Source organism: Xenopus laevis, chromosome 7L (assembly GCF_017654675.1).
Source record: "Xenopus laevis strain J_2021 chromosome 7L, Xenopus_laevis_v10.1, whole genome shotgun sequence".
Taxonomy (NCBI): Eukaryota; Metazoa; Chordata; class Amphibia; order Anura; family Pipidae; genus Xenopus; species Xenopus laevis.
Window position 1 is genome coordinate 16,878,711 of NC_054383.1, and position 72,089 is coordinate 16,950,799.

The following is a 72,089-nucleotide window of genomic DNA, read 5'->3' on the forward strand; positions in this document are numbered from 1 at the left end:
TCTATGAGGTCAAGTCTTCAGAGCTTCAATTCAAAAAAAGTGATATGATTCGAATTGACGCACAAATTTGTCGCAACGTTTTTGCGCACAGACTTTTTCAAGAAGAATTACTGATAAATGAGTTAAATTCAAGGATGGGAGTTAATTGAGATTAATTTGTGTATAGTAAATAACCCCCTTAGTGTAATCTCTTAGAGCATCTTTTGAGCAATTTGGTTCACTAGGACCAGACACCTGTGAAGTGAATAATATCCATTACAAACTACAAAGGAAGTATTGTACCTTTCTTCATTATTACATCAATAAGTCTACTCTTCCTTGTCAAGAACCACTGGAACCCAAATCTCTTTGTGAGAATGAATGTCTTGAGAGTTATAACACAGCCTGAAGACCCTATGAGAGCCCAATCAGTGTTGGACTAGCCCACTGAGATACCAGGAAAACTCTGGGTGGGCCCAGAAGTCAGTGGAGCCAGCTGCTTCTAACCATTTGGCCTATTTTATGGTCATCCTCTATTTCTGTAAGGGAACAACGATGCTAAGTAGATGAAATAATAGATTATAGTATAGAGAAAGTAGACTAGAGAATAAAGAATTTGATTGAGGAGACAAGGAAATGCTGTTTGGAGAGTCAGCCTATGGGTTAAGGTTTTCTGGTTGGCCCTTGTCATCACCTTCTGACATTGGGCCTAGCTGGGGCAATAATTCACATGTAGCAGTGCTCTACCCTTGAGAACTGCTGGAAAAGGTACCCAGCGTCAGACTGGGGGGCCCAGGGCCCACCAGGTCTGCAGCCTCAGGGGCCCCCCACATATGGTTGCCACCTGTCCGGTTTTAACCCGGACAGCCCCGTATTTTGAAGGGCTGCCCGTCATGTCAATCAAGGGAATCCTGCCCGGTTTTCCTTATTTGGAAAACCGGGCAGGATTCCCTTGATTGACACGACGATCGCACAATTGTTGATGGTCACATCATAGCTCCACCCCCTGACATCACAGCCACTCCCATCTACATCACGGCCCACCCCCTGACATCACGGCCCCACCCCTTTGCCCGGTCTCCGCCATATGGAAAGGTGGCAACACTACCCCCACACCATCCCCCGGCCCCCAGCCGCAGAGCAATCCTACTCCCCCATCCCAGCCGCAAACTGGCACCACCCCACACGTGCGTACCTTTTCCTGCGGATCTTGGCCTACGGGGCCGAAAAGAGCCGGGGCCCACCAGGTTTTGTACCCGCCGACCCAGTCCAACCCTGAAGGTACCCCCAAGTATATATAGCCCTGTACAAACATTCATCTGGATGTCACTTTTGTATTAATAATCGGACTAAGGCTGCCTACAACCTTCCCCATGTAACGATACTGTCCATATTAACGTCTTTACTATAAATTGCAATGGTTCCACTGCAGCGAGAATAACAGGCAAGTATTTATTTGACTAATATGTAATGTTTGACAAAATGCAGAGTCAATTTTCATGTCCCATTAAAGATATCCTGCTTGGGGTTTTTGTTATTCTCACTCTTTTGCATCTGAAATTGCTACGCTAGGATGTTCTCTGCACGGCTATTAATATTAAGAGACGCTAAAGCGTTACTGAATATATTTCGGGTCCCCAGCCATTTGTAACAATGATGCAAAGCTTGGAAAAAAATCTATTAAGTATGTCTTAGCTAAAGAAGCGAAATAAGAAAATGCACAAGGAAACAATACTTCATTTACTTCCATTTATAAAACACCTGAATAAGTATATTGGGCTCTTAACAATTCTATTTAATGTACAGGACCACAAATTTACTTTTCAAAAAAAAGAAGTTCCAGAATAAGTTATGAACAATTAAGTTTAAATAAGATTTATTAATGTTCTATAAAACTGCAGTTTTTTCTGCTTTCTTTGCAAACTCTGAAGGAGAAACTTTATGACAAACAATAAACTTTACTTTCCTTTAGCTTATGGAGCCAGTCGTAAGGAGCCTGGGAAGTTAGTGGAGCTGCTGGTGATGCTGATGTTAAATTAGTTCTTGTTTGCAGAGTTAGATCACTGGGTGCTACAAAATACACTTTGTGGCAAAAAGTATCTGGACATCTGCTTAGTTGGTCATTTATTTTGCTGATTAAAGAGCCTTTAGCCTCTACTCTTCTGGGAAGACTTCCACTTGATGTTGGAACATTGTTGGTTGGATTTGCTTCCATTTATTTAAATTTAGGGGACTGATAATTGTGTTCCCCATTTACTTTGCATTCCCCTAAGGATTGGTCACCAAGGGGGTTATACAGGAGCTAGACTCCTCTTCCTAGGTTAAAGGGGAGGTTCACCATTATTTAACTTTCAGTATGCTATAGGATGGCCAATTCTAAGAAAATTTTCAATTGGTCTTCATTATTAATTTTCTATAGCTTTTGAATTATTTACCTTTTTCTTCTGACTCTTTCAAATGGGGGTCACTGACCCCATCTGAAAAACAAAAACTCTGTAAAGCTACAATTATATTATTATTGAGCAGGCAGGAAGGGTTAAGTGGAACCTAGATGAAAATTCTCTCTGACAACGCTAATTTACTAAAATGCAAAGTTGCGTCCAGGGCGCCGAACGCTGGCGAATTTTTTGTATCGTTACTTTGGCAATCGAAGCAAAGATGCAATAGCGTTCAATTATGCCTAGAGCAACTTCGTTAGAGGTCTTGGCTCAGGTTAATTTGCATATAGCAGGAAATTATAAAGTTGAATCAGATGAAAATTGAGCGTAGGATTGGGCAGATATGGGATGACTTTGACGTAGTTGGCCAGCTTAAATATATTGCAATATATGGACAAACAATCCCTGTGTTGTTTAAAGGGTAAGGCATTTTTCAGTAGCAGTATGCACAAAATGTCTCTGTCTTAAATATATTGATAATGGGTTGAGTGCAGAGGACTCTTGTATTTGTCAATATGTAATTTGTGGTCACAGTCTCATTGCACCCCCGAATAATGGTTTTCAAAAATTAGTGGTGAGCGAAAAGTTCCCTTGTTTGTCATATTTTGAAAAAGAAACTCATTACAATTGATAAATCTCCCTTTTTCAGTTTAAGATATATGTGCCAGCTGTGTAGGGTATGAGCTTGTGACATATCAAGGATTAGCTTAATTTTGCTTAATATCATTGTATGATGTATTGGCCCCTGTGTTAACCAATACTGGGTGTAGATTAAATAGTAAACTCCAATAAATACACATACATTTAGCCACATAATAAAGTATATTCCGTATAGTACAGTCCAGGTTCTAAAGAAGTTATTATCAAGCTAGGATAGTCCTTCTAATGAAACATATGTTTCCTCTGCTACAATAACTCCTGTACATGTATGGAATTCAATATTCACAAATATTTTATCCAGAAATATCCGAATTGTGGAAAGATCCCATAGACTCCATTTATCCAAATAATAGAAATTTTTAAAAATAATTTCTCTTTTCTCTATATAATATAAAAAAGTACCTTGTACTTGATACAAACTAAGATATAATTAATCCTTATTGGAAGCAAAACCAACCTATTGGGTTTATTTAATGTTTCCATGATTTTCTAGAAGACTTGAGGAATGAAGATCTAAATTACAGAAACATCCATTATCTGGAAAGGCCCAGGTACCGAGCATTCTGGATTTCAGGTCCGATACCAGTATATTGTTAATGGCAGTATCTACCCATATTGTAAGATGAGTTAAAAATAAAATTAATTGGACACTACCTAATGCAGTTTATGCCCAAGCCCAAAAAAATATATAGATAATTAAGATTAATTCTAATACAGGTATGGGACCTGTTATCCAGAAAGCTCGGGGCCTGGGGTTTTCCAGATCTTTCCGTAATTTGGATCTTCATAGTCTACTAGAAAATCATGTAAACGTTAAATAAACCCAATAGGCTGGCTTTGCTTCCAATAAGGATTAATTATATTAATTAGTTGGGATCAAGTACAAGCTCCTGTTTTATTATTACAGAGAAAAAGGAAATCAGTTTTATAGATGTGAATTATTTGATTAAAATGGAGACAATGGGAGATGGCCTTCCTGTGATTCAGAACTTTCTGGATAACGGGTTTCTGGATAACGCATCCCGTATCAGATTGAATACTATGTGCTCATCCAGTAGGAATAGTCTTCCATGTTATGCAGCATTTATATTTGTAGCAAATAAACATTAATAAACTCAGAAATAAAATGATACTCAGAGAGGCATTATAGATCTCCAGGGTTAGTTGTCAAATGTCAAGTGGATTTATTATCAGTTTCCGTGTGCGGTGCCTGACGTGATGAAAGTGCTTTATATGCTACAGAATCATCCCGTAATACATCCAGTTGACTTCTGATGATGAGTGTGCCCTGGAGACATCCCGGAGTTCTGTTTAATGTATCTCAATAGTCAACAGAAATCTGCTATTCTGGGCAAATGTAGGCATGGAATGATGAAACTGCAATATACTAGACATTCTGCATTGCTATTGTTTGGAAATGACTGTATGTATTATAAAATTGATTTCATATTTCATCTTTGCTTCTGCATTCTGTACATTCATTTTACATGTAAAGCATGGGGATATGGAACAGGCTTACCCTGCAATGGCTGGAACACAAGAGCCCATCACATAAAATCAATGATGTCCCAACATTCACAACTTCTATTCTATATGACGTCCTCACGGGGCATTCATTTCTCCCACCGTTTGATTTTTGATATGAAGAGAGCATTATTAAACATTTCCTCCATAAAGGAGTTCCCCTTTGAATTAACATGTAGGGGCAGATTTAAAGGTCAAGGGGAATTTTCTAATAAAAATAATTCAAATTTCAAGCTATTTTTTGTGTACTTCGACTTGGGAATAGTCCAAATTTGATTCAAATTGGAAAAAAAATTTGAAAATTCGAATATATATTGAAATTTATCATGTACTGTCTCTTTAAAAATTCGACTTCAACCATTCGCCATCTAAAACCTGCGGAATTGCTGTTTTAGCCTATGGGGGACCTATAGAACCTATTGGAGTCAATTGGTGGATTGGTGGACCTTTGAAAATCCTTCAATTCACATGATTCGAATTTGGCCGAATACGGACCCTTTCGATTGAAAACGGACCTATTCGACAAAAAAAAAACAACTTTGACTTAATTTCGGTTGGTCTTTTTGATTTCGAATTTCGAAGTTTTTTCAATTCAAAATTCAACCCTTGATAAATATGCCCCTAAGTATGACGTAGAGTGTGATATTATGAGACAACTTGCAATTGGTTTTCATTTATTATTATTTGTGTTTTTTTAGTTATTTCGTTTTGTATTCAGCTGCTCTCTGGTTTGCAATTTTAGAAATCTGGTTGCTGGGGTCCAAAATACCAACCATGCACTGATTTGCATACAGACTGGAATATAAGTTATAAAAAGTAGCAATAACAATATATTTGTAGCCTTACAGAGCATTTGTTTTTAGATGGGGTCGGTGACCCCTTTTTGAAAGTTAGAAAGAGTCAGAAGCAAAAGGCAAATAATTTAAAAACTATGAAAAAAATAAAGGCCAATTGAAAAGTTGCTTAGAATTAGCCATTCTATAACATACTAAAAGTTAACTTAGGATCAGGCACAATGCACTCAGATATCTTAGTTGGGATCAAGTACAAGCTACTGTTTTATTATTACAGAGAAAAAGGAAATCATTTTTAAAAATTTTAATTATTTGATTAAAATGGAGTCTATGGGAGATGGCCATCCTGTAATTCAGAGCTTTGGGGGATAATGGGTTTCCGGATAACTGATCCTATATCTGTGCATGAGATATTCATTTGCACAGTGTACAATAAACAATAAATACTGGCAAAGCAGAGCAAGTGCAAGTGTGGTCGGACCCCTTAATGTTCTAAGATGCAACTAGTGATGGGAGAATGTGTCTGTAAAATTCACGAAAATCCGGAAAAAAACGCAAAACGGCGAAACATTCGCGAAAAGCGCATCGAAGTCAATGGGCATCAAAATAATTTAGACTCTTTTGTCCAAATGCATTAAAGTCGATGGGCATCCGAATAATTTCGATGCCAATTTTTATGTGCGTGAAATATTTTTTTGTCTCATCAAATTTTTCCATGGTGAATTTTCACAGTAGTGAAAAAAAAAATTTGCTGCAAATCCATGCCTGCTGAATAAATTCGCCCATCACTAGATGCAACATTTCAGGGGCAGGGTTGGACTGGGCCAGCGGGACACTGGGAAAAAACCCGGTGGGCCCCACCAGTCCAGGCAGGCTCCCCAATCAGCTGCCCCTGTTAAAAAGAGGAGATACAAACGTTATGTGATGCGACGATGTGATGCGGCAAGACAATGAAGGTGTGTGGGGGTTTGGAGGTTGGGAAGGGGGCCCTGGTGGCTGCCAGGAGGGCCCTTGGGGTCCCAGCTCTAGTGGGGGGCTGACGCTGTTGAGGGGCACATAAGTTTTGGAATTTACATACAACAATAGGTTTTCTTGCGTTCAGGGCTCCATGTAAATGTCCCAAATAATGTTATTTAACACACTTTTAAAGGAACAATAACACCAAAACATTAAAGTGTTTTAAAGTAATAAAAATATCATGTAGTGTTGCCCTGCACTGGTAAAACTGATGCGTTTGCTTCAGAAATATTACTATAGTTCATATAAAAAAGCTGCTGTGTAGCAATGGCGGAAACTGAAAAAAGTCTATATGGCACAGGTTAAATAGTGGATAACAGATAACACCATTAGACAGACAGAGCTTATTTGCTATTTGCTGTGTAACCTGAGCCTTTTCTCCTTTGAATGGCTGCCCCCATTGCTACACAGCAGCTTATTTATATAAACAATAGTAGTGTTTCTGACATCCGTTTTACCAGTGCAGGGCAACACTGCATTATATTTTTATTTCTTTAAAACAATTTCATTTTTTGATGTTACTGTTCCTTTAACCATGCTGACATGACTGCCTCTTTCTAAGAAAAAAATATTCACTAGTCATTTTATTTAACATTTCCATGTATTTTAATATCTGTACCAAGTTGCTATCGCCCAGCCTGTGATTAACATTACCCAGCCAGCTTCGCAAGTTCTGATTCACATGCATGCAGCAGCAGGAGATGCGTCTCTCTTGTCTCTAGAGATATAAATTAACTGCTTTGCAGGAACACACAAGCCGGGGTGAAAAGCAGTTTATGTTCAAGGCAATGTGAAGGTTGATCCTGAGGAACGGTTGGTTTTCCTTCATAGCCTGACAGAGGGAAACAATCAGCCCTCCCCGTATAATGAAAACAAATTGTCAAACGGAGGATACAAATACATATTGATGAAGATGAATCCAAGATTCCCCCAAGTCTTCTCTCCCCCTGACCACTTGAGCACCGCAGTGTTTATCTCACAGGAGCAATTACCAAACAATCCATCGCTAAAAAGCACAATTAAGCAAAGTGTGATATGGATCTTGATTGGGAAAATCGGAAGACATTAATAATGCGTCCTTGGTGCCTTGTGCTTTTCTAGATTCAGCCCCCCCTATCCAGTTCGCTTGGACATATTTGTATTTGTTTGTAAATTACCTTGTTAGTAAATTAGACGCAGAGGGACTTTTCAATTCTTGCTTTGTCTCGCACTCTAATATTATCCAACAAACATGCCAGACAAGTTAATCGCTCGGCAATTTGCATAGGGATGTGACAAGAGAAATAAATATTCTACACGCAGAAATAAAAAAAAAACTTTTGTTCCACCTGGCCTGTTGTGTACTTTATTAGGGTCGTATCATGGATTGGGCTTTGAGGCAGATTTGAAGTTTAACTCATGAAAAGCTATTAATGTTTATGGAGGAATTTGGAACTGAATTAGAGTTGAATAATTGATAGACTGATATGAAATTGACTTGTTTGCTAGAGGGGAACAAGGTGCAAAGTACATGAAAAATATGACTCTTTGTGGCCCCCATAATTTACTTCCTGTACCCATAGGCTCAACCCCCAAGAATTTGCTTATTGTACCCATAGACTAAACCCCCCCCCCAGAATTTGCTTTCTGTACCCATAGACTCAACCCCAAGAATTTGCTTCCTATACCCATAGGCTCAACCCCCAAGAATTTGATTTTTCTTACCTATAGGCTCAACCCCAAGAATTTGCTTCCTATACCCATAGGCTCAACCCCCAAGAATTTGATTTTTCTTACCTATAGGCTCAACCCCTAAGAATTTGCTTCCTATACCCATAGGCTCAACCCCCAAGAATTTGATTTTTCTTACCTATAGGCTCAACCCCAAGAATTTGCTTCCTATACCCCTAGGCTCAACCCCCAAGAATTGGATTTTTCTTACCTATAGGCTCAACCCCTAAGAATTTGCTTCCAGTACCCATAGGCTCAACCCCCAAGAATTTGATTTTTCTTATTTATAGGCTCAAACCCTAAGAATTTGCTTCCTATACCCATAGGCTCAACCCCCAAGAATTAGATTTTTCTTACCTATAGGCTCAACCCCTACGAATTTGCTTCCTGTACCCATAGGCTCAACCCCCAAGAATTTGATTTTTCTTACCTATAGGCTCAACCCCTAAGAATTTGCTTCCTATACCCATAGGCTCAACCCCCAAGAATTTGATTTTTCTTACCTATAGGCTCAACCCCCAAGAATTTGCTTATTGTACCCATAGGCTTAACCCCCAGAAATGCATGTTGATACTGTACACATGACCATTCTTCTTCAAAGATTCACATGTGCGTGCCCCATTTAGTACCTGATGTTTTATTTACCAATGCTGAATCTCATCTGCCCTTTACAGCCCAGCTCAGATTCTGCCTAAATACGTCTGTAAACAAGAAAATACACATCCTACCCTGTGATTATTTGCTTATGTAACTCGGTGCTATTGGCATACGCGGATACACTGCATTTGGTGCCAAATTGAAGGCACGTTAAAACAAATTAAAAATAAGTGGACCAAGGAGAGAATATTAAGGTGCTTCACTTGCCTCGTCCAACTGGATGTTGTTCCCTTTACAACAGCTCTCAGTATGCTGATGCTCAGCCAGCTTTCAATTTAGTTACAAATAGTTGTCCCTAGATCTACATTCTTGTATCCCTCATTTGCACTGTACTAAATGCCAGTTTTATAGAATTTCATTTTTATAAAGCTCAGTTGACTGAAAAATGACCAGCGTGTTCTGACTCTATGTTGTAGAAGCCAAACTTATAAGCACATACTATTCTGACCATTCTAGAGAGAAGGGCACTTTGCTCTCCTACATTTGGAAGCCCAGCAAGATGGTCAGTTAGGATGAGATTTGGGATGAATATGTTTTTGCTCTCCTAAATATTTTTGAAACTATAGCTGAATGACCGATATACTGATATTTCCCTAAATACGTACTTTTTATAAGATAACCCTGACATAGGATTGGACCTTCAATGGGGGCCCTGATCATAGGCACAACCTTCATGTGGGGCTTCATCTGAAAAGTTTGACAACAACTGTAGTGATGGGTGAATAAAATTGCCTGGCACGAATTCACAGCGAATTCCCGCGTTTTGTTGCAGGCAAAAAAATTTGCGAATCTCCTGTGAAAATTTGCCGGCGTCAATTTCCGATTTTCACGATTCGTGAAAACATTCAAAATGCTCGATTTTTTTGTGAAAAGGTTCGAATTTCTTGTTTTTTTTGTGAAAACGTTCGACTTGCAGGATTTTTTCGTGAACTTTCCGATTTCATGATTTTTCGAGAATTTATAACGATTTTTCGATGGGAGAGATTTGTCCATCACTAAACAGCTGTTCTAAGATATGAAAAATCTATTTGGGGAAGAAACGGGAAACCAGAATTGACAGATAGACTGACACAAATGCCAGATCTCCAAACTATGGAGCTCCAGTAGGCCAGAGAAAACTGCCCTACATGCAAGGGGCACCTCTAGGAAGAGCTACAGAAGGTCGGGTTGATTGAATTTTGCCTTCAGTTTCTTCATTCGCCCTTTACAGCCCAGCTCAGATTCTGCCTAAATACATCTGTAAACAAGAAAACACATCCCACCCTGTGATTATTTGCTTTTGTAACTCGGTGCTATTGGCATACGTGGATACACTGCATTTGGTGCCCAATTGAAGGCACATTAAAACAAATTAAAAATAAGTGGACCAAGGAGAGAATATTAAGGTGCTTCACTTGCCTCGTCCAACTGGATGTTGTTCCCTTTACAACAGCTCTCAGTATGCTGATGCTCAGCCAGCTTTCAATTTAGTTACAAATAGTTGTCCCTAGATCTACATCCTTGTATCCCTCATTTGCACTGTACTAAATGCCAGTTCTATAGAATTTCATTTTTATAAAGCTCAGTTGACTAAAAACTGACCAGCCCAGCAAGATGGTCAGTTAGGATGAGATTTGTGATGAATGTATCTTTGCTCTCCTAGATATTCTTGAAATTATAGCTGAATGACTGATACACTGATATTGCCCTAAATCGGTACTTTTTATGAGCTAACCCTGACATAAGGTTAGACCTTTAAGGACGGCCCTGATCATAGGCACAGCCTTCAGGTGGCGCTTTAGCTGAAAAGTTTGACAACAACTGTTCTAAGATATGCAAACTCTATTTGGGGAAGAAACAGGAAACCAGAATTGACAGATAGGCTGACACAAATGCCAGATCTTAAAGCTATTGCCACAGGAGCTCCATAGTTTGATCACAAGGTCAGATAAAACTGCCCTACAAGCCAGTGGCACCTCTGGGAAGAGCTACAGAAGGCTGAGTTGGTTGAAATTTCCCTTCAGTTTCTTCAAAAGCTGACAGCTGGAATGCCAATGGCCGAAAAGCTGCAATTGCTGCAAATGTAGGATTCTTTGATGAATATAAAGTTGAAAGAATAAAACAGTTCTATGGAATATAACGAATGGCATTGTCATGGTGTTGACTATAATTTCTCATCAATTTAAGGCTAGTTTGGGGAATAAGAGTATCAATTTCTACCGAAAACACGGACATATCTGGCTGTGGTTCCAAACTTTTGTATTTTAGTACAGTGCATCAGGGTAATCGATAAGTTTTTTTAACACATTCATATGAAGACCAGGAAGATTACTTTATAAAATACCTTCCAATGGTTATGAGATGATTGTAATTGGAAAAATCAACACTCTTTGATAACAGTATCTAATGTTAATAAATGTGTTCCATTTCTTGGGTCTATTCCTTCTTGTGTTGACATATACTAGCCCCCTGTTAGGTTCCCCTGGCTATTATCTCATTACATACATGCGATCACTGCTTTCATAGACTGTCCTTTAAACTGCTGACTGAGGCCTCACCCTCGGGAAGTAGAAAAAAAACCATGAACTGGCTGACATGTCAACATCCTTTTGCAAATAAATTCTTCTGTGCAAGCCATTTAGACAAAGAGAATCATTGAGGTTTAAGTGCCCTTAATCTCTACTCAATGTGGACTTCATTAATTATTGACAGCCAATAAGCAATTACAATACAAGAATAAGTGAAGTAAGGAAAACTCAAGGATGAAGAACCCTACCAAAATCTTGCAGTCAACGGTCACTGTAGTCAGGTCAAACTGACTTTAGAAGGTGAAATTGTATTGACTAAGGTGACTGTTGACTGTAAGATCTTCCTTGACTGTTTTAAATTAGCATGCTTTCTTAGGCTCCACTTCAAGAGGTGGACATAATAATGAAAACACTACACAGAAAAGAACATTAAGTTTGAAGTAATTCCATGTCAAATGTATACAAGGGCAATTCATGAAGATGGATAAGGCATAAGCTAGTCTAAAAAGCATAAAACCTCAACCTGAAACAATGCAAAAAGTGATATGGTTTCATGAGTCATCTTTCACCCTTTTTCCCAACATTTAGATATGCTTATTTTTGGAGAAAGCCATTGCCTTAACCCTCAGCATCTATTGCCAATTGTAAAATGTAACTGTGGATATATAAGGTATGGGCAGCAATCTCATGGAGGTCTTTTGGTCTAGCAATTGTTATTTGTGGTCTAGAAAAGGGCAACCAGGTGCTCACTGTGGTGCAAACGCTCTTCCTCTTGATTTCCCCACATTCCCAGATGATAGTTAATGGAAGCTCAGGCGGGGTGGAACCCACAGGGCACCATGCAATTTGCAAAAACCCAAGCCACCATACCCACCTCATGGTAGACCTCATATGGTGGGCTTAACAATATACCTCTGGTCTATATGTTTAATAGGGTGGCATATCTCTGCTTAACTGCATACTCTGAGCAGGGCATGGGTCATTCAGCCTGATCTATAGGGAGATGTCCCATTTGGCTTAGACATTTCATTTTAACATGATACATTTGTGTCTGAAAACCCTTGGTTTTGTATATGAATGCTCTTGCACAGAATGAATTAAAATCTGGGCCAATGGAATGTGCAGCCAGGACTGCCTTTATTGTATAAAACAGTGTTTCAGGCAGGCAACTAACTGTGGCTATTTAAATACCTCTCCATTGAGAACATGAAATGAGACACATATTGATTAATCTCAGAGCAGATTCGTCCCTTGAGATATAGAGGATCAGAAGGGGTTTCTGTCTTGTATTCTGTTCACAGGCCAGCAGCTCAGCGCTCTGTTAGGGACGTATTTCTACTCCAATGAATTATTAATCATATGACTATGAACTGAATTCACTCAATAATAATAATTCATAGTCTTATTTACATATTTATATTATAATTTCTTCACAAAGCTCTGGCACATGGGACACTTACCCAGCACCTGTCTTGACAGGGCAGTAAATAGAAGCCGTCTACATGTGCTCCATGTTGGGTCATTTATTCATAGGACTCCATCTCATATATTTATATCCTAATAGTTTACAGTAGGGGGGGGAAACAGTTTTCAAATATATGAAAGTGATACTTAGGCCACACCTTTTTAATGTTATGAACAGACAAATGTGAGCCTTTCCGGCACTCTAGGAAATCCACAGGGTCACAGATATGAAAGCAAAAAAAACTTTTACTGGAAAAAAATGAAATTATAGACATCTCCGGAGGACCTACGCGTTTCGTGCTCAGCAGGTCCAGTACATGCTTGCTGAGAATGAAACACAGATTCTCTGGTGATGTCTATATTTTAATTTTTTTTCTAATGAAAGTTTTTACTTTTATATCTGTGACCCTGAGGGTTTCCTAGAATACAGAATTTGTCTGTTCATAACATTAATGGTTTTCCCCCTCCATAAGCTGAGTGGGGCCAGGAGTACCTGGACTATTGGTTTAACTTGGTAAGTTATCTACATTGGTTACTTGTAGCACCTGTTTGTTGTTTTGAGACATATCTTCTTTCAACTGAACCATGCCCTGGCCAAACCCCATATCACACTCCCAGCTCTGCCTGATGGTTTAGGGCTTTTCAATTGAGAGTTGAAATTTTGGCATGCCAGCTTCCAGGTTTTCATAAGCTCCTACATCCCTTCCCTGACTGCTGTAGGACCAGGGTGAGTAGAAATGTGCCATCCACCCCAACCCCCCAACATCAACCTGCCCTGTTTTTTGTTCAGTTATGCCTCTGACCAAACCCTACACCAACAGCTCTATCTGGGGGTTTGGGAGTTTTCAGTTGCAGGATTAGCTTTAATTTGGGTGCAAATTACAAGAAGACTGGGCTGGTTCTGTGTGAGACAGGATGAGGGTCAAAATCAAGGATGGCGGTCAAAACAGGGTGACTCCCCTGAAACATTCTAGGTTGACTGCTTCTAGGTTTTTCATAGACTCCAACACCCTTTCATGATTGCTGTCGGACAGGTATTGAGATTAAGGATTAGAAATTTGCCATCCAGGTCAACCTGCCCTGTTTTTTGTCCAAATCCTACACCCCCAGCTGTGCCTGAGGGTTTAGGGTCTTTTCAGGTGCAGGATTATCTTTAATTTGGGTGCAAATTACAGGGAGACTGGACTGTTACTGTGAGAAACAGGATGAGGTTGAAAACCGGGTGAATCCAGAGTTTTATGGGCTCCAAAACCCTGATTGCTGCGCAGAGGCAGGGGAACTGGTCCTCCTCCCCCAAGTCTCTTTGTTATTGCCATAGCTGAGGAGGTGCCAGAGCCTGACATAGGCAAGTTGTAGGGGCTGGGCAAAGCAAGGTGTTTCAAAGGGCAGTTTCTGCCTCACATTAACCCACCTTGACTATAGGGTATCTCACAACTTTGATTCTTCTTCTAAAGAGCCCACCCCCTGGCCAGAAAGCAGAGGGGTAAATTCACCTGCAGAAGAACGGTCATTACAGTTCCGAATCTCTCAGGATCTATCAAGGGATGAACCTCTGACATGCAGGGAAGCAACTGCCACACCTGGCTGCTCTGTGCAAGTGGAACATGCTGCGGTGTTGATTCGAATCACTTAGCCTACAATCACCTGTGTTATCTATACAAATAGATACAAATAGAAATTTAATGAATTATTCATCGTGCTAAATTTTATCATCAACTGATTATGGAGAAAATCCTACTGCAGTCGTGTTCCCAAATGGCAAGGTATTAGAGCTGTGTGTGTGTGCGCTAACAAAATCTGAAGGTGCTGCAGGTATGGAGGTAGAGCTCCCCCTAGTGTTGTCAGATGAAAAAATTCACCTGGTGGAAAAAACTGCAAAACTGAATAAATTGTGTTAAGGAAGACAGGTTACTGGGAATTAGAATATGGATGTACTGCAAGAAAGCATTATTCCCCCCACCTTTCCATTTTTCTTACTTTGTGTTTTGCAGGGTGTTTCAGCCTTATAAATAGCCTTTGCCCAATCCCCATAAAGACATTAACCCTGCCTAAATAAGCCAAAGCCAGCAGTAACTAGCATCACATTAGTGATTTTAGATTTGTGACTAGTATTTTAGAGTTTTTAAGTAAATAAAATGTATTAATGATGTTCAGGTCAAAAGAACCCAAACCTAGCTGCCATTTAAAGACCAGCAACTGTCTCAGCCCAAGTCCTTCACCAGATTCACCGGTCCCATCAAGGAGGTAGAGGGACCTCACAACTGATGTCACCAAAGGGAACTGGGCGGTAGGAGTAAGATTTAGGGAAATGTGCTCAGTGGGTTGCTGCTAGTATTGAAAAAGAACTGGAACCAGAACAAACAGACCAACTTTGTATTCTGAAGCCACCCACATCACATGTTATCCTTAGGTTCCTTCAGGAAAACGTATAGTTCCTTTAGGTTTAAGATCACCTACTCATGATTTAATACATCAAAATATACAGATTACATATGTAGAATGGCAAAGGGTTTTGTTGACCTGTACTTTAGAAAGTTGGAAGGAGGGAAGTCATTTTCACTCCAGGTGAAACTTGCCCTGATATTTTTTTAATGGCCATGGTGTCAGGTTGCCATACCAAATAAGAGACACCATTAGGTTCTTTCTCATTGTGTGTCACTTAGTTGAGAGGGGGATAGTGCTGGAGAGCATGAGGTTAGATCCTGTTATAGCTCATTTTAGGAGTGAAAAGCACCAACAAGGAAAGAAAAAGGGTTAGTATCTTGGGTGTCATCCACCAAAGAAGGACTTAGGGGCCAGGCTCAAGTATGGAGAGTAGAGATGAGTGGACCACATACCCAATACCCATGGGTCAGGTTTGAGTCCAACTGCTGGTATTGCCAGTTCTGCCTCCTGTATGCCCCTGTGCCATTCCCCGATGTGAGTGGCAGGCCCCTCCTCCTCCACAGCCAGTTTGAGGCAAAAGGCCTATGGGTATGTGGGCTTCGGCAGAAACAGGTTCACTAAGTGGAGGGTCAGTCAGAGATTATATGAGCCATGCAACACTTATGATACTAAAGGAGAATAGTGGGTCAGAAGATGAGTCAAGTTCAAGACTTGACAACACCCATTCCCCTAGAAGGTCAACCAATAACAATTCTGTTTATTCTACCCAATAAGTAAAATCAAAAACATCACTTCCTACCCAAATCCTTTCACCTCTCCCCAAAACCAACCAACCACCCTACAGCAACATCTACCCACGTTCTACCAAAGAGATGATTTGGTGTAACCAGGCCCCACGTCTCACTCTGCGACAATGACAAAGAAACCAGAACCCAGCTCATTCTAGGCTAAGATGAAATATGCACATTGTCAATTTGCCCTTTAGAATAAGGTGGCCTGAGATAAACCGCAAAAATAAATCTCAGTTACAAATGAGAAGAATAAGGAAACAATTGTAATAATGAATCATCGTCAGAATGAATTAGAACTCTATTACGTATAGTAATGAGCCAAAGTGGTCTCCATTAATCTCAGTGGGGGTTTTTTTTTGTTAGAATTTCACATATTTATGCAGAGCAACAGCACCCTTAAATGCTATGTTAATAATAGTAGGAAAAAATCACCAAAGTACTTCTGCTAATAAGTGAGAAAAACAATTAAATTAAATATTAATCATATAAGAAAATTGATAGGGGACAGCCTGTTGTACCTGTGGTTCTCAAATGAAGAATACAGAAAGCAAAAAAATATGGTGGTGGCAATAGTTTAGGCAGCCCCCAGTGACCAAAAATGAGTCCCCTGTTACCAAGTGCCTGGTGTAAGGTGGTTGGCTGCAGAGCGTGGTGGCACCATTTTTATTCTGCTCCCTTGTGGTGATCCCCAACCAGTGGCTTGTGAGGAACATGCTGCCCACTAACTCCTTGGATGTTGCTCCCAGTGGCCTCTAAGCAGGTGCTTATTTTTGTATTTTAGGCTTGGAGGCAAGTTTTGGTTGGATAAAAAACAGGTGTATTGCCAAACAGAATCTCCTGTAGCCTCCCGGTCCACATAGGGGCTACCAAATAGCCAATCACATAATTGGAACCCCCAGGAATTGTTTCATGCTTGTGTTGTGGCTCACGGGTAAAAAAAGGTTGGGGACCCCAGGTACAGAGGGTGGGTGCATCCTTTTATGCACCCACCCATAGCTGCGAGCAGGAGATTACTAGGTAAATTTGCCTTTTTATCCAACAGCAGGAGAAAGGACATTCTGCTCTGCAGCAGGAAAAACTAGGATGCGTTTACTTACACTAGTGCATGTGCAAAGTGCACTTATGGATGCCATGGTGTTTCCCCGCACTGCAGCGGTGCAATCCCAGCATCATTGGAGTCATGAGCTTCAGCAGCATCTGAGAGAATTGCACTGAAAATTGGAAAACACTTCCTTTTTTAGGCTTAGTGGTTGTTCACCTTCCAAACACTTTTTTCAGTTCAGTTGTTTTCAGAATGTTCCCCAGAAATAAAGACTTTTTTCAATTACTTTCTATTATTTATTTTTTACAGTTTTTCCCAAAAAATAAGTTTAATGTCCCTGTCTGTGGTGTTTCAATCCGGCAGCTCAGTAATTCACGTTTCAATTCTAAACAGTTACAATTTTGCAACATTTAGTTGATCCATTTCTCAGCAGCATCTCTGGAGTATTAGCAACTATTGTATTAATTCTAACAGCTGCCTGTAATGAAACCCAGAGATTCTGCTCAGCAGAGACACAGATAAGAAATGTATCAATTAAATGTATCAATTTAGAACAGTTTACAGGGTCGGCGACCCCCCTCCCAGATCTGCTTTAGAAGCTGAAAAATTACAATTTACACTTCAATATTAGAAAAACGGTGACACATAGGGGCACATTTACCTAGGGTCGAATATCGAGGATTAATTAACCCTCGATATTCGACTGCCGAATTGAAATCCTTCGACTTCGAATATCGTTCGATCGAATGATTAAATCCTTCGAATCGAACGATTCGAAGGATTTTAATTCATCGATCGAAGGATAATGCTTTGATCAGAAAAACCTTGTAAAGCGACCTTCCCCATAGGCTAACATTGGCCTCGGTAGGTTTTAGGTGGGGAACTAGGGTGTTGAAGTTTTTTTTAAAGAGACAGTACTTCGACTATCGAATGGTCGAATATTCGAATGATTTTTAGTTTGAATCGTTCAATTCGAAGTTGAAAGTCGTAGTCGAAGGTCGAAGAAGCCAATTCGATGGTCGAAGTAGCCAAAAAAAACATTCGAAATTCGAACTATTTTTCCTCTATTTTCCTCTATTCCTTCACTCCAGCTTAGTGAATGGGCCCCATAAAAAATAGAAAGTAAATGGAAAAAGTTGTTATTTCTGGTGATCTATCTGAAATCAACTAGTTGTTTGAAGGTGAACAACCCCTTTAAGATACTGACACAATGACAGTTAGGGAAGTCCTGGTGGAGCTTACAGGCTAAGGTCACTATAACATATTATGAGCAGTTTTATCAGGAGCCAGTGACCCTGCCTGTATGTTCCTTTTCACAACACAGAGAATGAACCATCTCCAAAACACACAGGGCACATCATGAACAAATGTGCAAATATAGGGCACCCCCTAAATGCAACATTCAATGATGTTCTATAATTCACAGGGTTCCTATTTATTGAGGGCACTAATGGCTCTTTAACTCTCAGTGCATGCGGGTTCTTGCTGATCTTACAATTTCATTCCTAAAACAATTTGCGATATTTACATAATCTGACCATTATTTCAGCCTCTCGTGATCATCTTCATTGCAGATTGAGTTCCCCTGGAACTGCTCTGTGCACATATGTCAAAGAACGGCTTACTGTTGCATTTTATCTAGGAGAGCTCTAGGGCCCCACTCAGCTCTTATTTACGGATTCATATCATTTAAGGCTAAAACAGGGATGTAGCAGCAATGCAGCCAGATTAACCAAGGTCAGGGGCTGGGGAGGTTCCAATATGTTGGATCATAGATTCAATTGCTTCACACTGCGTTGCCTGCTCCTATGGTTCTCTAAAGTGAGTCTTAGGGGAAGGGAGTCAGGCTGGTGAAAGGGGCACTGCCAAAGGTACACTTCTTTATTTAAACATATGGTGGGCCCCAAAAGCACTACCCTGCCTAGGGCCCCACTTTAGTTATAATCTCTATAAAACTCTAAAAATAAAACTCCAGCTGTGATGCAAGTTGGGGTCCCGGACAGATACCCAGACAAAGGCTTATGGGGATCATGGGAGTGTTTAGGCATAAAGGGCCATATATTGGGGGTAGGAGGCAAGGACAGGTATATTTAAATGAATAGCACTTGGCAGAGCTGCTACTGGTAGGGGAGTGCTTTGTAGCTGGGGGTTGCAACGAAGATGGCAATTAGTCTCTGCCCACAATTCTCAACAGAAGTTTGGTTGCAACTCTTGACAATTGTAGATAGCATGAGGAAGTTGTCACAGTGTCTCTGCAGCACCTTCGGTCTACAATAAAGCATTGTTGGCTCCATAGCTGTGGTTTGCAGACTTTATTTGGTTTGTCATTTGGCCAGGCCACTCTTATTTATGGAAAGGTTGTGTATTGCCAAGATGCGCCCCACTTTCTTTAACAAATAACAGCCAAAACACTAATCCATGCCCTTATCCTATCCCGTTTAGACTATTGCAATCTCCTACTAACCGGTCTTCTTGACTCCCATCTCTCTTAAACTCTGCTACTAGGATCCTTCTGCTCTCTTCTTAGTGAGAACCTGTTCAATTCCAACTAAAATCCTTAGCATGGCTGCCTGTTAAGCAAAGGATATCATTTAAATACTTGTGCTAATATTCAAAGCCCTTCACGCCTCTGCTCCTCAATACATTTCTTCTTGTCTCACTGCACGTTCCTGGCCATCTCCTCTGCTCAGAGCCACCCTCTTTACACACCATCCACGTCCACTGAAACGTTTTGTCTCAAACGTATCTTGCTGCTCCTTACCTCTGGAATTCCATCCCTGAATTCTTCCATAAGGAGTGCTCTCTCGATCTCTTCAAGAAAAAACTAAGAGTCTACCTTTTGGAGTACTAGAACATTAGTCTGGTCCTGGTACCTAATGGACAATGCCTTTACCTTGTGAACTTTTCCCCCTCCAATTTGCACCTGTATGTATGCAGAGACCTCTTCCTATTGTGTCTTTTACCACATTGCACTTAAGCTCTGTGTCCTTATAAAAGCTTTGTACTGTGCAACAACTGGCCTTACCCCTGAGCCTTTCTTTCCATTACTCTGGGACCCCCCTAGGAGAAGCACCCCACAACCCTACTCTGCAGCATTTCACTAGTGCCCCCCCCTTTACTTCTACACTGGGGGACACTGTCAGACCCTACTGGGAACCTGTAAGGGGTGTGAGTGGTCTGTAACTCTGACTGCATTCCCCATTACTATACATAGAATTATTGTTACTTTCCAGTGCATCCAGAGACAGAATCCTTTGCTTTCCAGGTATAGAACCTGCACACAGATGCACTGAGGATCCCACACTGATAAGCAGGAGCATTGTTTCTTCAGTCCAGTGAATGTCAAGCTTTCCCCTTCCCCTCCTTACTAGCAAGCGTTTCTCTGACCGGTAACTCTCAGGGGGCTGCTACGTACATCAATGTAAGAGCTTTATTGCAGACTACAACCATAAGTAACCCAATGCAAATGAACTCACGCAGCATTCTGGGAAGATACAGTTGGGACCCGGAGTTAAACCTCAGCTCCAAATGCTGCAGAGATTCTTCCTCTCCATGAGTGCAGCTTTGCCACCATACAGCTCTGCACCATTCAGTTCTGGGGCCAAGAGAATTCAAAGAATGTTATTATTATTATCCTTTATTTATATAGTGCCAACATATTCTGCAGCGCTTTACAGAGATTATACATTATCCACATAAATCCCTGCTCCAATGGAGCTTACGATATAATGTCCCTATCCCATTCCCATACACTAGGGACGATTTTTTCAGTAGCCAATTAACCTCTCTGTAGGTTTTTGGTGGGGGTAATTATCCAACCCCCTATAGTGGAACCCCAATTATCATTAAGGCAGGAGGAGTATGAGGAACCTCAAAAGTGTAAAGCTCATGCCATGTATGTAAGTTACCCCAGAACCCCTTTTAATTCAACGTAAGCTCACCTACTCAAGGTATTCAAGCAGTACATTTATCATATACTAACCTGTATATTCTGCCAAACAAGCCCATCCATGTACAGTAGAACATAACTCATAATGAGATCTGTCCCTTCCAATCATCTATATCAGGATCTGTCCAACACTGTATTTGTTTCTCATCATGAGACTGAAATGCTTGAACAATAATTCATGCTGTCCTGTCCTGACATCTTGTGTTCAAATAGAGTAGTACAGTGTGAAGTAGAATTCCTGTTGCTTTATCTTACGCCGCCATCTTGTGTTGAGTTTACTAACTGCATCTAAATGGGAAAATAAAAAACGGATAAAGGGAATCTTTTCCGTTTCTTTTTTATTCTTTTTATAGAATTTTATAATAATCCAGCGATGAACAGTCCCTACAATAAATTGACATGACAATTTCAAAAAAGGTAATTAAATATAATATATTAATCATAACTAGTAAAATGAGTAATGAGGCCTAAGTAATAAGCTTCATCTCGATGCCTTTTTAAATTCTTTTCCTGTAAAGTTATAAATTGCTTTTCGGTTACTTCTAATGTTTCTAAATAAACAGACCATTTTGTTTTAAATTGTTTCCTTCACGGATGGTCTCCTACTTTATATCTAGCAAGATATCCCACATCAATGGCTGATCCCTTAAAGGGGTTGTTCACCTTTAAATGACCTTTCGGTATGATGTAGCGCGTAATATTCTAAGATCAACTTGCAATTGGTTTCGATTTTTTTATTATTTGCGGGGTTTTTTGAGTTGTTCAGCTTTTTATTCAGCGGCTCTCCAGTTTGTAATTTCAGCAGTCTGGTTGCTAGGGTGCAGATTAAGCTAGCAACCATGCATTCATTTATTGATGATAGCAATAACAATACATTTGTAGCCTTACAGAGCATTTGTTTTGTTTTTTAGGTGGTGTCAGTGACCCCCATTTGAAAGCTGGAAGAAAAAGGCAAACATTCAAAAACTATAATAAATATACAATGAGGACCTATTGAAAAGTTGCTTAGAATAGGCCATTCTATAACATACTTAAAGTTAATTTAAAGGAGAACCAAACCCTAAAGTTATAAAATCCCTACCGCCCTGCGCTACATAGACCTCCTCCCCCCAGCCTTAGATTACCAAAGCGGCTGAAGATGGCGCCTGTGAACTCCGATGCCTGAATCTGCACCGAGGAGTAAGTAAAATGTTAGGGGCATTTGCCAGGGGTATCACTTAGGCTGGGGGGGGAGGAGGGAGGGGGGTCTATGTAAGGTAGGGGTTTTTAACTTTAGGGTTGAATTCTCTTTTTTAAAGGTGAACCACACCTTTAATGGGATACTGTCATGGAAAAACATGTTTTTTTACAAAATGTATCAGTTAATAGTGCTACTACAGCAGAATCCTGCATTGAAATCCGTTTTTCAAAACAAGAAATGGATTTTTTTATATCTAATTTTAAAATTTGCTATGGGGCTAGACATTTTGACATTTCCCAGCTGCCCTCAGGTCATGTGACTTGTGCTCTGATAAACTTCAGTCACACTTTACTGCTGTACTGCAAGTTGGAGTGATGTCATTACCCCTCCCTCCTACAAGCTGCTGTAATGTAAATAGAGCCTTGTCTGCTGAGCCTGTCAATTGAACAATAGGCAGGAATCAAGATAAGCTCCCACTGACACCACTTCAGAAGGAATGAAATAAGATAGTCCTGTGATCACTGCCCCCACTTATGTTTAATATATATATATATATATATATATATACACACACACACACACTTCATTTTGGGCACTGGAAAAAATATTTTATATAGATAGTTTATTATATTTGTTTACACAAAAATGAATGGCAGAAACACAGGAGTACACTCTCAGGACTGATGACAGGGAATAGAAAAAAGGATAAAATAAGGACATACTTGAAAACCAGGAAAACTAAGGAGGAAGTCTAGGAAGGGTTAAAATAGCTCAGGAAAAAGGAGGCAGTAAGTAGTTAATGAAAAAGAAGTATTGCAGGCAGGAAAGGAGCGCAGTGTGTGTGAGGTGGATAGCAGAGGGGACTCACAGCTCCTTTACCTCATCTAGTAACCAGTAAAACAAACTAGGAAGGCAGCAAGGAGAGAAAGCTCCCCCCTCCAAAGGAATACAGAGATCAAATTTACAGAACGGCAGGAGCTTTGATAGTGTCTGTGGGAGGAGGGGCTGTTAGTGCAGCTGTAGAGCAGAACGTAGGAAAGTGAAAGTAATTGCTTCCCTGCAAACCATGTGACCTCTCTCCTCCAAACATCACACGCATGGGCAGAGAGGGGAGGGGGAGTGTACAGCTGGATTCTCATGTCATAGTGGGACCTGGCTTTTCATTACAGAGTGGCTGCCTCCAAGCACACAGGTAATGCTGTGTCTGCTGTTAGAGCAGCACAGGATGAATGTGTAATGAGCAGAAATGGAAGCCCCCATGACAAAATACAAACTAAAATAACTTATGCATGGATTTGTGGATTAACATTTTATTTGCCAGACAGTGTTTATGGATGTGTGTTTTTTATAAAAATGCAAAAAAAAAAAAAAGTTTAAAATGACGACAGATTCCCTTTAATGTCTAGGCCAACTCCACATCCTTAGCCATTATGGCTCGGATTTGGTGGGAATGGAGCTTATCAGGTGTGGACAGGGTGTGGGGTGTAATTAAGCATGGCCTGGCGTATCAGGAAATGATCTATTTCTATAAGTATTAAAAAAAGGACATCAATCTATTAAGTTGTCAGGTCCCTTCCCACAAAGGTCTGGACAAGCAGCAAACTAACAACCTAGTCCCCCAAGGGGAGAGGTCCCTGCCAACTAACTGGTATTGGGTCCCATGATTCCGAGAACTGCATAATGTCCCAGTACATGGAGTTAGCTTCATAGGCATGCATGCACAGGCACCTTAGTATGAAAAATTTCGGGAATCCCTCTCAGCCTGGATAATAATTTACTCCACTTTAAACAAAAAAGAGAACAGTGGTATGTCTTTCATTTCCCAGGAACATCTGAGTACTGGGGTGTTTTCTCCACAAAGATTTTTAGTGAAGCAGCATTCAGTTGTATGAAATTAAATCAAATGTGAAAAACTGGCTGTGCAAAAATGTGGGTACCCTTGTAATTTTGCTAATTTGAATTCATGTAACTGCTCAATACTGATTACTGGCAACACCACATTGATTGGATTAGCTCGTTAAGCCTTGAACTTCATAGGCAGGTGTGTCCAATCATGAGAAAAGGTATTTAAGGTGACCAATTGCAAGTTGTGCTTCTGTTTCACTCTCCTCTGTAGAGTGACAGCATGGGATCCTCAAAGCAACTCTCAAAAGATCTGAAAACAAAGATCAGTTTTGTGTTCAGTATTGTGGTTTAGGGGAAGGCTACTAAAAGCTATCCCAGAGGTTTAAACTGTCAGTTTCAATTGTAAGGAATGTAATCAGGAAATGGAAGGCCACAGGCACAGTTGCTGTAAAACACAGGTCTGGCAGGCCAAGAAAAATCCAGGACCAGCATATGCGGAGGATTGTGAGACTGGTTACAGACAACCCAAAGATCACCTCCAAAGACCTGCAAGATGGTGTATATGTACATCGTTCTACAATTCAGCACAATTTGCACAAAGAACATCTGTATGGCAGGGTGATGAGAAAGAAGCCCTATCTGCACTCACGCCACAAACAAGAGTCACTTGTTGAATGCAAAAACTCATCTAGACAAGTCACAGTCATTTTGGAACAAAGTGCTTTGGACTGATGAGACACATCAGTCCACCACTTTGCATGGTGGAAGAAGAACACCACATTCCAAGAAAAACACGTGCTACCTACTGTCATATTTGGTGGAGGTTCCATCATGCTGTGGGGCTAGTTCAGGGACTACTGGGGCCCTTGTTAAAGTCGAGGGTCGGATGAATTCAACCCAATATCAACAGATTCTTCCGGATAATGTTCAAGCATCAGTCATAAAGTTGAAGTTACGCAGGGGTTGGATATTCCAACAAGACAATGACCCTAAACACACTTGGAAATCTACAAAGACATTTATGCAGAGGGAGAAGTACAATATTCTGGAACGGCCGTCACAGTCCCCCGACTTGAATATAATGGAAAATCTATGGAATGATTTGAAGCAGGAGAGATTTTGTATGGACGAATGGTCAAAAATACCCACATCCAGAATCCAGACACTCATCAAAGGATAGAAGAGGCGTCTAGAGGCTGTTACATTTGAAAAAGGAGCTCAACCAAGTATTGATGTTATATCTCTGTTGGGGTGCCCAAATTTATGCACCTGTCTAATTTTGTTATAATACATATTGTATATTTTCTGTTAATCCAATAAACCTTGTCACTGCTGAAATACTACTGTTTCCATAAGACATGTTATGTATTAAAAGGAAGTTGCTACGTTGAAAGTTCAGCCAATGATAAACAAAACTCCAAAGAATTAAGAGGGGTTCCCAAACTTTTTCATATGACTGTATATTGGGCATACAGTATGGCTAAAGGGAGCTTTTTTTGGCCAACAGCCCTACACAATGAATAGTGGGTTGGTCAATGAGCCTCTGTTTAAATAAGAAGAATAAAAAGAAACAGGGGCTTCAGCAGTTGCCGGGGAACCCAGAGGGGATCCTTAATGATGCACAGTTTCAATACAGGATAGGATCCATTATACAGAAACCTGTTATCCAGAAAGCTCAGAATTACAAAAAGGCCATCTCCTATCCACTCCTTTTATAAAATGACATTTCTTTTCCTCTGTATTAGTAAAACAGAACCTTCTACTTGATCCCAACTAAGATATATATATTATATTACTCCTTATTAGAGGCAAAACCAGCCTATTGGGTTTATTTAAAGAGGTGGTTCACGTTTAGTATGTTATAGAATGGCCAATTTTAAGCAACTTTTCAACTGGTCTTCATTATTTAATTTTAATTATTTGCCTTTTCTTTCTGACTCTTTCCAGCTTTCCAATGACCCCACCTAAAAAAAAAACAAATGCTCCGTAAGGGTACTATTATATTGTTATTGCTACTTTTTATTACTCATGTTCACACCCTCTCCTAGTCTCTTATTCAAATCAGTGCATGGTTGCTAGGGTAATTTGGACCTTAGCAACCAGATGGCTAAAATTGCAAACTGGAGAGCTGTTGAATAAAAAGCTAAATAACTCAACCACCACAAATAATAAAAAATGAAAAGCAATGGCAAATTGTCTCAGAATATCGCTCCCAACATCATACTAAATGTTAACTCAAAGGTGAACTACCCCTTTAAGTATTTCTTTGCCTGGTTTCATCTTTTTGCAATTTCTCGAGCTAAACAGGGAAACTGAAGCTAATTCGTGTTTTTAACTCTGTGATTCTTGCGACGTAGATAATTGTGCCAAGAAAATCCACCTGCCTAATAGACTTCTGCTTATCTTAGCCAAAACAGTCAAAATAAAGGGTGAAGTACTGAGTTATTTAAATAGAACAGAATATTAGTCTCTACGTCATAGTAAAAGTTAACTCAAAGGTGAACAACCCCATTAACGGACCAGAAAAGGCTGTAATGTAATGTAAAAAGTAAGCAAAGACCTTATCGGTTGCTCATGACAACTGCACTGGTGTTGATAAATCAATAAGAACAATGATTGGCAGGTCATTCAATTTGCTTTGAATGTAATTTCTACATGTAACAATACATGGAAGAGACAAAAGGCACCTGATTGTAACAATGTTTATTAAATTAAAATATTTTTTGAATGTTGCTGTGAGCAGACGTGTGACCCCTAAAGACAAGGAAAGACTGGTGTCTCAGCCCAATGGGTATGAGATTGTACAGGACACCCCCTTGTGAGGGACAATGATGGAACTTTATTATCCAATATAAGGAATAAACTAATCCAGTATAACTATCCTGCGGGGGTCGAGTCTGATCCAGTGCTGAGATGTATCACTGATCTCCTTTCAGAACTGAAACCAATTCGCCGCTTTCTTTTAACTCCTGCAGGGGAAATAAAATCATGAAATTAGTCGATATAAAAAAAACAGCCCAATGAGCATTCAGCGCCCCCAAGGCTTTATTTATGGCTGTACCGGGCTGAGTATTCCATGTTTGCAGGCGGCACACTAAGCCAAGTGTCAGTTGAAGCCCCAACCATTGGTCAGGGCCCCCATAACTTACAAGGTTACAGCTATAGGAAATGATCAGCAAATAGATATTCACCCCAAATCTCACTGTAACTGACCCTGAAGCTGGGCTTTCATGTGCATCTAGGGGAGCAAATGGCCATTCTTCCCAATTCTAACCCCATTCTCTGACACTGTGTAAAGGTGCAACTTCAACCTTTAAAGTTAATGTATAAGGGGGGAGTCCCAATTCGTTAAAGTGGACCTATCACCCAGACATAAAAATCTGTATAATTAAAGTCCTTTTCAAATTAAACATGAAATCCAAACTTTATTTTTTATTAAAGCATTCATAGCTGTTGTAAACTCATTTAAACATCTCAGCTGTCAATCAAATATTGTCTGCCCTTCCTCTATGCCTTTCACTTTCCATTCAGCACTTCCCAGATGTCACTGCTCTCCCCACATTCCCCCACTTCTCTTCACCATTTAATTGTGTAGCCAGGGCATGGGGATGGACATCAGGTCCCCCATTCTGGTGCACAAACAAGATTCTGAGATGATACAAGACTTGTCTTAATAACAGTGTCCACAAAATGGCTCCTGCCTGCTTGCTATAATTATGAATTCCCAGACTGAAGGAAACAAGATTCAAATAATTTATACAGTGTAATTATTTTTGCTTGACTAAAGTGATAAAATAGGATTTGGAATATTTTTATTGGGTGACTGGTCCCCTTTAAGTAAGTGCATGCGCGGAAAGAGACCGAAGCGCCAGAAGATGTTGTCGGTGAGCTCTGCTGTGCAACGAGGGTTAATTATAGGCTTAGGGGTTTTTACAGATGTTTTAACACCTGCGCTGGGCAGGCAGGGTGGGGTTTTTATAAGCAATGGGGTTTAGTTCTTTAACATTCCCTCAACCCTGGAGATGTCACAACAGTCAAAGAAAAATTAAAGGGGCGGTTCACTTTTAAATTAACTTTTAGTATATTATAGAATGGCTCATTCTAAGCATCTTTCTATTCAGGCCTCTCCTATTCATATTCCAGTCTCTTATTCAAATCAATGGACGGTTGCTAGGGGAATTTGAACCTTGGCAACCAGACAACACTGAAGAAATCTTTTCAATACACAGATAAAAGGCCAAGCACATAACAGGGGGCAGAATGAAGACACAATGCAAGACCCTGGTAAAGGGGCACATCTAAAAGACAACTACCACTACTGTATCTTTAAAATGATAAGGCACTAGGAAATACACTGGAGCTATGGGAACTGAATGGGGATGATGCAGGCGCAATACTTGAGCTTCTGCAGAGTGAAACTTATTGGGGTTATGTAATAAAAGGCACTAAGTTTGCCCAGGAGCAGTAACCCATAACAACCAATAGGATGTTTGCTACCTTCTGATTGGTTGCTATGGGTTACTGCTCCTGGGCAAACGGAGTGCCTTTTTTTTACATAACCCCCAATGAGTTGAATGGACTGACAACCAGGGCCGCCATCAGGGGGGGACAGGGGGTACAAGTGTCCCGGGCCTGAAGGGGGGCCCGGCAGTGCTGAACTTTGAAAGAGACGGGCCCCCCCCCCTGACAGCGCCAAACCCGAAGTCACGAAAACAGCCGAAGTTGACGTCCTGAAGCGGCAAAAAGACCTGAAGTCACGAAAGGAGGCGAAGTTGAAGTCCTGGAGCCACAAGTTCAACTCTACTTTTTTTTTAATCCCCTGGCCACGAATGCATTATTTTAATATTCTATAGGCCCCTGCCACCAATGTTTTTTTAAAAAATATTCTTTTGGGCCCCAATATTTTTTTTAACTTGTAAGGGGGTCCCTGGCGCCAATGTTTTTGTTTTTTTAATTTATAGGAGGGCCCTGATTTTTTAAAAAACTTTTAAGGGGGCCCTGGCACCACAGGTTTTTTTCAACTTATAATGCTTTTTATAATGTGTGTGGGGGGGGGGGTTACCTTTTTTAGCACTGATGTCTGTGTGGTCTTTTAACTGTGGTGTGGGCAGGATCTGGGGAGGGGCTTGGGCCCAGAAAATGTTGTTGTACAGGCCCCGTGATTTCTAATGGCGTCCCTGCCTGACACTACTATGCGCTGTATCCCCTTCCTCACTCCAAGCGAGTGCCTGAATGCACGAACCAGTGGAAGTTTCTGGGAGAAAGATTTGTAGCAGGCCAACATCTGTTCCTTAATATATCTGCCCGCCGCCTGCATTACTGCTTTAACCTTCTCCCATTTATAGAGGCCAGCCGCAAATAATGTTCTTGAGCAGAAAATGGAAGGTATAAATCTCTCCAACCATATGGTCATCTCTTCACATACAGATATACGGCCGCGCTGAAATGCTAAAGCCAGAAGGTGCCGTGAAAGGGGAAACGTATATTTTTGGACTCCTTTACTTTTGCCTCGATTACTGTAATATAAATGTATATTAACATCTGGTTGCATACATAAATTTATATATAATTTTTCAGGGATGCACGGAATCCACTATTTTGGATTTGGCCGAACCCCCGAATCCTTCGCAAAAGATTTGGGCGAGAAACGAACCGAATCCTAATTTTCATATGTAAATTAGGGGTGGGAAGGGGAACATTTTTTTCCTTTCTTGTTCACGCGATTTCCCTCCCCGCCCCTAATGAGCATATGCAAATTAGAATTCGGATTTGTTTCGGCTGGGCAGAAGGATTTGGCCGAATCCTGCTGAAAATGGCCGAATCCCGAACCGAATCGAATCCTGGATTCAGTGCATCCCTAATTTTTTCGTTTGCCTTTCAAGGACAAGTAACACCAAAAAATTTAAGGTGTTTAAAAGTAATGAAAATATAATGTACTGTTGCCCTGCATTGGTAAAACGGATGTGTTTGCTTCAGAAACACTACTATAGTTCTTATAAACAAGCTGCTGTGGAGCAATGGCGGAAACAGAAAAAAGTCTATATGGCACAGGTTAAATAGTGGATAACAGATAACACCATTATGTTCTACAGAGCTTATCTGCTGTGTAACCTGAGCCTTTTCTCCTTTGAATGGCTGCCCCGCAGCTTATGTATATAAACAATATAGTTCCTGAAGCAAACACAGTGCAGGGCAAAACTGCATTATATTTGTATTACTTTAAAACACTTTCTTTTTTGATGTTACTGTTTCTTTAACTTTAGGCCACAGTAGCCTTTTCCTGGCATCGATCCTACGAAGTAGGATTAGCAAAGCCCCAGCATTGGACGAAAACCATGTTTAATTCCCTAAAAATACGGCATTGTAACTGAACAGAGTGGACGTCACAATAGGAAGTGACAATAGGACACATGAAAAGTCATTTCAATCTCCATATGAGATATGGGCAAAGTAGGGGGTGTTTACCTTAAGGATGTCCAGCCCCCCGACAAGTTCTCCTTTCACGTAAAGCTGAGGGTAGGTGGGCCAGTTGGAATAGGTTTTTAAACCTTGTCGCACCTGCAAGAAAACAAGTAGACAAATGTACAGATCAGGGTCAGTGGCGTAACTGGATATTACTGGGACCCACAGCAGATTGTTTTTCAGACCCCCAGGTTGACCAATATTTATTGAATTTATATATGAATTAGGACCTCATGGGGCCCCTATACCTCCTGGTCTGCTTCCTCTATAGTTAAGCCCATGATCATTATATACTAAAATAAGTGGCAATTGTAATAAAACATCCACCCCCCCCAACACCACACCAGAAATAGTTACTTTTAAAGGGACGGTTCACCTTTAAGTTAACGATTAGCATGTTATAGAATGGCTAATTCTTAGAAACTTTTCAATTGGTCTTCATTATTTATAGATTTATTTTAAATAATTTTCCTACTTCTTCTGTCACTTTCCGGTTTTTACATGCGGCTTCCTGACTGAATGATCTGTAAGTTATTGCTATGTTTTTTTTAGGGATGCACCAAATCCAGGATTCGGTTCGGGATTCTGCCTTTTTCAGCAGGATTCGGCCGAATCTTTCTGTCTGGCCGAACTGAGTCCTAATTTGCATATGCAAATTAGGGAGGGAAATCGCATGCCTATTTGTCACAAAACAAGGAAGTAAAAAATGTTTTCCCACCACTAATTAGCATATGCAAATTACGATTCGGTTCGGTATTCGGCTGAATCTTTCACAAAGGATTCGGGGGTTCGGCCGAATCCAAAATAGTGGATTCGGTGCATCCCTAGTTTTTTGCCCTCTTCTATTCATATATCAGTATCTTATGCAAATCAATGCATGGTTGCTAGGGTAATTTGGACCCTAGCAAACAGACCATTGAAATTGCAAACTGGAGAGCTGCTGAATAAAAAGCTAAATAACAAAAAACACAAATAATAAAAAATGAAAACCAATTACAAATTGTCTCAGAATATCAATCTCTACGTCATATTAACAGTTAATCTAAAGGTGAACAGCCCCTATAATAATGATCAATGGGCAAATCTGATTTTACCACTAAGCCAAGCTACAATCTTAAATATAATGCCCTTTTAGTTGCACTGTATACCAGCAATGCATCTCTGGGTTGCACAATAAGCAGCTAACCCAGCTGTAAAAACATAAATATATTAGTTATTTGTAAATATGCTCCTAAATCTTCGGCCATTAAGTGACTGAAATAATGTTTGCCCACTTATCAACGTTCTTATGAGACAAGATACAAATGTGGCTTGACAGCTCCATCTACTGGTGAGTTCAGGGTAGTATCACTTTTATGTTTATACGATGAATTTTAATATTCAGTTGTAGGTTTCAGGTAAACAAAGTGCAGTTTAGTTCATTTTGTCTTTGTAATTTGCAACAACATTCAGACACAGCCTGCGGGACACCCACCCAGATTTAACGGAGCTTGCTAGGAGATTCATGCATGCTAAAGGCCCTTGTCTCTCCTTGAAGGAACAGTAACATGAAAAAATGTAAGTATTTTAAAGTAATAAAAATATAATGCAGTGTTGTCCTGCACTGGTAAAACTGATGTGTTTGCTTCAGAAACACTACTATTGTTTATATAAATAAGCTGCTGTGTAGCAATGGGGGCAGCCATTCAAAGGAGAAAAGGCTCAGGTTACACAGCCGATATTAGATAAGCTCTGTAGAACATAATGGTGTTACCTGTTATTTACTATTAAACCTGTGCCATATAGCCTTTTTCAATTTCCACCATTGCTACACAGCAGTTTGTTTACATGAACTATAATAGTGTTTCTGAAGCAAACACATCAGTTTTACCAGAGCAGGGCAACACTATATTATATTTTCATTACTTTTAAAACACTTTCACTTTTTGGTGTTACTGTTCCTTTAAAAAAAAAAAACAATCATCAACTCCACATATATCTGGGATGGAAGACATGGTCTCCAAGGGAGGTGCACCTGATGCCTGTGTCTGCTACAGAAATTTAGCAATGTTAAGTCTCTCTTACCTCTTCATCTTCCAGAATATCAAATGTTTCATAGCTAACACTGAGAAAGGAAAAAAAAACGACTTTTTTACTAAATGTAATAAAGGCAGAGACAGTTTTAAATACAGCTAAGCAAGAAGAAAAATGCATCTTACCCAGTACTGAATCTTCCTACTTTCATCTATACTCAAAACCTCGGGTAGGAATTTCACCAAAGCAGATGCAGGTTTGCAACAGTACAGTAAGGCAGAGCAACCAGCAATTAGCTTTGATAGGCCTTGACCCCCTGTTTTTTTAACCCTTCCCTGTTTTGTTTCGGTCTCTTCTTCCTAATAAATTGTAAGCTCCTAGCATTAGTGTATTCATTCTATCACATTTATGATACCTATACCCCTTTGTAATGCACTGCGTGTATTTGTGGCGCTATACAGTTTTGGGGACCGTTATCCAGAAAGCTCAGAATTACAGAAAGGCCGTCTCCCATAGACTTCATTTTATCCAAATAATCCACATTTTTTTTTAAAAAAAAAATTCCTTTTCCTATGTAATAATAAAACAGTAGCTTGTACTTGGTCCAAATTAAGATATAATTAATCCTTATTGGAAGCAGAAGCAGCCTATTGGGTTTGTTTAAGGCTTACATGATTTTCTAATATATTTAAGGTGTAAAGATCCAAATTACAGAAAGATCCAACCCTTCCTTCCTCATATTTTGGAGCTGCCTAGTTAACTGGTTTTATACATACAATTATTTTCATATACCAAAAGTGCTACAATTTGTAACGAGTCCACTGGTATTCCTCAAACCTTTGGTCCTGAAGCTATAAGTAATAAAAAAACCAAAATTTATGGCACTATTTATTAAGAGATAAGTTGTTTTTTCCATGAAAAAATCAAATTTTCAGGGATTTTTTTTGTTTTTCTAATATTGAAGTGTAAAGTTTAATTTTTATCTTCTAAAGCAGCTCTGGGGGGGGCTGTTAACTATTCTAAATTGATACATTTAGGGGCAGATTTATTAAGCTGAGGTTTTTACCACAAAAATTCAAGTAGTCAAATTGTATTTTTTCACATCTTCAGGTTAAAAAAAAAAACACCTCAAATCGATAAGTTGTTTTTTTTTTGTTTTGTTTTTTAAGGGTCAGGGCACACAGGCAGATTCGGGGAGATTAGTCGTCTGGCGACAAATTTCCTTTTCTTCGGGGCAAATAATCTCCCCGAACTGCCTCCCCGCCGGCTAAAATGTAAATCGTCGGCGGGATGGCACTCAGAGCGATTCATTTTCCGAAGTCGCCCGAAGTTTCCTTGTGACTAATCTCCCCGAATCTACCTGTGTGCCCTGACCCTTATAAAAAGTCGATGATTCGAGTTTTTTCCATTCAAGTTTTTTTTCTAACTTAGAAACCATTTGACTTGCAAGTTCATTCGACCTTTTTTTGGGAACGTAAGGTTTACAAGTGTTTCCAATAAATGAGGAGGAGCTGCCATGCTGTCCCCTTGTTAGCCGAAAAGGGCTATTCTGTGGTTAATAATAAGGGTTCCTTAGTTATGAATGAAAGCAATAAAAAGAGAAGCTTCGATTTTATTCTGACTGTAGTGAAAAATAACTTCTAGTGAAAAAATGACATTTTATCAATAGCCAGGGCCAAGCCTTGTGCATTAAAGAAACAGTTCAGTGTATGTAAAAATAAAAACTATGTAAATAGATAGGCTGTGCAAAATAAAACTTGTTTTCAATATAGTTAGTTGGGCAAAAATGTAATGTATAAAGGCTGGAGTGACTGGATGTCCAACATAATAGCCAGAACACTATTTCCTGATTTGCAGCACTCTTGGTTTCCACTGATTGGTTACCAGGCAGTAACCAATCAGAGACTTGAGGGGGACTACATGGGTTATAATTGTTTGCTTTTGAATCTGAGCTGAATGCTGAGGATCAATTACAAACTCACTGAACAGTTATGTCCCATGTGGCCCCCCTTAAAGTCACTGACTAACTCAGAGTTAGAGAGCTGAAAAGCAGGAAGTAATGTTCTGGCTATTATTTACACATCCAGTCACTCCAGCCTTTATACATTCTTGGTTAACTAACTATATCAGAAACATCTTTTGTAGAAACATCTATTGTAAAGGTTTTTTGTAACGTTTTTCTTTTGATGTAATAAATAGTTCTGTATTTTTCAATCCTTACTTGATTTCTCTGTATGTTAGCTTTGGAGACCCACATGGGGAGCCACCTTTAGATTAGCACATCAAAATTATTTTCTAGGGTGTGCGCTCCTAACAGGATATCTTGATTTTTACACTGAACTGTTCCTTTAAGAGCCACAAAGCATAGCCAATCAGTTCCGCTCCCTGAACGACAGATTGTCACGCATGTGCCTAATACAGCAATCACACAGCCGCACTTGTACTCACCCCGTGTTGTTCATTAATTCTAGAATCTGCCTGCTGAATCCACATTTTGCCATCTAGCAACAGGGAGAAACTCAAGATGAAGCATCACGTCTCAGAAGGGATTTAGAATTGTAAAATAAAAGTAATGTCCATACCTCTTTGTTCCCTTTCATAAACAGCATTACTGGGGCTTTGTTCACCAATGCCTTTAGTCTACAAAAAGAATCAACACAATTATTTAATTTTTTTTTTTTGCTCTATAAAGCTATACAAAGATGTGAATACTGCTAATGTCTTCTTTAGGGGCCCCAAATTAAACCCTGGGCTTAGACCAGCCATACTGTTATGTAAAGTCATATCATGGACCAACCCATTGGTGCTCATGGCTGATATAAAGGGATCATTCTAAGCTCTGTACTACATGTAGGTTGAGGGGGGGGGGAAGTGATCCAGGGGAGTAGACTTTGCTATGGACTGAATGCCTGTAGCTTACTCTTCTTTCTCTGACTATCAACTCTTTTTCTGCAGAAGGCCCCTATTTGTGATCCAACATTTGTCCCTTGAAAATTGAGCTTCTGGGATATCCAATACTGTGAATAAGCACTAACAAATCTCACCCTACCCGGCCATCATGCTTGGCACCAATCAACTGCCCTGGGCCCCTATGGTCAGCCCTGGGCCCCTATGGTCAGCCCTGGGCCCCTATGGTCAGCCCTGGAGCCCTATGGTCAGCCCTGGAGCCCTATGGTCAGCCCTGGGCCCCTATCGTCAGCCCTGGGCCCCTATCGTCAGCCCTGGGCCCCTATCGTCAGCCCTGGGCCCCTATCGTCAGCCCTGGGCCCCTACGTCAGCCCTGGGCCCCTATCGTCAGCCCTGGGCCCCTATCGTCAGCCCTGGGCCCCTATCGTCAGCCCTGGGCCCCTATCGTCAGCCCTGGGCCCCTATCGTCAGCCCTGGGCCCCTATCGTCAGCCCTGGGCCCCCTATCGTCAGCCCTGGGCCCCTATCGTCAGCCCTGGGCCCCTATCGTCAGCCCTGGGCCCCTATCGTCAGCCCTGGGCCCCTATCGTCAGCCCTGGGCCCCTATCGTCAGCCCTGGGCCCCTATCGTCAGCCCTGGGCCCCTATCGTCAGCCCTGGGCCCCTATCGTCAGCCCTGGGCCCCTATCGTCAGCCCTGGGCCCCTATCGTCAGCCCTGGGCCCCTATCGTCAGCCCTGGGCCCCTTTTGGGGGTCAGCAACACAGTTTGGCTGCTCTACTGCCATGTTCTTGTAATTTGCATAATGCTTCAAAATCTCAAAAACACTGACATTTTACAAGTCTCTGAAAACCACCCTGCAGACAACTCATGCCGAGTTCTAGAGGGCAGGTTTTACTGAATTTTCCAGAAAATAAGTTACCCCTATACTTTTACTATTCTTCAGAGGACCCTTTAACAAATATGGTATGACTTACACTTTACAATAGTGGGCGTCTTAGCTGTGTGGACATGCAGAGAAGATTTAATATTTATATGAGATAGAAAGGGAAAGACAAAGAAAGGGAAAAAGACAAGAGACGGTGGTTGGAAATAAGTTAAAGGGGTTGTTCATCTTTGAGTTAACCCTTTGAACAATTCATCTTAGGCTTGATGCAAATCGAGGGAAGAATTAGGCATCTAAATATGAGAAATCTGCCATAATTGCTGTTCAAAGAAAAACCCAGGAGCAGCAAGTTGAGCCTAAAAGGGAACAGATTGATAAAATACTCACCTCTCCTCTAGACTCTGGGCTTTGGGGCACATTTGGTCCAATTCTCCAGACGCCACCATTTCCTGTAAATAAAAATCTTTCATTAGAAATTGACCAAGTGATCCATCACACTAAGCAATGGTGTATTAGAAGTCACCTTTACGATATCCAGTCCGCCTAGCAGTTCGCCATTGGAGTAAAACTGCGGGTAAGTGGGCCAATTGGAAAAGGTTTTGAGGCCCTGACGGACTTCTTCATCTGATAGTATATCAAAGCTGCTGAACTGGATCTTGTGCTGGTTGAGGATATCCACAATCTGCCGGCTGAACCCTGGGGGGGAAAAAAATAGAACTAAGCTTTAAGCATTGTTAAGACATCTTTTGCCTGCCAGCGGTTCTGCACATGCTCAGAGAGCTCTGGGCAGCTGTAAAACCGGTGGTTCACCTTTAAGTTAACTTTAAGTTCATCCCCATGCCCAGACTACACAATTAAACGGTGAAGAGAACGGGAATGGTGTGGAGAGCAGTGACATCTAGGAAGTAGTAATGTGCAGGTCGGGTTTTTCCAGACCCTAACCAACCCTCCCTTAGCCCGCCTGCATCAGACTTCCGCGTTCCTTTTATAGACCCACGCCACCCCGCTGATGACATCACAAACGGGCAGGGCGAGCAAGTCTGTGGCTATAAAGCCGGAAGTCGGAAGGCAGCATTTGAAAGTGGCGGGCAGGGAGAGCAGGAGAAGCGCTCAACCAGCGAAGAGGAGTGCGAGGTTGGCCCGAACCCATCTGACCCGCAGATATCGGGTCAGCCCGCACATCACTACTAGGAAGTGCTGAATGGAAAGTGAAAGTAATTGTCTGCCCCTCCACTATGCTTAAGGCATAGAGGAAGGGGAGACAATATTTGATTGACAGCTAAGATTTTTAAATGATCTTACAGCTATGAATGCTTTAATAAAAAATAGAAATTGGATTTCATGTTTAATTTATTTGAAGCTGTGTTTCCTATAGAAACTCTACTATGGTTTAAATAAACAAGCTGCTGTGTAGCCATGGGGGTAGCCATTCAGGCACAGGATACACAGTAGATAACAGATAAGTTCTGATGAATCCCATTATATACTACAGAGCTTATCTGTTATCTACTGTGTATCCTGTGCCTTTCTCCTTTTTCAGCTTTGAATGGCTGCCCCCATGGCTACACAGCAGCTTGTTTATATAAACTATAGTAGAGTTTCTGAAGCAAACACAGCAGATGTACCAGTGTAGAGCATCACTACATGATATTTTCATCACTTTATAACACTTTCAATTTGTGGTGTTACGGTTCCTTTTAAGGAGAAGGAAAGTCTGTTTGAACTTGGGGGTGCCAAATGTTAGGCTCCCCCAAGTGATTGTATTGCCTTACCTGAAACCCCGGGCTGGTGATCCTATCGGCAGAAAACTGCACCGGCCGGGGTTATACCAGTGAGCACCATGTTTAACTTTAACTAAAAAGTCGGCTCTTTTGTTCTACTTCGCATGCATCTGCCCCGGGAAATTTGAAGAAAGAAGAAGACGGAAGAGGATCACTCCGTGGTGCTCGCTAGAAAAACCCTGGGCAGGTGCAGTTTTCTGCTGATAGGAGCACCGGCCCGGGGTTTCAAGTAAGTCAACACAATCATTTGGGGGTGCCTAACATTTGCAAGTGCAAACAGACTTTCCCTCTCCTTTAAGGTTCCTTAAGCTTAGGGGCTGTGGGAAATCATCCAAGCCTTAATAGAAACGGAGGTTAAATCTTTTATTGTAGCGGACGCTACAGGGCTGATTATTCATTTTCAGAATACACTGGTTTCTGAATCTAAATTACTGATCATCCTTGTCTTGTGAATCTCATGGTGTATGTATGCTTTAGGCGGCAAACAACGTCTGACCACAGATGAGTATATTCACAAGGCCAAAGAGCATATGTATAATCTGATGTATTTTCCCTTTAAAAGATTCTGTGTATGTTTCTCAATATGACACAAACTCCTGAAGCCTTGATTTAAAACGTCCCTTTTCTGTTCCCCAACCTGCACAACGTAAATAGCCTTTACCTGACCTCTATCCAGACCGTAGCATCAGAAATAGGATTATTTTTATTTTCTCCCCTTACAGCAAGAGGTGCTCTCAACCATATGCATCTTATTGAGGTGTGATGTGCGGGACTGTGTTTATTTTATGCTGCAGTCCAAGTGTTAAGTTCATGTACAGCCTGGAGTAAAAACACCGATTTTGAAATGTCTCATTCATCTGGGAGTTCATTAGTAAATAGCTGAAGGCTGATTGCTTTTGGTTATTCTGTTTTCCAATACATTCAATCATTTTTACTGTACTTGCCCCCACCAGAAAGCCTCGCTGCAGCTCTAGGCCATATTATGAAGTCTAGCAAGATTGATGGCTCGTATTTCATTTTTTAAGGGTTAAAGAGGCAGAGTATAAATATAAGGCTCTGGGAAACAACCGCAGCGATGATTTACTTCTGTAACAGGAAGAGAAATAACTATACATGTCGTTATACAGAGCGGTTATGATTTTGTGTTATATCAGGCAAGATCTGTAACGGTTAGCCACACACACAACCAATAATATTGGATATACGGGTATGGGATCCGTTATCCAGAAACCAGATAGCTCCGAATTATGGAAAGGCTATCTCGCATGGACTTAATTTTTCCAAATTTTGTGGATTTTTCTGTAATAATAAAACAGTATCTTGTACTTGATCCCAACTAAGATATAATTAATCCTTATTGGAAGCAAAACCAGTCTACTGGGATTATTTAATGTTTACATGATTTTCTAGTAGACAAGGTATGAAGATCCAAATTATAGAAAGATCCATTATCCGGAATACCCCAGGTCTCTAGCATTCTTGATAACAGGTCCGATACCTGTAACATACGAACGGCTTTCATTTTTTATTTTTTGAAGTTTTATTTTGCTTTTTATTCAGCAGCTCTCCAGTTAGCAATTTCAGCAGTCTGGTTGGTAGGGTCCAAATTACCCTAGCAACCATGCATCCATTTGAATAATAGACTGGAATATGAATAGGAGAGACTCTGAATAGAAAGAAAAATATAGCAATAACAATATATTTGCAGCATTGTAGCATTTGTTTTTAGATGGGGTGAGTGACCCCCATTTGAAAGAAAGAAAAAGGCAAATAGTTAAAAAACTAAAAAAAAAAAAAATGGAGACCAATTGAAGACTAATTGAAAAGTTGCTTAGAATTGGCCATTCTATAACATACTAAAAGTTAGCTTAAAGGTGAACTACCCCTTTAACATTTAGTAAATTCTAAAAAATGGGATGTTCAGGTCCTCTATATTCAAATCAATTCAAATCAATTCAAACCACTGACTGGTTACTAGGGTAAATTGGACCCCAGCATCTAGATAGCTGCTTAAAGGACAAGGAAAGTCTATTTCACTAGGAGATGCCAAAATGTTAGGCACCCCAACTCCCTTTCAAACCACTGACTGGTTGCTAGGGTATATTGGACCCCAGCAACTAGATAGCTGCTTAAAGGACAAGGAAAACCTATTTCACTAGGGGATGTCAAAATGTTAAGCACCCCCACTCTCATTCAAACCACAGACTTGTTGCTAGGCTATATTGGACCCCAGCAACCAGATAGCTGCTTAAAGGATAAGAAAAGCATAGTTTTCTTATCCTTTAAGCACTCCCACTCTCATTGAAACTACTGACTGGTTGCTAGGGTATATTGGACCCCAGCAAACAGATAGCTGCTTAAAGGACAAGAACAAACCTATTTCACTAGGGGTGCCAAAAAAGTATCTATTTATTTCACTGTAGGTTGCCGAACATTTTGGCACCCCCAAATTAAATTCAATTTCCGTGTCCCAAGTCTATACCGATCATTATTCCACTCGAAGTTGACTGAACAAAGCTCACCACTTATTGGTTGCTTTTGGTTACTGTACTGCTGCAAATTTGCCCTATTCAATTGCAGTTTCTTTTTTTTAGCAATTTAATTTAAATATCAAAATATGACTTATTTTGTGCACATGCTCTGCATGTTTCTGTCGACCTTTAAATGGGTAGTTTTAAGAGAACATCTGCTTTAAGGAGTTGTTGATGTAGAATTCCATAAGGTGGAATACCCAACATTTTTGCCCTGCAGGAGTGTTCCATTGAGGCAATGAAGCCTAGTAGATTGAGAATACACACCACATCTTGGCTCCTGGGGAGATCCCTTTATGAACAGCATGCACGGAGCAGCCGTAATCAGCTTTTTCAGTCTGCTATTGAGGTCTTCTTTGGGAGCACTGTTGGGGGTCGCTGGAAAAGAGGTGCTTGAGGCATGACGCTGAACCCTCTTTGTGAGCTCCGGAGCGTGGGCACCATCCAATCTGTCAATCTTCTGAGAGTTCTAGAATATTACAAAGAAAAATCTTCTACGTACTCTATATGTAAAGCAAAAACCTTCAGTGTCAACGAACAATGTAAAGAGGAAATTTACCCCTATGGGCAAACCAAAGAGCTCAGAACAATAGGGCTTTTGATTAACATACTTACAGGTTTTAAAGGTAAAGGATTTTTTTTTTTTTTTTTTTATAATTTTTGAATTATTTCCCTACATTTTCTGACTTTCCAGCTTTCAAATGGGGGTCACTGACCCATCTAAAAAAAAATACTCTGAAAGGCTACAAATTTTGTTACTGCTACTTTTGATTACTCCTATTTCTATTCAGGTCCCCTCTCCTATCCCAGTCTCTTCTTCAAATCAATGCATGGTTGCTAGGGTAATTTGGACCCTAGCAACCGGATTCCTGAAACTTCAAACTGGAGAGCTGCTTAATAAACCACAAATATAAAAAACTAATTGAAAACCAATTGCCAAGTGTCTCAGGATATCACTCTCTACATCATGCTAAAACTTAATTTACAGGGGTGGTTCAACTTCAGGTTAACTTTTAATATATTATAGAATGGGCGATTCTAAGGAATTTTTCAATTGGTCTTCAGTGCTTATTTTTTTTTTTTTTTTTATAGTTTAACAAATTATTTGCCATCTTCGCTGACTTTTTCTAGCTTTCAAAAGGGGGTCACTGACCCCCTTTAATAACAAATCTTCTCTAAAGCTACACATTTATTGTTATTGCTACTTTTTCTTACTCATCTTTCTGTTCTGACCCTCCTATATTAATATTCCCTATCAATTATTAACTTTTAATAAATTATAGAATGACCAATTCTAAGCAACTTTTCGATTGGTCTTCATTGTTTATTTTTTTTTTTATAGTTTAACGAATTATTTGCCGTCTTCTCCTGACTTTTTCTAGGTTTTAAAAGGGGGTCACTGAACTCCTCTAATAACAAATCTTTTCTAAAGCTACATATTTATTGTTATTGCTACTTTTTCTTACTCATCTTTCTGTTCTGACCCTCCTATATTAATATTCCCTATTCTCATTCAAATCAATGGATGGTTGTTAGGGTAATTTGGACCCTAGCAACCTGATTGCGGACACTGCAAACTGGAGAGCTGCTGAATAAAAAGCTAAATAACTCAAAAACCACAAGTAATAAAAAATGAAACCCAATTGCAAATTGTCTCAGAATATCGTTCCCTATATCATACTAAATGTTAACTCAAAGCTGAACAACCCCTTTAAAGTTAAATAACCCCCTTCAAGCTTTTCTTTGTCTGGTTTTGATCTTTGGTTTATGCAATTTCTCAAGATAAACAGGGAAACTGAAGATAATCCCTGTTTTTGACTTTGTGATTTTTGCGACGTAGATAATTGTGCCAAGAAAATCCACCTGTCTAATAGACTTCTGCTTATCTTAGCCAAAACAGTCAAAATAAAGGGTGAAGTACTGAGAGAGTTATTTAAACAGAGCTCATCATCTTTAAACTAAAACTAATAGTAAGCATGATAGCAAAACAATGCTCTGTTACGGCTTTATTAAAACAACAAAAGTACCTGTAAGATGAACTTTCCCTTGGTTAATTAAATACGCATGCTGAAAATAAAAGTTGCATTTTGCACAACTTTGAGACTGATATATGAAGGCAAAAAAAAGTGCTGCAGCAGCAACAAAACTCAAAATAAACCAGTTTATGCAGCTTCCAAGAAAACTGAGATTGCACTAAAGAATTTTGGATTGTTTGCAGAATCGTGAAATATCTGCAGAAACACAAAGCGGGTGCAGCATTTTCAGGAGGGTCAGACACAAATTGGAGGAAAAAGAAGTTTCGGACCAAAATGAAAAGAAAAGTAAAGCACAAACATGGCCATTAGAGGGAGAAAGGGAGCCAGGTTTTGAGAATTTGTCTATCGAGGCTTTTCTAAACACTTGGCTTTCTCAAGGTGTAAAGTCCCCTCTAGCCGTAGAGAGGTTAATGGGCAGGTTGCAGGGATATGCCGTCCCTCTCAGTGTATTTAATTAGATCTTTAAAAAGTTCTGTAGAAGGTCTGATACACAGAGAGAGGAGCAGTGTTGTACAACGGTTCAGGGAAATCCCTGGTGCCCCCGACATTCAGAAATTGGAATAACTTCATCTGCACAGATAAAAGCCTGTTAGATTTTTTTTTTTTTTTTTAAATCAGAGAAACTTAAGAAAATCCCAACAGCACTGTTAGGATCTGCGCTGTTTTCATCCAAGTCAGTCAGAAGACACGTATTTGTTCCATTCACTCACAGCAAAGTTGTGGTACCAAACAACACTGACTTTACAAAAAGTACTAAACTCAGTAGGGCTCATTTACCACAGCCACAAGTGCGGTTCTGCTAAATGCACACAACCATTGCTGTAATCCCCACTCCCTGCGCATTTCATTCCTAAAAACACACTAACGCAATGGGGTTTTAGCTCATTTTGACACAAACGTGTGCGCAGCCTCAGTAATGTTGCACCTAATGAGGCTGTCTGGGGAAGTAAACCCTAAAAATGTGGCTAAAAATGCCAGATTTTATATTAGGGATGCACCGAATCCACTATTTTGGATTCGGCCGAACCCGCGAATCCTTCGTGAAAGATTCGGCCAAACCCGCGAATCCTTCGTGAAAGATTCGGCCAAATACCGAACCGAATTTGTATATGCAAATTAGAGGTGGGAAGGGGAAATCATTTTTTACTTCCTTGTTTTGTGACAAAAAGACACGCCATTTCCCTCCCCACCCTTAATTTGCATATGCAAATTAGGATTTGGTTTGGCTGGGCAGAAGGATTCGGCCGAATCCTGGATTCGGTGCATCCCTATTTTATATACTGCACTTATTGCACCAGCCTAAAGTTTCAGCTTGTCAAAAGCAGCAATGATCCAGGACTTTAAACTTGTCACAGGGGGGTCACCATCTTGGAAACTGCTCAGTGGGCTCTGAGCAGCTGTTGAGAAGCTAAGCTTAGGGGTCGTCACTAATTATCCATCAGAAAATGAGGTTGGTCTGTAATGTAAGCTGATGCTACAGGGCTGAATAAATTCTGATGCTAATTCTTCTTTCGTTAAGTTTAGTTCTCCTAATCCTAGGATTAGACTGAACTCACAGTCAACTCCTACATGTGAGCAAGGTCGAATAAATACTGCATAATATATATTATATTAGTTTTAGTTCTTCCTAATGATCCCATGCGCTGCACAGTAGAGATTTCTATAAAAAAAAAACATGTCTGTCCTACCCAGGGTGTTGCAGAGGATCATTGGGAAAGGTCAACTCGCTCAAGTGCTCTCAGCCTGGGGTCCCATCATGGTGATTAAAATCACTCAAAGCTGCCTCAAAAATTGTCACCCCCAGTGATTTTGGGAGCATTATACCCTTTCCAGCAGACTGCACAGTAAAGTAAGGTATCTATCACTACAGGCTATCCCCTAATGCCTATCCCCCCCGAGGTACAACAGTCCCCCACACAGTGTATTACATACATAGAAACCTGAGCTCAAAATGCAGGGCAGTGCAATGGAGTTCCCCAGCACCATCTTCTCCCCATTCGCATCCTCTTTGAGTCTGTTTGCCGATGCGGAGCCTGCAGAAACATGTACAGTTGGCCATAATTAGGAATAGGCTTCAACTGTGCATGTTCCTGCAGGCTCCGCATCGGCAAACTGACTTGAAGCGGATGGCGCCAGGGAACTCCACTGCACTGCTCTGCGTTTTGACCTAAGGTTTCCTAATTGGAGCGCCTGTCTATGTAATACACTGTGTGGGGAGAGAAAGGTAAGTAGTGATGTGCGGGTCGGACTTTTCCTGATCCACACCCGCAATCCACCCGCCCTCACACCACCCACGCCCCGACTTCCTGGTTCCATTTGTAGACCCATGATGCCCCGCCCTTTTGTGACGTCATCGGCAGGGCGGGTCAGCGCGGGTCTATAAAAGCTCAACCCGGAAGTCGGTATTTGGAAGGTCGCAGGGAGAGCAGTCAGAAGAGCTCAACCCGCACCCGCAGTGGACTCGGAAAGTGTGCAAGGTCCCACGGGTATCGGGCCGGCCGATGGAGGGCAGGTGAGGGGACTTTTGCACTTCGGGAGGTTTAGTACTCCTATAAAAGATGTTTTTTCTATGGAAAGAATGATTTACAGTTTGGCTGATCAAACACCCCCAAATTACATCGTGCCACACCTCTTGGATTCTTGTAAAAGGATTAAAACTAGTGATGTGCAGATTGAACCAAAACCCACTGGACCTAAAACTTTGCCAAAATTTCAATGGGAACCCATCTGACTTGGTAAACACTACAGATTTGGGTGAGGGTCAGATTGGGGGAGGTACACTCCGCGTCTGATCCCCAAGATTCCCTCTCTAGGAACCAAAGGAACGTGCAGAAGCTGCGGACGGAGCGGGAAGACACAGGTACAGGTTGGGCATGGGTCCAACAATGGCAACATTTTGTGGGTTTATGATAGCAGTTGCCATATTAGCTTGGTGTGACATCTCTTCCTGCCTGAGCCCCTCCCTGCTCACTCATAGATCTGGGATCAGATTACAGTAGGGAGGGGGGAGGGGGGAAAAGGGAGGGAGATATGAGCAAACTGAGCATGCTCTAGCCCTGGGCTCAGATTTCAGTAGGGAGGGGAGGAGGGAGCGGGGGAAAAGGGAGGGGGAGAAGGAGATAGGAGCAAACTGAGCATGCTCGTGCCCTAACCCTGGAGGTTTAAGCTGAAAGCAGGAAGTCTGATACAGAAGCCCATGTGTACACAATAGAAGGAAAGAAATGTGGTGTTTCTTTTGACAGAGGACTCAGAGCAGCATTACTTTGAGGGTTTACTGGTGTATTTTTATATTTCTGATAAAGCTTACTTAGTTTTAACCTTTCCTTCTCCTTTAAAATTTACAAACATCACCCCATTTTCAGGACAGAACTCCTTACCTTAAAAAACAAAAAGGTTGGCACGGAGGTAATTTCGTACTTTTCCGACACTTCTGGAACGGCTTCGGCTTCAAGCTTAAAAAAAAAAAAAAAATACAATAAAAGAAAAGCAGAATGTGTTTCTGTAATTTTATTTTCATGTTTATAAAATCCTCCCTGGGATACTTGCCATGTTTAAAAGGAGTCGAATGCAAAAGTTTGCGAGTCATTTGCATTTAAATGAGACTACCTGGGCTGCCCTGTCACCCCCTGAGCTTGCACTTTGACAAAAACAGGTTCACGGGTTCTTATTTTGTTGCACATTTCAAAAGGTGCCCGCAGGCGGCGAATAAAATTTTTGGTGCACTAGTGACCTAGTAAATTTTCAATCATATGCAGCTACTACTATATTGAAATCCATAAATCACTGACCCCAGTTATGTCATGATTACAGTGCTTATTTTCTGCCCACAGCAATTCTAGCTGTTTGCTCTATTGACTAATTTCGAGAGGCAGTACATCAAGAGTGACATTTGCAGCTCTCTGCAAATTATGAAGCAAAAGAAAAAAAAAAAAAAAGGAGTATTTCTTCAATAAACTATTGATGTCTGATGTATTTTTTACACTTAACCCTTGCACGGAAGCTCGATTTCAAGCCGGAGTCTTGTTAAAGCAACGAGCAACACAACCAGGCGGTTTTTAAAGTCACACATGGGCGAAGGCATTTGAAAATTAGTCAAGAAATAAAGGATTTCATAAGGCATGGGGAAATCCTAAAAAGGATATAAAAACACAGGTATGAAATGAGGGCAAACCTAAAATCAGGGTATGTAAATATAAGGTTTCACAGTATTTGTGCAAATTTTTATGAATTAAAGGGATAATTAAGTAGCTGCTGTACGTGCTCCCTGATTTAAGAGCACAGTACAAACTAAAGCTGGCCATAGATGTTAAGATTTTTAAAAGATCCGACCCTCATCGTGAGACCAGGACTTTCTCAGAACGATCGTACGAATTGACCGTCAACTAAAAAGACCAATTTGGCAGGAAAACAAAGGGGAGCTGCCTGCTTGGCCCTGCAGACATAGATAGATTGCACTGGGACCGACAAAGATTTTTTGACTTGGCCGATCAATTTCCTGACAGATGTCGGCTGAAAAATCGTAAGATGTACGATCGTTCAAATCCCACTAACCGCACGATAATTTCGAAGGATTGGTCGGACTTCCCTAAAATCGGTCGTTCGGCAAGAAGAATCGTTGCGTCTATGGGGAGCTTAATACATAGTTACTAATCCCCAAAACTTAAAAGGAGGGGCTGTGTGTTATTAAAAAAAAAAATCATTTTATTCCTATATTCATAGTATCCAGTGCAATATGGTTTCAATTCATTGACAGTTCTGCACTACTACATGAACTCAATACTCTTATAATTTAGTCCTAAAATGTAGGATTTGCTGCCACCCTCTTCTTTTTGTTTTTTTTTAAGAAAAAAAATGTTGATGTCTATTACAGTCTCGCTGCCTTCAATGGAAACTAGTGATTGGCAAATCTGCCCACAGCCCCTCCTTTTAAGTTTTGCTTTGCCACAAATTAGCGAATCTGCCGAAATGCATTTAAGTGTATGGGCAACAAAATTCTTTTGATGCGTGTCAATTATTTTCACCCATAAGGGTCTACGGGTGTCATTTTTATGGCGATACTTGGTGAAACCATTAGCGGGTTGTACAGTTGCCAGAACTGCAGGTTCATCAGCCAAAGAAGATGCAAAACGGCTGCACTGAGATGGAGAAACGCTGGCCGCAAGTCAAAACTCAGCAGCAAGTCAGATGGACACAAAGGAACAGTAACATATAAAAATGTAATTATTTGCCATATATACGTGCCATATTGCCTTGTTTGCATTAAAGAATCTGATTACCAATAGCTGAAAACAAAATCAGCACAATACTGAATATTAGTTGAGCTTACCTTTACAAACATGACCTGTGGCTGCTCCTTCGCCAGTTCGGCCATGACTTCGTTCATTTGGGTGCACTGCGGAGCCCATGGTGCCCAAAAATGCACAACTGTTAGAGACCTAAAGCAAAACCATTCAGTCAGCCACTTGAGAAATCGTTAACTAATAACAAGGACAACAAAAAGTAAAAGCCACACTCCTAGCACTTGAATCTTAATGGTGCCACTCCTTGGACGCCTGGCCATTAAACCATTTATTCACCCATTATCACATCAATATTGCGTATGCCAGAAACAAAAAAAGAAAGTTACTTTTTACTACCATGATGGAATTATTACCCAAAAGGAACACTTTCTTTTTGGGGTAATGTGGGTGGGACCAAAAAGGGGTGGTTCACCGTGAAGGTAACTTTTAGGGGCAAATTATCAAGGGTCGAAGTGAAAATTAGAATTTTCGAATTCAAATTCTCAAGTTCTTTTATGGCTAAAACTGTCAAATTCGACTAGGGAATTGTTAAAATTTGATTCAACTTTTTTAAAAATTCTAATTAAATTTCGAAATGTATCATACACTGGCACTTTAAGAACTCGAATTTGACTATTCGCCAGCTTAAACCTGCCGAATTGTTGTTTTAGCCTATGGGGGACATCCTGGATCAATTTGGAGTTGTTTTCTGCCTTCCTGAAAATCACGTTTTTTTTTCGGAGAAAAAACTTGAATTGAATTAGATTCCAATTCGATTTGAGTTTGCCGGTCAATCCTATTCACCCGAGTACAAAAAAATCATATTTTTAAAATAAATTTCAGTTCATTAAAGTTTATGGGAGTTTAAAATAACTCCCATGAACTCGAAATTCGACCCTTGATAAACCTGCCCCTCATGTTATAGAATGGCTCATTCTATGCAACTTTTCAATTGGCCTTCATTTTTTCTTTTTAATATTTTTTAAATGACTTGTCCTTTTCTGCGGTGTCTTTCCAGCTTTCAGATGGGGGTCACTGACCCCATCTAAAAGACAAATCCTTTGTAAATCTATAAATGTATTGTTGTTGTTACGTTTTATTACTCAGCTTTCTATTCAGGCCTCTCCTATTCATATTCCAGTGTCTTATTAAAATCAATGCATGGTTGCTAGGGTAATCTGGTCCCTATCAACTATATTGCTGAAATTGCAAACTGGAGAGCTGCTGAATAAAAAGCTAAATAACTCAAAAAACACAAATAATAAAAAATTAAAACCAATTGCAAATTGTCTCAGAATATTACTCTCTACATCATACTAACAGTTAATTTAAAGGTGAACAACCCATTTTAAACTGTTGTGCTCAGTCGAAGCATTATTTTCCTTTCTTCATTAAAGTATTACTGTAAGTGGGACTATATATAAATTAATTTAAAATCAGTTATGGGTAACAGCAGACCATGTCTTACCTAGATATTAGTCTACAACATATTTGTGTTACCTGCCTCTCGCACATGACCCCTTTCCTCGGCCTTCAATAAATGTTATGAAGTGTACAAAGCACCTGTCCGACGCATAATAATGTATCACAGATTGCTTTTACACATAATTTATTGCCTTGTATGTTCCACTTATCAGCCTTCCAACAATATTCTCCTCTTGCTTTTGTCACTGCACGTTACTGAACTTTGATCACATTAGACCGAGTCTTTCTTGGAGAAATCCCCCGAGAAGATCTGAATTATGGAAAACTTTTGATGTAGACGTTTCTATTAAAAATGGCTGCATGACCGAACCGAAAGCAAAGGCAGTCAAACGTTCATGACTTCAACGGATAAAAATGCCTCTGGTTTGGAGTGTTCTACATTAATAAATTTCAGTGGAAAAGGTAAGAAAACTATTCAGGGATTTAATTACGGTATAAATTATTATTACTGTATGTTTAAGTGGCCATTCAAGGGCTTATAAAAGTGGTGAATGGGTCCTTCCAGACAGGTATGGCCTCCTCAGACAGGTCTGCCCAACCAATACCAACCAGGCAAATACAGATCGGGAAGGTTTAAAAAAAAAAAAAAAATCTGTCGGAGCATGGTCTGGAAGGACCCAATCACCACTTTTAAATAGTACCTTATTTGAGAAAAATACTTGAATATCTAAAACTTGAACGAATATTACGACCCGAAAACTCGAATCGAACTCTGAAAAAAACTCGGTCAGGAAGGCTATTGACATCTTCAATTGGGCCTCTCCCATTGACTTCTACATGAACTCGGCAGGTTTTAGCTAGGGAATAGTCAAATTCAAATTGTTCCCAGGGTCCAGGTATGATAAATCTTGAATTTGAATTGGAGTTAGGATTATTCCCAGTTCGAATTTGAGAGTTTTGATCAAAAATCCAATTAGAAAATTTGAATTTCCAATTCGAACCTTAATAAATCTGCCCCTAAATGTATGGACAGCCGTAGTCAGGGTGTTCCGTCTGCTGATGTTTTCCTCTGGATGGCCGCAGCATAATGTCTAATACAACTTTAAGCTAAGGGGCACAATAATCAAAGGCTGAGGTCAGATATTTGTGTTTAATAAGGCTAATGTGAGCTAATCGATTTTACCCCTTGATTTAAGACTCATATGTTCATCAATGTTGTGCAAATTGACTTTGCGTTATCAAAAAAAACGCCATTATCAAGTTTTACAATATAATGAACTACTGGAATTGAAATCAATAGGAATTTACGATTAAGATAGTTTTTTGTTTCTCAAAGACTTGATGGTTTGAGTTTTTATTTTATGATCTAGGCCTTTGAATATAATTTATTCAACTGAATTCAAGAGGCGCAGGTCCTATAGGTTTCTGCAAAAACGATTCTATTGGACAGGAGAGGTGGAGGAGGAAAATATTTTTCCCCTCAACGCAGCAGTTTTTTTTTTCTGGGAGACCACTGTTAACCTATTTGAGATATTTCTTAAAGGAGAATTCAACAGAGAAACCCCTAGCCTATGTAGACCCCCCCTACCTCCTGCCTATCTGCCCCCTCCCGGGGAAATGCCCCTAACTTTTTACTCACCCCCTTATGCAGATTCAGGGATCGCAGTTCACGGCAGCCATCTTCCGGGTCTTCAGTAATCTGAGACTGAGACCAGTGAATCGGCGCATGTGCAGTTGGAGCAATGTCCTGGTTTGCGACCCAGAAGATGGCTGCTGTGAACTGCGATTCCTAAATCTGTATGAAGGGATAAGTAAAAAGTTAGGGGCATTGCTCACTGAAACGTATAAGGATGGCCACACACGGGCAGATTAAAGTTGACGATATCGGTCCTTTAGACCAATACTTGTCTATAAGAAATAATGTTCCCCTTAATGTAAAATATGATATTAGAAGTCACCTCGAGGTACATAAATGCACTTGGCCTTCAGCTTTGTGCCTTATGTGCATGGAAATCCTCCATTTCTGATAATATAATTAATTATATTTTACAAAAAGGGTTACTTTTTGGATATTGTATTTTATTTTTATTTTTTGCATAAAGCATTAGGGGTATGGGTAAAGATTATGTCCAACATCTAAAATGCCTTGAAAAGCAATACCTATCATTCCAACATTTTATATTAGGGCATAAACATTTTATAGCACTGCCCCTTTAAGACTTGTATGGTGTACAACAATGGAATCTCAGGAGGACATAATACCCAACCATCTTTAGTTTTGTCTCGCTCAAGGACATCGCCTAATTCCAATTCAGAAATTATTATAAGTACAAAATAGAGTAGTGGGAATTGTTGCTGTATGAATAAACAGTGCTTATCATTCTAAAATGCAAACTGCATCCACTTAATTGTGAAAGACTATCCAAGACCTCATAACGAACAATGCGGCTCGAGCGATACAAGCCGGGTCCCTAGGATATTTAAGCGCAGTAATAGCTCCGCGAGAAAGTAAATATGTAAGGGAATAAAGTGGAAAAACAATGGAAGAAACCTGAAATAAACATATTATAGCAATTTTTTTCTAAAAAGGAACTGGACTTTAAAAAACTGAAATGTTAATAAACCTGTCTACCCAGGAGAACGCTGGGGCATATAACTTGCCATAAGCACAGTAATGAGAAACGGAGCATGGAGTCGCAAACAAATAAAGGAGAAATAAGCTAAAAGGAAATAAGTTTCCGTAAACGCGTATAGGTAGATACAGTGAGCTCATGTTACTGAATGGCTCATTATTTAGTGAAAGCAGTGGTTTAGGCATGATAAGCTGGGGCAGGAGTATTCCTGGAGGGATTCATTGCAGTAAATTTTAATTTTTTTAGTTCCATTTGGGAACTAGTGCTCTATAGTCTTATTTCATTATGGGAGAGAAGCAGGTACCTCCAGCAAAATGTAGGTCAACCCATGAAGGTAGAAGCCTATTTGATCATGCCCAAAATTAACAACAAATGCATGGAACGTACATATCCATGCACCTTAAAAGTCTCTTAAACCCAGTATTAAACAGCAACAATTTTTCAATGATTTTGACTCTTCATCAGGTAGGTGCTGTTCTTGACTGACCAAAATTGAACTTAAAGGCACAGTAACACCACATTTTTTTGAATACTTTATACCCCCGATAACAGCTATAATAATGGGTAAGGCTTACTTCCCCTTAGGTTGTTTCAAATCAGGTCAGGAGAAAGACGAAAAGACAACGACAGCTTGAATTCCTCGCTGTGCTGAACCGGATGTCAACTTTACATTGATGACCTAAAGCACCTGAGCTTTTTTTTCAGCGTCTGCAGCTTTAATATATGGTCATGTCATTACCCACAAAGCTGTCTCAAGGGTGCCATCTTCTGCATCTTTGATTTTCTTCAGAAAGGGACCGCCGACACTGAGCAATTTGGCACATGCACAGACAGGTCTGGACTGGGAGTCAAAATAGGCCCTGGCATTCCAAGTACACAGAGGCCCAAATAGTCATCCACCAGCCCACTAAATAGTGAATTTCTATGGGACCTTACAGCAGCCCCTCTGACATTTGCCAGAACCCACAGATTGCCAGTCCGGGCCTGTGCACAGTTGGAGCCAGGATGATATTTGTACCAACTGCGCATGTGCCAAAAAGCTACACAAAGAGAAAAAGGATCCGACAAAAGATGCAGCAGATGGCACCCATCTTTAGGGGGCTTAGTTCTCCTTTAAGTGGAACACCAATTCGTACACTAGTTCTCTAAAGATAAAAAAACAATAATGCTTTGGAGGATATTTGGAGGAATATCCATTTTAGTCGATTTGTTAATGTAGGCAACGTTCCAACAGGGCCACCATTAGTAATCAGGGGCCTCCAATTATTCGCCAACTAATTACCTAAGACCCCTGGATAGTGGGTTCTGCCAACAAGTAAAATAGAACCCCCCCTAAAAAATGCCCCTCACATGCACAGCCACAGTCCTGATTTGCCCCCATTCACCCCCCAATTATGCCAAGACCCACCCTGATCAACTTGGTTCCCCCCCCCACAATTGTCAATTTCTGAACAGAATTATCACAAACCATCTACACTGACCACCATTTTTGTGGCACACAAGTCTTTTGGCCTTACCTGCCAAGTGGCTTATGTCAATTTAAATATGGCGGGTACATACAGGTCATAGTATGCCAGTTCAGGAAAAATTTAAAAATATATATATTTAACAGTTACAACTTTTAAACACAATCCCACATTAAAATATGTAAAAATGCCAGTATTTTGTTTTTCTATGACTTTTTTGGCATACAGTATATGCTCTCACTGACAATTTCGAGGATGTAGCTTCATCTTGTTAATTTGTCAGGTAGCTGGCAAAGCAGATTCTGTTGAAAACTGTAAGGGATTGGAAAGTTCACACTTTAATAAATTTGCAGATTAATGATCGCTTGCCTGAGAGAAAATGCGCCTGGCGAAAGAGCACAAAACTTCGCTAGCACTGATCTCTTTCTCTAGGGAATTGTCCTGTACGCCTGTTAGTAAATTGCTGATGTCCCTGCGGATTGTTGTTTTGTCGAATTTTCAACAGCGACGGCCATTTCTCCCTTTAGTAAATCTGCCCCTTTATTTCCGGTGAACTATCTGAAACCAACTGAACTGAAAAAAGTATTTATAAAGGGGTCGTTCAACTTCCAAGGAGAAGGAAAGCTACCAATGCAGTTTATTGACAATAGATTAGCCACAAAAGTGCAAGCTATAACTCTATAGTTACACTGCAGAATACTTTACCATACCTGAGTAAACCGCTCTAGAAGCTCTCTCTGTTTGTTTAGGATAGTAGCTGCCATATTAGCTTGGTGTGACATCACTTCCTGCTTGAGTCTCTCCCTGCTCACTCATAGCTCTAGGATCAGATTACACCGGGGGGGGGAAGGGAGGGTGGGTGGGTGGGTGGGTGGAGAGGAGCAAACTGAGCATGCTCAAGCCCTAGCCCTGGAGGTTTATGCTGAAAACAGGAAGTCTGATACAGAAGCCCATGAGTACACAATAGAAGGAAAGAAATGCTGTGTTTCTTTTGACAGAGGACTCAGAGCAGCATTACTTTGAGGGTTTACTGATGTATTTATATAGACCTTTCTGATAAAGCTTACTTAATTTTAGCCTTTCCTTCTCCTTTAAAGCACAACCAGATTAGAATAACCTGAGTATTTCTGGCAAGCGTCTGGGAGAATGCAGTAGTAATGAAACATGTAGGGATTGATTTCCCATCACCACCAACATGATATAATCAGTCTAATAAGTATACTCTATAGTTATATAAGCACTGTACATACACACACTCTGGAAAAGGTTGGTTCACCTTTAAGGTAACTTTTAGTATGTTATACAATGGCAACTTCTAAGCAACTTTTCAATTGGTTTTCATTATTTATAGTTTATAGTTATTTGCCTTTTTCTTCAAATGGGTGTCCCTGACCCCTTCTTAAAAAAAAAATGCTCTGTAATGCTACACATTTACTGTTATTGCTAATTTGTATTACTCATCTTTCTATTCAGGCCTCTCCTATTCATATTCCACACTCTTATTCAAATCAGTGCGTGGTTGCTAGGGGAATTTGGACCCTAGCTACCAGATTGTTTAAAATGCAAATTAAAGAGCTGCAGAATAAAAAGCTAAATAATTCAAATAACACAAATAATAAAAAAAACAATTGCAAATCGTCTCAGAATATCCCTCTCTACATCATACTAAAAGTTATCTCAAAGGTCAACAACCCCTTTAATAACGACAATGAATAGCAGTAACCCCATAAGGACTCGGGCTGTACCACTAGGTAGTGTGCAGGACCAATCAGCAGTGTCGGACTGGCCCATACGGATACCAGGAAAACTCTCGGTTGGCCCAGATGTCAGTGGGCCCTCAGGCTGCTAAACATTTGGCCTATTTCATGGAAATTCCCTATTTCTATTAGAACAAAAAGGTGAAATAGATTGAATAATAGATTATAATATGGAAAGAGAAGACACTAGGAGAATAGAGGTTGAATGAGGAGAGGAAGAATACTAGTACTGAGAGTAGGCCCCTGGTCTAAGGTTTTTGGGTGGGCCCTTGTTGTCCCAGTCCGACACTGCCAATCAGATCAGCGCCAGAGCAGAGCTGGAAAGCATAGGAAGGAGAACTTTCCATACAGCTTGCTGAGAATGCTGGGAACTGTAGTAGACCGATAAGGACAAATGGAAATAGGAACAAGTTACAGCATCACGTAATGAAGGTCAATCCCTCTGCCGTCCACATGTTAAACTACACTACAAACACAGCCTGCCCTTGTATTCCCCTAAAGACAGGGGGAACCAGCGAGGCCTACACCCCTCCCCAATCCGCTGCCTGAGAGTTGAGCCAAGCCCTCCAGCGTGTTACCCTCTCCCCTGTGAGACAGAGACACTGCCCCCATTCCACTCTAGCACCGTGACAGCTCCTAATACTAATACCACTTGCACACGAGTCCCGCCACCTTTTCAGCTTAGTCACATACTTTGCGCTTTTCTGTAGCAGCTCCTCAAACTGGCTCTGAGAGCCGGCCTCCACCACAGCCGCCATACTGCCTTGCGCCCAGGAAAAGCAAACGAGCGCCGAGTAAGCGATGGACCCTTTAGAAGCGAACGGCGCCGCGGGAACAGACCTGAGTAGCAGAATGCAGAACACCTGATCTCGACTGATAGCGCCGCTGCTTCCGGGTTGAACTGTTTAGAGAAGTTCAGGTTCATGGCCTCGTGTGGACGGCGACGTTATAACAACTCTGCGACATTATTCAGCCGCCAGTGTCTCTTCTGCCCTTTCCTAAATAGCTTTGGGCAAACGTTTGTTCGGAGCATTTTCGTAACGGGCGTTTTTTTTTAGACATTATTTGAAGAATATCGAGTACAACAATGGCCATAAAGCTGCTTGACGAGCAAACTGTGGTCCTGGCACACCGGGCAGCAGACTAAACACTAGGGGGCAGATTTCCTTAGGGTCGGATTGAAAATTCGAATTCTACAATTATGTTGCCACCTTTTCGGTTTTGACACGAAGGGGCAGATTCAGCAAAGGTCGAAGTGAATTTTCGAAGTAAAAAACTTAGAATTTCAAAGTAATTTTTGGTTACTTCGACCATCAAATAGTCCAACTTTGATTCTAATTTGAAAAAAATTCGAAGATCGAATTTTTCTAAGTACTGTCTCTTTAAAACTTTGACTTCAACCATTCGCCACCTAAAAGCTGCCGAAGTGCTGTTTTAGTCTATGGGTAGGGTTGCCATCCGGCCGGTATTTTACCAGGCTAGCCAGTAAAACACCTGCCAAGGCCGGGGCCAGTATTACAAATTTACCGGTAATTTGTAATATCCTTTTAAAAAAAAACCCTCGGCCTGCCCCCATTTGTGCAGAACATACCTTTTTTGTAGTGTTCTTCACATCGCCACGGTGTTGCTCCGCCCCTTTTTGTTTCACACTGTGTAGCCCCGCCCTTTTTGTGTCATGGACCACCTCCTTTTTGTACCCGTCCCCCACCGGCCGGTTATTTCTTTCACGAAAGGTGGCAACCCTACCTATGGGGGACCTCCTAGAACCTGTATGGAGGCAATTGGGGAAGTTTGGGAGATCGAAGGTCGAAGTTAAAAAACTTCAATTGAAGTACGATTCGAAGTAGGCCGAATTCGACCCCAAAAAACTTTGACCTCCATTCGATTGGTCTTTTTGAATTCAAAGTTTTTTTTAACTTCGATAAATATGCCCCGAACAGCTCAATTTTTCTAAGGCCTGTTCAGGTCTCAACTTTCTGTTCGGTTTTCAGCCTTGTGAAACCAGAACAGTAATCTGCACAATAAATGAAAAACATTTAAATACTATGATACAGGTATAGGATCCCTTATCCGGAAACCCGATATCCAGAAAGCTCAGAATTACGGAATGGCTGTCTCCCATAGACTCCATTTTATCCAAATAATCCAAATTTTTTAAAATTATTTCCTTTATCTCTATAATAATAAAACAGTAGCTTGTACTTGATCCCAACTAAGATATAATTAATTCTTATTGGAAGCAAAACCAGCCTATTGGGTTTATTTAATGTTTAAATGAATTTCTAGCAGACTTAAGGCATGAAGACCCAAATTACCGAAAAGATCCATTATCCGGAAAACCTCAGGTCCCGAGCATTCTGTAAACAGGTCCCATACCTGTACTTACCTCAACGTGGCGTTATTATCATGTGCAGTTCATTTTTTATTATTACAGAACCAAAAAAAGCAAATCAATCAGAAATTTAAAAAAATAGTTTTTCTAAATAAGCATTGCTATATTTCAGAGCTTTCTGGATCACTGATTTCTATATAATAGATCTTAAACCTGTAAAAAAGGATTGGGCTTAGGGATGGGCTAATTTTGTTTCGCCGCAGAAATGTTGCCCATAGACTTGCATGTCAATGTGCGTCAAAAAAAATTTTGCCGCGCGACAACTTTTTTTTTTGACACCATAGACTTTAATGGCCATCAGCGACATTTCGCAACAGATGCAGGGAGACTTTCGGCCAGATATAGGTCGGGGAAGCCTGTCAGAGGGCCCCCATACACGGGCCAATAAGATGCTGACTCGGTCTGTTGGCATCTTTTATCGGCCCGTGTATGGGGGCACCTTAAGTGGTGCAATCACCCCACCCCTGCTTCATAACTCCACCGACATCATTGTTCCTGCCTCTGATGTCATCATGTCCAGCTCATCATCACTGCCCCACCCCCTTTGTTCAGGTTTACCCGCCGCCAAAGGTGGCAACCCTATGGTCAAAACTGTCAAATTCGACTAGGGAGTTATTCAAATTCGATTCAAGTTTTTTAAAAAAAAAAAAAAAAAAATTGGATTTTCGAGATTTATCATACTCTGGCCCTTTAAGAACTCGTCACCTTAAACCTGCCGAATTGCTGTTTAAGTCAATGGGAGATGTCCAGGGATCAATTTGGAGTTGTTTGCAACCTTCTTGATATTTTGGATTGAGTTTTTTCAAATTCAATTTCCGGGTCGATTTAATTCATCAAGTTTGATTGTTATAATAAATTTTGATTGGTCTAATTTCAAATTTATGGGAATTTAGGGGAGTTTTAAAAACTCACATGAATTCGAAATTCGACCTTTGATAAATGTACCTCCCCGAATTGCTCCCCCATTCATTTCCATGGTAATGGAAATGCCCTGTCCCTTACTGCAGTGGCAGATTAATAGGATGTGGGGCCGCTAGGCTACACTTTCCAACATAGGACCCCTTAGAGTCAGCAATTTATCTGTCGTGTGTGGGGGCTTCCGACGGGTCTACCCGATCGATATCAGACCAAAAAACGGCTAGATATCGATTGGGAAAATTTGACTTTTCTGGCGATAAGGACCTTATGCGCTTTTATGACCCCTTGGCGCCCATTCTCTTCGTTGTAATCCAATAGTTGGATTATGGATTAACCCAATATCACCAAACGTGTATTTATGGCCACCTTAAAAAGATGCTCCCACTCTCAAAAAGTTTAAAAATATACAATGGATCAGAGTTATGGGTGCACCTGGAGACACAAGGGGCACATGATCTAGCTTTTTTCAATTAATTTTGTATTTTCTTTACTTTTTATATTTATTTTAATCTGCACTGTTGGACCTAGGTCTGATTGGACCATGTTCAGTACCTGCTGGGATAAGATTAGGCAGCCAGACAAGGCAAGCCTCTCTAAAGGTGGCCTTACATGGGAATATTAAAGCTGCCGATATCAGTCCTTTAGACCGATTTGGCAGCTTTTCTGCCAGTGTATGGAGGCTCCTGACAGGGTCCAGAGACTGGGTGCCGACGGCGATCGAGGACCGCATTGGCTAAATGATGCGGTCCTCGTTCGCCAGAAAAATCAAACCTCCCCAATCAATCGCTTGCCCAGATATCGATCGGGGAGGTTTGATTTTTCTGGCGATCTAGGTCAACATTGGCTAATTGATGCGGTCCTCATCCCGTATGCATACACAGAATTTTATTCTCTATCAGGACATTAGCTTGAAAATATTTATCTGACAGAAACCATTACAGCCTGTGGCAACAAGGAGTTTCTATGTTCTCTCCATGTCTGCATGGGCTTTCTCCCACACTCCCAAACATACATTGAATTTGACTATAGTGTGTGTAATTGTGATTAAGACATTAGACTGTAAGCTCCACTGGGGCAGGGACTTCAGTGAATGATGTATACTCTTTGTAAATCAAGGCTGCACAATATGTCAGCGCTATAATAATTATATTGAAATAGAAACAGAAATGGTGCAATTGCTGCTAGATTCCATCTGAATCTTGCATTTCACTTAAAGAGATACTGACACCAAAAAAATAACTTTTTTTAAATCTATCATAACATTGTCTTTGAATGCTGTTTATAATTTTTCCATAAAAGTATTTGCCTGATGCTTTTACATTACCTTTCGTACTACCCTGTTCCTCTATGAGGGGGCTGCCATATTTGTGCAGCAGGAGTCCGTTAGCATTAGAAACTCTGACAGGTTAAGAAGGGACAGTCAGGTTGGCAAAACTGTCAGGTTAAGGAACTTCAAGTAACAATTACTTACAAAAGCAGATTTTTCGGTGAAAAACGATCAGCATGTCCTAATATGTAACTTTTAGGGGCAGATTTATAAAGGGTCGAAGTGAAAATTCGAATTCGAGTTCGAGCTTTTTTTTGTGCACTTCGACGAGGGAATAGTCCACATTCGATTTCAATTTGAAAAAAATTTGAATATCGAAATTTATCATGTACTGTCTCTTTAAAAATTAGACTTCGATCATTCGCCATCTAAAACCTGGGGAAAAATCGAATTCGATCAAATGCGATATTACTTCGATTCGTACGATTCGAACAAAAACGGCCTATTCACCTGAAAAAAAATTTTAATCAATTTCGGTTGGTCTTTTTTTCTTTGAATTTCGAAGGTTTTTTTTATACGAAATTCGACTCTTGATAAATCTGCCCCTATGTAGATCAGTATTTTGAAAAGAACATTTTTAGTGTCAGTATCACTTTACTCTGTTGTAATCTTGAGTTGTTCACTTATTCCATTATTTTGGGGCATCACGCTTCTTGTTAATTAAAATGAACCTGCTTGGGGTACTTCACTCATGAGGATAGTACCGCCATATTTTCTCTTCTCCTAGAGGTCTCTTGCACCACACTTGGCTGGGTTCATGCACAGTATAGTACTTTTGGGAGCTTACTGCACTGCCCATGTGACCAGCTGAAATCAGTGCAAGGGACAGTGAGGTTGGGCGAATTTGACCTGTTTCATTTTGACGCAATGTCGCTGACGCCCATTAAAGACTATGGGCGTCAACAAATTTTGATGTACGCAAATTTTTTTTGACGCACAACGCCATACAAGTCTATGGGCGTCATTGCTGCGGCGAATCAAGCAAACAAATTTGCCCATCCATAGACACTAGGGGGCCCATTTACTTAGCTCGAGTGAAGGAATAGAATAAAAAAAAACTTTGATTTTCGAATGGTTTTTTTTGGCTACTTCGACCTTCAACTACGACTTCGAATTGAACGATTCACACTAAAAATCGTTCGACTATTCGACCATTGGATAGTCAAAGTACTGTCTCTTTGAAAAAAAACTTCGACCCCCTAGTTCGCCACCTAAAACCTACCGAAGTCAATGTTAGCCTATGGGGAACGTAGGCTTTGCAATCTTTTTTGGGTTGAAGAAAAATTGTTCGATCGATGGATTAAAATCCTTCGAATCGAACCGAATTGAACGATTCAAAAGGATTTAATCATTCGATCGAACGAATTGCGGTAAATCCTTCGATATTCGAAGTCGAAGGATTTAACTTCGACAGTCGAATATCAAGGGTTAATTAACCCTCGGTGTTCGACCATAAGTAAATTTGCCCCTACCATTTAACAATGGTCGAGGTGAATTTTCGAATGAAAAAAATTCAAATTTCTAGTTATTTTTTGTGTACTTCGACTAGGGAAAAGTCCAAATTCGATTCAAATTTGAAAAAAATTCGAATATCGAAACTTGTACTGTTTCTTTAAAAATTTGAATGCGACCATTTGCCATCTAAAACCTGCCAAATTGCTGTTTTAGTTTATGGGGGACCTAGAACCCATTTGGAGTCAATTGGAGGACTTTGAAAAATCTAGGGGTTTTTTTGGGAAAAATTTTGAATCGAATTCGATTGAATGCGCTATTCTTTCAATTCGTACGATTCTAATTTGGCCGAATACGGACCTATTCGATCAAAAACTGACCTTTTTGACAAACAAAAAACTTGGACTTTATTATGGTTGGTCTTTTTGAATCCGAATTTCGAAGTTTTTTCAATTTGAAATTCGACCCTTGATAAATATGCCCCTAGGAAGCAGGAAAGACATGGTGGAAGCACATTCTGCAGGAAAGTATCCCAGGCTGGATTGTTTTTGTTTTTTACAGGCACCAGCCCGGGGTAAAGAAACATGAATTTTAGTCAGTGGGGGGGGGGTACCTAATAAATTGGCACCCCCAGACACATTTTACTTTCCTTCTTTTTTAACGGTTAGCAAGTCTGTAGGCACAGAATGAATGGCAGAGTGATTGATCCCCGCAGTCAACAATATTGAAAGCTGCATTATAAAGTTAACACCAAATTAAAAGCAATGGGTTAGCAGACAAAAAAATGAATAGTAAGGATTTATAGTTGTAAGAATTTGACTTTATGACTAACTTTAATTTCCATTTAATGTACTCCAGGCAGCCGAGCAAGGCTCCCTCTTCTCTCTGCCAAGATTTGCAGTGAATATTGATCAAATGGCGCACGGGGTGAAGCACATCTGAACAAGTGGCGGGTACAGATGGATCACACAGGCAGCCAAGTCGTTTTTTACACCGACTGTGTCATTTTGATGTTTTCACAATCCCTCGTCTCATTACCTAATTTATTACAGGAAATTGAAGGGTTCAGCAGTCTCTCTGGAATTAAAGTCAATTATGACAAGTCTAATATACCTATATAAATCTTCCTCTCGCAAAGGAAAGTGCATACAAATTAACATTGTCTATAAAATATCTAGGGATAAATAACATTAATTCCTATTCCATTTTATATGACACTAATTTCTGCCACTTTTCTCATCACGAAACTTAAAAATATCCCATAATCCTCCAACACTGATGCAGAAGCTCCCGTCGTTTGGTTATGCCGCGTATTTTTCTGTACTAAAGCATATGTATTTGCTCTGATCTTCATATAGGTAATGTTAATAATCTTCTACTGGTAATCTACAGGGAGGCAGACAAAATAAGGGAGACACAAAGCAATAAATCGATGTACTATACCCCCGAAATGAACACTTAGGGGCACATTTACTAAGGGTCGAATATCGAGGGTTAATAAAACCTTGAATTTGACCCTCAAAATAAAATCCTACGAATTCGAATATCAAATTCGAAGGATTTACCGCAAATCCTACGATCGAAGGAAAAATCGTTCAATCGAAAGATGAAATCCTTCAAATCGAACGATTCAAAGGATTTTAATTGATCGATCAAAGGATTTTCCTTCGATCAAAAAAACCGTAGAAAAGTAATGGGGAAGGTCCCCATAGGCTAACATTGTACCTCGGTAGGTTTAAACTACCGAAGTATGTAGTCGAAGTTTTTTTTAAAGAGACAGTACTTCAATGATCGAATAGACGAACGATTTTTAGTTCGAATCGAAGTCGAAGGTCGTAGTAGCCTATTCGATGGTTGAAGTACCCTAAAAAAAATACTTCGAAATTCGAAGTCTATTTACTTCGAATCCTTTACTCGAGCTTAGTAAATGTGCCCCTTAATCAACAGATAGTTTATATCATATTAAGTGGCATATTAAAGGATCTTGCCAAACTGGAATATATATTTAAGTAAATATTTCCCTTTTACATCTCTCACCAAGAACCCCCATTTCATGATGGTCTGTGTGCTGCCTCAGAGATCACCTGACCAGAAATACTGCAGCTCTAACTGTAACAGGAAGAAGGGTGGAAGCAAATGACAGAAATCTGTCTGTTAATTGGCCCATGTGACCTAACAAGTATGGTTTGTTGGCATGTTTGTGTGCACAGTGAATCGTACAATCCCAGGGGGCGACCCTTATTTTTTTAAAATGGCAATTTTCTATTTAGGATTACCCAATTGCACATACTACTAGAAAAATATATCATGAAAATGGTTTATTTACATGAAGCAGGGTTTTACATATGAGCTGTTTTATGCAATATATTTTTAAAGCGACCTACATTGTTTGGTGGGTATAGTTTTCCTTTAACAAATAAGCACCAGATTTCCCGAGCCTAGCGCCCACCCGCTCTAGACCCGCAGTCGCATGAAAGCTGTACGCTCCACTTAGAGCAGCTGGGAGGCATGATAATTTGCCACCCTAGGCCCGGGCCTTTGTGGCCTTACCACAAATTCGGGCCTGCTTAGCGGGTTATTTATTAAAGTCTGAATGCCAAAAACTCGAAAAATTTGAGGTTTTCTTAACTATAACATTTGAATTTTTAATGAAAAAAATTTCCAAAATTTTTCGAGATTTATTATACTCTGAGGATGAAAAAAAAATTAGAATATGCAAATCCGGCATCTCAGACCTGCCGAGGTTGTATATAAGTCAATGGGGGAGGTCCCTATACTATTTGGAAGTTTCTGTGGTCTGCACTCGAATTAGCCTGAAAATCCAACTATTTTGGACTTTTCTGGCAAGAATCTGAAAAATGTGTGCTTTTCGGGAAAAAGACAAAAAAAATTCAGGAAAAAAACTTGGATGATTCATTTTCGCTCGATTTGTCCGTGTTTGTCCCTGATTCGATTAAATCGTCATTTTTTTTATAATAAAAAAGGTCCAATAGTGGATTCTAGTTTATTTGGACTTTTTTTCAATTAAAATAATCAGAAAAATTCTGAATTATAATAAGGCTCTAAGGGGCAGATTTGTCAAGGGTCGAATTGAAAACTTACATTTTTAAATTCGAATTTCAAGTTTATTTTGTGTAATTCGAGTAGGGAATAGTCCAAATTCGATATGAATTTTAAAAAAGTTTTGAATTTCCCTTTAAGAATTTGAATTTGACAATTCGCTATCTAAAACCTGCCGAATTGGTTTTTTAGCCTATGGGGGACCTCCTATAATCAGGGGCGCATTTATCAAGGGTCGGATTTCGAATTGAAAAAACTTGAAATTCGACCAACCAATATTAAGTCGAAGTTATTTTTTTTGGTCAAATAGGTCCGTTTTCGATCAAATAGGTCCGTATTGTTGAAATCGAAATAATAGTGCATAATTATAACAAGCAGGCAGGAGCCATTTTGTGGACACTGTTATTAAGACAAGCCTTGTATCATCTCAGAATCTTGTTTGTGCACCACAATGGGGGACCTGATGTCCATCCCCATGCACTGGCTACACAATTAAACGGTGAAGAGAAAGTGGGGAGAGCAGCGATTTCTAGCTAGTGCTGAATGGACATCCCAGTGACACGAAACGCATTAGGCGAGAGATTCTTATATAAATAAGATTTTCATATTTTATTGATTTTTTGGTCTGATCTACGTGTGACCTATCAGAGTGCCTTGCTACAACTTTTTTTTGTTTGTCTAGTTATGGATTGTCCGGTCTCTTGGGCTGAGGGCCTGGGGCAGGAGCACCTGGGCCACCTATGTAATTCGGTGAGTGACTTCATTGGTGAAGCTTTTATGCTTAAAGGGATCCTGTCATCGGAAAACAGTGCTACTCCAGCAGAATTCTGCACTGAAATCCATTTCTCAATAGAGCAAACAGATTTTTTTATATTCAATTTTGAAATCTGACATGGGGCTAGACATTTTGTCAATTTCCCAGCTGCCCCAAGTCATGTGACTTGTGCCTGCACTAGAGAGAAATGCTTTCTGGCAGGCTGCTGTTTTTCCTTCTCAATGTAACTGAACGCGTTTCAGTGGGACATGGGTTTTTACTATTGAGTGTTGTTCTTAGATCTACCAGGCAGCTGTTATCTTGTGTTAGGGAGCTGCTATCTGGTTACCTTCCCATTGTTCTTTTGTTTGGCTGCTGGGGGGAAAAAGGGAGGGGGGTGATATCACTCCAACTTGCAGTACAGCATTAAAGAGTGATTGAAGTTTATCAGAGCACAAGTCACATGACTTGGGGCAGCTGGGAAATTGACAATATGTCTAGCCCCATGTCAGATTTCAAAATTGAATATAAAAAATCTGTTTGCTTTTTTGAGAAATGGATTTCAGTGCAGAATTCTGCTGGAGCAGCACTATTAACTGATTCATTTTGAAAATTTTTTTTTTTCTATGACAGTATCCCTTTAAATATGTATTTGGCTTGCAGACTGGCACTTTGACCTATAATACTGCCAAATATCAACTCTTCTGTTCATAAATTGTTGTTCCAAATAATTTTTAAAGCATTTGCAAGATAATGGGACTTAGGGGCAGATTTATCAAGGGTCAAACTGAAAATTCGAATTTTTAAATTCGAATTTCGAGTTTGTTTTAGGGGCAAATTTATCAAAGGTCGAGGTGAATTTCGAATTAAAAAAATCCGGATTTCGAGCTATTTTTGTGTACCTCGACTAGGGAATAGTCCAAATTCGATTTGAAAAAAATAAGAAAATCGGAATTTATCATGTACTGTCTCTTTAAAAATTCAACTTTGACCATTGCCATCTAAAACCTGTTGAATTGTTGTTTTAGCCTATGGGGGACCTCCTACAACTCATTTGAAGTCAATTGGTGGACTTTGAAAAATCAATGTTTTTTTGGGGAAAAACTTTGATTCGAATTTGATCGAATGCGATATTACTTCGATTCGTATGATTCAAATTCGGTCGAATACATACCTATTCGGCAAAAAAAACCTTCGACTTAATTTTGGTTGGTCTTTTTGAATTTGAATTTCGAAGTTTTTCAAATTCGAAATTCGACCCTTGATAAATATGCCCCTATGGGAATAGTCAACTTCAAATTCTTAAAGGGACAGTACATAATAAATTTCGAAATACAATTTTTTTTTAAACTCAAATCGAATTTGGACTATTCCCTTGTCGAATTACACTAAGGGGCAAATGTATCAAGTGTCGAATTTCAAAGTTATGGGCGTTTTTTTTTTTAACTCCCATAACTTTGAAATTCGAATACAAAAAGACCAACCGAAATTAATTAAAAAATGCGATGTTTTTTTTTTGCGGGTGAATAGGCTGTATTTAATCGTTCAAATGGAAGTAAGATTGTATTAGATCGAATTGGATTCAAAGTATTTAAAAAAAAACAAAAAAAACAATTGATATAGGTTCTAGGAGGTTCCCCATAGGCTAAAACAGCGATTCGGCAGGTTTTAGATGACGAATGGTCGAAGTTTTAACGTGACAATACATGATAAATTTCGATATTCAAATTTTCAATTTTTTCCAAATTGTAATCGAATTTGGACTATTCCCTAGTCAAAGTACACAAAAATAGCTTGAAATTCAATTTTTTTTTTTTTACTTCGAATTTTCACTTTGACCCTTGATAAATCTGCCCCTTAGGGGCAGATTTATCAAGGGTCGAATTTTGAATTAAAAAAAAATTTGAATTCAAAAAGACCAATAGAAATTAAGTTGAAAGTTGTTTTTTTGGTCGAATAAGTCCATTTTTGATTGAATAGGTCCATATTCGACCGAATTCGAATCGTAGGAATCGAAGGAATGGCGCATTCGATTGAATTTCATTCAAAGTTTTTCCCAAAAAAAACTTTGATTTTTCAAAGTCCACCAATTAACTCCAAATAGGATGTAGGAGGTCCCTCATAGGCTAAAACAGCAATTTGGCAGGTTTTAGATGGCGAATGGTCAATGTCGAATTTTTAAAGAGACAGCACATGATAAGTTTCGATATTCAAATTTTTTTCAACTTCGAATCGAATTTGCCAAGTACACAAAAAAATAGCTTGAAATTCGATTTTTTTTATTTGAAAATTCACCTCGACTTTTGATAAATCTGCCCCTTGGTGTTACTATTCCTTTAAATTGCTACAGATAATTAGAGGAGATATCAGTACAGGGGAGATGATATGATAACTACCAAAAAAAAAAACGACTGCTGCCTTGTCTTTATGTACTGCTTTAATTTTATTTCTAAACTACAACTCCCATCGGCCATCACCCTCTAAGGAACAGCTTAAAAAGACAAGATCAGGGCAATCATTTACAATAATAGCAGTAATAATTCATCAGCTTTTTCACATTTTGAGTGACAGAGTTTGGAGACTGGGGAGATCCCTCCGCGTGTCCCGAGTGCAGATGTTCCGAGCCACAACATGTTTTTCCATGAAAGCCACGCCTCTTTCCTCCAGAAGTTCTCCGTCACGCAGAGGTTTACTGCTCCGTTCTCCTAAATCCTGCCCTCCGGCTGCCGGGGCTCCTGACGTCACTTCAGTTCAAACTGCGCCCAGGGATTGGCTGCCGCTGTTAGTAGGCGGGGAGTTGAGTAACGTTGTGCTGGTGCTGGGGTGGAAGCTGCGCTGAACGATGCTGGACTCATTGCTGCGTGATCTGTGGCAACTCCCTGCACCCTGCTGATACTGTTTCTGATTCCCTTCTTGCTTCCCATCATCACCTCTTTCTTACTGGAAACCTCTGCGGCCCGGCAAGGCTTCATCCACTTATTGTTTCTTGAAACGTAAATTCCAGGGAGAAGACGGAGGTAAATGACACAATATAACAATGTGTATAATTATAATGTATCTGCTCGCACCCTCTGTGACCCACTATATCTGTGACCCACTATATCTGTTATCCACTATATCTGCACTTTCTCTCTACTGGATCCATAAAGTAATTTCCTAATTCCATCGTAGTTCAGTTTGTTACTTTTCAACCCTATGTAATCCCCTAATAATCTCCCAGTCACTTGCACAACCTAAACTTCAATACAAAGCAGCATCCCCCCCACCTGTGGCTTTACATCCCCAGCTGTACTACAACTCCCCGCACCTCCTGTTATTACTGTGGCTTTACATCCCCAGCTGTACTACAACTCCCCGCACCTCCTGTTATTACTGTGGCTTTACATCCCCAGCTGTACTACAACTCCCCGCACCTCCTGTTATTACTGTGGCTTTACATCCCCAGCTGTACTACAACTCCCAGCACCTCCTGTTATTACTGTGGCTTTACATCCCCAGCTGTACTACAAGTCCCAGCAACTCCTGTTATTACTGTTGCTTTACATCCCCAGCTGTACTACAACTCCCAGCACCTCCTGTTATTACTGTGGCTTTACATCCCCAGCTGTACTCCAACTCCCAGTGCCTCCTGTTATTACTGTGGCTTTACATCCAGAGCTGTACTACAACTCCCAGCACCTCCTGTTATTACTGTGGCTTTACATCCCCAGCTGTACTACAACTCCCAGCACCTCCTGTTATTACTGTGGCTTTACATCCCCAGCTGTACTCCAACTCCCAGTGCCTCCTGTTATTACTGTGGCTTTACATCCAGAGCTGTACTACAACTCCCAGCACCTCCTGTTATTACTGTGGCTTTACATCCCCAGCTGTACTACAACTCCCAGTGCCTCCTGTTATTACTGTGGCTTTATATCCCCAGCTGTACTACAACTTCCAGCACCTCCTGTTATTACTGTGGCTTCACATCCCCAGCTGTACTACAACTCACAGCACTTCTTGTTATTATAAGTGCAGTGTAGTCAATGGCTGCTTCAAAATGCCTTCTTTGCTTAGTATATAGTATAGTGGGTATCCATATCCAACCTGTACATCTTCTGCTCCTGGGGGTGCTGGGATTTGTAGTCAGCAGCCAGGGTGTGGAGGGGGGGGGGGACTCTGGTGGACTATCCTTAAAGGGGTTAACTTTTATGATGTAGTGAGTGATATTCTGAGATAATTTGCAATTGGTTTTCATTTTTTATTATTTGTGGTTTTTGAGTTATTGTTTGTAATTTTAGCAGTCTGGTTGCTAGGGTCCAAATTACCCTAGCACCCATGCATTGGCATGAATAAGATACTGCAATATGAGTAGGAATAGAAAGATGAGTAATAAAAAGTAGCAATAACAATTCTGAAAACTGGGAAGAGTCAAAAGAAGAAGGCAAATAATTAAAAAAAAAAAACTAAAACAAAAGAAAAAATGGAGGCCAAATGAAAAGTTGCTTAACATTAGGTATTCTAATAATAAATAAACTATGGATAGAATTCAAAATATGTAATGACCTCTAAGAGTTATAAATGATTCTGGCGCAGGTTCAGGGTCATCCATTGCTGAGATTTCTGCTCTTTAAATCTATATTTAGGCGCCAGTCCCTGCGAGCAGGCGGCACAGCCATTGATAAAGGAGAACTTAAAGTCTGAAATGTGCTTGGGACATTTATACACTAGATCCTGTGCAGCCATTCCAGAGACAATATCTAATCAACACACTCGTTTAGGAGGCTGCTATTGTGGGCGAGTCTTTCTGAACCATTTCTATCTCTGCTTCCAGTTTCTTCCAAGCAGTTCCCTATACTGGGCCCCCAGTGCATGCAGAGAAGAAGGGCATTGTGGGTGCACTTTATGCAACTTATAAAGTGCAAGCAGCCTCCGTAGGTAATAATATTGCTTTATAGAAAGTATATTGCTTGGTCTGCTCCAGGCATCATATATTATACACACAGTACAGTTATGGCATCTCTTACCCGGAAACCCACTATCCAGAAAACTCCAAATTACGGAAAGGCCAACTCTCATAGACGTCATTTTCTGCAAATAATTTATATATATATTTTTTTTTAATTATTTCCTTTTTCTCTGTAATAATAAAACAGTAGCTTGTACTTGATCCCAACTAAGATATAATTATTTCTTATTGGAAGCAAAACCAGCCTATTGGGTTTATTTAATGTTTACATGATTTTCTAGTAGACTTAAGGTATGAAGATCCAAATAACGGAAAGATCTGTTATCCAGAAAGCCCCAGGTCCCAAGCATTTTAAACTGGTTGCATACCTGTACTATTATAGATATGATACACAGTATTGCTATATAAAATGGCAAAAGTACAGGTATGGGATCTGTTATCTGGAAACCCATTATCCAGAAAGCTCAAAGTTACGGTAAGGCCGTCTCCCATAGACACCATTTTATCCAAATAATCAAATTTTTTTTAAATCATTTCCTTTTTCTCTGTAATAATAAAACAGTATCTTGTACTTGATCCCAACTAAGATATAAGTAATCCTTATTGGAAGCAAAACCAGCCTATTGGGTTTATTTAATGTTTAATGTTTAAATGATTTTCTAGTAGACTTAAAGGGGTTTTTCACCTTCCAAACACTTTTTCCAATTCAGTTGTTTTTAGATTATTCCCCAGAAAAAAATACTTTTTTCAATTACTTTCCATTATTTATTTTTTACTGTTTTTCCAAAATCTAAGTTTAAAGTTGAATGTTGCAATTTTGCAACATATAGGGGCAGATTTATCAAAGTTTTTTGGGGCGAAAACTTCTAATCGAATTCGATCGAATTCGCTATTAATTCGATACGAACAATTCAAATTCGGCCGAATACGGACCTATTTGATCGAAAACTGACCTATTTGATACAAAAAAAAAGACTTCATTTCGGTTGGTCTTTTTAAATTAGAATTTTGAAGTTTTTTTCAATTCGAAATTCGACCCTTGATAAATATGCCCCTTAGTGGATACATGTCTCAGCAGCATCTCTGGAGTATTACCAACTATTGTATCAATTCTAACAGCTGCCTTTAATGAAACAGCAGAGATTCTGCTCATCAGGGACAAGGATAAGAAATGTATCAACTATATGTATCCATTTAGAACAGTTTACAGGGTCGGCGACCCTCCCCCCCTCCCAGAGCTGCTTCAGAAGGTCAAAAATTACACTTTACACTTCAATATTAGAAAAACAGTCGCACATAGAAAATAGAAAGTAATTGCAAAAAGTTATTTCTGGTGAACTATCTGAAAACAACTAGTTGTTTGATGGTGAACCACCCATTTAAGGTATGAAAATCCAAATTACGGAAAGATTTGTTATCCAGAAAGACCCAGGTCCCGAGCATTCTGGATAATAGGTCCCATACCTGTACTATAATAGATATGATACACAGTATTGATATATAAAATACCACAAGTACTTTGTGTATTGTTCCAAGGTAAAGTAAAGCTGATCTCCAACTATATGTGCAAAAGAATTGCTTTTTATGACGGCAATGGCCATTGGTTATCTCTGTTTCTATGTCCCCTTTGTACCCAGTCACAGAAAACTGCCCCAGGATTATTACAGAGCAGGGCGGGTTCCAGCTTGTACCTTAACCGTAACTGCAGGCCGTGATTCCACATACTGATAAGTGAAGGCAAATCCACGTGTCCGTCTGTGCATCTGTCCTCACTGTAAATCCCTGCTCAAAGGAAAGTAAGATCCCTCCAGACTGTCACGTTACCCCCGACCTGTGGCTCAGCTTCACTGATCTCTGACTTGTTGCACCAGAATGCTGAACCGGTTGAACTGTACGGCACACCTACTCTGAACCACTGCCTGATCCTAGTGTGCAACTATACTCAATATCCTATCCTGTTGCACAGCTATGCAGTTGCCAGTAGTTACCACAGTAACAGCAGTCCGTATCCTGCAAATGAGAAAATGGCCTGACTTGTTGCTATCGGCAACTGCACTTGTGCAAGCTACAGCCGATGTTACTGAATGGGCCCGCTAACACTATGTTTCACAACTACTTTGAAC

At 40.1% G+C, this 72,089-nt stretch overlaps 2 protein-coding genes across 5 annotated transcripts in view; one reads left to right on the forward strand and one right to left on the reverse strand.

The window, feature by feature from the left end:
• Window positions 1-26,630: 26,630 nt before the first annotated feature.
• On the reverse strand, window positions 26,631-55,971 carry glrx3.L (glutaredoxin 3 L homeolog). The gene is made up of 11 exons (XM_018225167.2): window positions 55,809-55,971; window positions 47,882-47,990; window positions 45,933-46,007; window positions 40,787-40,988; window positions 36,731-36,903; window positions 36,595-36,656; window positions 35,000-35,057; window positions 34,866-34,918; window positions 32,469-32,508; window positions 30,408-30,500; window positions 26,631-26,911 (listed from the first exon to the last, which is right to left on the reverse strand). The coding sequence occupies exons 1-11, from the start codon at window positions 55,871-55,873 to the stop codon at window positions 26,861-26,863; spliced, it is 981 nt and encodes a 326-aa protein (XP_018080656.1). The 5' UTR covers window positions 55,874-55,971; the 3' UTR covers window positions 26,631-26,860.
• Window positions 55,972-67,706: 11,735 nt separating this feature from the next.
• Window positions 67,707-72,089, forward strand: part of LOC121395340 (uncharacterized protein C10orf143-like) — a 19,885-nt gene continuing 15,502 nt past the window's right edge. The window contains exon 1 of one of the 4 annotated variants that reach the window (XM_041568616.1): window positions 67,707-68,035. The gene's annotated coding sequence lies outside the window, so the exon portion shown is untranslated. Of the gene's footprint in view, window positions 68,036-69,846; window positions 69,936-72,089 lie in introns of those variants that run through there. The other 3 variants (XM_041568614.1, XM_041568613.1, XM_041568615.1) reach the window with 3 other exon arrangements.

Coding starts and splice junctions, on each gene's coding strand:
- glrx3.L (XM_018225167.2), bottom strand. CDS start 55,873: ATGGCGGCTGTGGTGGAGGCCGGCTCTCAGAGCCAGTTTGAGGAGCTG. Junction 46,008..47,881: donor CACAGGTCATGTTTGTAAAG/GTAAGCTCAACT, acceptor TTTTTTTTTAAG/CTTGAAGCCGAAGCCGTTCC. Junction 36,904..40,786: donor TCCCCAGGAGCCAAGATGTG/GTGTGTATTCTC, acceptor TTTCCCCCCCAG/GGTTCAGCCGGCAGATTGTG.